Source organism: Amblyomma mixtum, chromosome 7 (assembly GCF_055824585.1).
Source record: "Amblyomma mixtum isolate Tamu chromosome 7, ASM5582458v1, whole genome shotgun sequence".
Classification (NCBI taxonomy): Eukaryota; Metazoa; Arthropoda; class Arachnida; order Ixodida; family Ixodidae; genus Amblyomma; species Amblyomma mixtum.
In genome coordinates, this window is record NC_143018.1 from 47,982,423 (window position 1) to 48,052,930 (window position 70,508).

The 70,508-nt window shown below is 50.5% G+C and overlaps 4 protein-coding genes and 2 pseudogenes across 5 annotated transcripts; 2 read left to right on the plus strand and 4 right to left on the minus strand.

Annotated features, from left to right (window-relative positions):
* Window positions 1-745: 745 nt before the first annotated feature.
* Window positions 746-3,453, minus strand: LOC149335968 (uncharacterized; annotated as a pseudogene).
* Window positions 3,454-4,403: 950 nt separating this feature from the next.
* LOC149335969 (uncharacterized) lies at window positions 4,404-6,922 on the plus strand. Of its 2 annotated transcripts, none has more exons than XM_089554612.1 (2): window positions 4,404-4,706; window positions 5,674-6,922. In XM_089554612.1, exons 1-2 carry the CDS (start codon window positions 4,404-4,406, stop codon window positions 6,568-6,570), a joined length of 1,200 nt encoding a protein of 399 aa, XP_089410738.1. In that variant the 3' UTR covers window positions 6,571-6,922. The 2 variants fall into 2 exon arrangements, with proteins under 2 accessions (XP_089410738.1, XP_089410737.1); XM_089554611.1 differs by having other exon boundaries at window positions 4,404-4,692; window positions 5,660-6,922.
* Window positions 6,923-25,686: 18,764 nt separating this feature from the next.
* Window positions 25,687-27,149, minus strand: LOC149335970 (uncharacterized). The gene has a single exon (XM_089554613.1). The coding sequence runs from the start codon at window positions 26,985-26,987 to the stop codon at window positions 25,905-25,907; it is 1,083 nt and encodes a 360-aa protein (XP_089410739.1). The 5' UTR covers window positions 26,988-27,149; the 3' UTR covers window positions 25,687-25,904.
* Window positions 27,150-36,312: 9,163 nt separating this feature from the next.
* LOC149335971 (uncharacterized) lies at window positions 36,313-37,931 on the plus strand. The gene has a single exon (XM_089554050.1). The coding sequence runs from the start codon at window positions 36,352-36,354 to the stop codon at window positions 37,504-37,506; it is 1,155 nt and encodes a 384-aa protein (XP_089410176.1). The 5' UTR covers window positions 36,313-36,351; the 3' UTR covers window positions 37,507-37,931.
* Window positions 37,932-38,499: 568 nt separating this feature from the next.
* On the minus strand, window positions 38,500-50,081 carry LOC149335972 (uncharacterized). The gene is made up of 6 exons (XM_089554051.1): window positions 50,074-50,081; window positions 48,422-48,656; window positions 41,086-41,169; window positions 40,425-40,463; window positions 39,438-39,488; window positions 38,500-38,652 (listed from the first exon to the last, which is right to left on the minus strand). The coding sequence occupies exons 1-6, from the start codon at window positions 50,079-50,081 to the stop codon at window positions 38,614-38,616; spliced, it is 456 nt and encodes a 151-aa protein (XP_089410177.1). The 3' UTR covers window positions 38,500-38,613.
* A 9,953-nt stretch (window positions 50,082-60,034) lies between these two features.
* On the minus strand, window positions 60,035-64,067 carry LOC149335973 (uncharacterized; annotated as a pseudogene).
* Between the last annotated feature and the right edge of the window lie 6,441 nt (window positions 64,068-70,508).

A 70,508-nucleotide genomic window follows, 5' to 3' on the forward strand; every position in this document is an offset into this window, starting at 1 on the left:
CCCGCCAGAGACGGTTTGTTCCAACTGGAAGACTGAAGCTCTTCGCAACAGGGGTGCCCGTCAGAGACGGTCTTGTGTTCAGTTGAGACGCAGGGGTAAGGCGAACACTTCAAATTTTATGTACAGTATTTACAATAGATACAAGTTCAGGCACTCGAGACAAATTAAATGGCAAACGGACAAACAACAAAAAGGGTGGAACTGGCTAATACTAGGGGAGGCCCCTACTCGGCGTTGCCGAAGATGCGTTGCATCTCACCTTAGCACAGAACCCCGCTTCCAGCTCCGGGGCCCGGTTTTAAAGCCCTAAAGGCCCGGCCCACATTTCGTGGCTTCCAATCATGTTGTTCTGTTAACATCATTGGTTCTTCAAGGGCATGGCCAGCCCTCCGGCTTCAACAAGGTAAAGCACTCTCTCCACCACAAAATAAAAACAAACACAAATAGACATTCGTGCCAGCACGTGCGCGAATCGGTACCACGGGGCGGTTGGACACCCGTACTTCCTGGCGCGTTCGCGAGCGGCCGCGTTCCGAGAAGGGGACGCTTCGCTTTGAGCGCTCCCAGCCGCGTTCCTATGACCCCCGCGAACGCTACCGATACCTTACAGTCGTATTTTAAAGGAGTGTAATGGCGTCAGAAGTTTGACTGTCCTTGCACAACATGGCAGTAAGCGTACAAACAAGCAGCAGGATGAAAACAATGTGAAGGAATAAAATGGCGACGAAAGCGCCTTAGGTGTACATTATTCGACCGCAACGGTCACGTAGAACGCTTTCTTTGAAATGAACCGAAGCAGTGTGATATTATTAAGCCTGATTTCCGCCAGTGAGCTGCCCAGGTTATCAGGTCCAGGTACTGGCTTCTTCACCGCCTCGAGTACTTGTATTTTCACCGGCAGCGTCATGTGCTTCTGTGCACAAATGGGGTTGGTCAATATCAGCGTGACCTTCTTAGAGAACAGCTATTCTACGCACAAATCGCAAACGCCTTCGCAAATCCTGACAGAAAGGTATGCACCAAAACGGTTACCGTTGTAGAACTCACACTCCAGCCTGAAAGTGTACCCAGTGACTGCGCAGATCTCACTTGATAGCTTCCATATTTTCCTGCCAGCGGTCCGTTTCCGACGTATACATCGGAAAACACGCAGGTCGCAATGAAGTCGCCATGTTTGGAAACTGGGCGGTAGGGACCCGGTGTGAATGCGGCTTTCTTCATAGCTGAAAACAGCGAGCCGCACTGGTCCCCTCTAGCCTCTGTCTGTATGGTCGCAAACTGACCCTCAAGACTTGCCACACGCTTCATTAGAGAGTGTACACCGTCCACCACAGTATCTTTTTCTACAGTCTCGCTCGAGGCACCCTCCAGCATGCCTTCCAAATCCTTCTTCATGTCGCCAAGCTTCTCGACGGTACTTGCGATCGCCGTGAGGCTCTTTCGCGGAGGAGTCTCGGCGGGGCACTCTCCGTAGTGCGGGCAAGAAGCGAGCACTCAACGCCGCTTCTAATACATGAAGCGCAACAAATGCACCACACAGAAGAAGGAACCACGGAACATGGGCTTTTTAATGTTCAGTTTGATGCTATACGTACTTTTTCGTTATACCCGTGCGTTTCTTGTTTTGGGCCATATTGTTCTAAACATTCTATACTGAGTTCCCCTTTTTGTGAGCTGTTTTTATAGAGCGTTAAATATCTGTATTTTCATATTGTGTGGATGCTTGTCTCTTGTTTCTTTTAGGCACAATACTAAAGGTTCTCGGCACAAAACTTGCTTTTGGGAGCCTTTCTATTTTCACTCTGTCATTTGCTGTATGTCCATCATTAAACATAAAAAATTTAACAAATTAGTCACTTTACACAACCCAGTGAAATTGTCACAGGCGCCGGAAATTGACCTGTGTGAGTGCATGGTTGCGTGGTTTCGGCGAGCGATCACGGACGGCTGTGGCGTATCTATAAGAGGCTCCTTTTTCCAGCTCAGCCCGTTATTATACGCTTTCAACGAAAACCGAAGGAAATGCTAATGTGCGCCCAAAAACGCGCCTTTCAAGCTTTCGTCATCCACTGCGGTCACCAACTTCTTTTTTTGCGTAAGTGAAATCAATCATGAAAGTGTTTATTAGTTCTACGTTGCTGTTTACTACTTCGGCAGTATGATTATACTGTCTAGAGAGGCATGTTTTGATTCAAACCGAAAATAAAACGCCATTTTGTAGTCAAGAATCAGTTTCGATCACTGTTTTGATATTCATAGCTTTAATTGACAAGCACCAATATTGTAGCGGCCGTGGGTGTAGAAATCGACGAGAACGAAGTGCTGTGCGAGGACTAAGAAGACGAAGTGCGTGTTCTGGCAGGCATCGCATGCGCCTTCTTCTTCTCTTCTTCGCTAGGCATTTTCGCATCGCAAAAGAGTCCATGACGCTTTTGCGATGCCGAATCCCCCACCTCAACTTGTACTTATGCAGATACGGGTTCGCTACGACAAACATTTGTAACACGTGCAGAGAAGTTGAAACAATTGACCATTATCTCCTCTCTTGCCAGTGGTTTGCATTTCAGAGAAAACAGTATTTGGAAGTCCCTCTTTCGAGGTTAGGACTCTCTCTGTCTGTATCCGTTCTGCTCTCGTTTGGTGCGAGCGCCACGGGATTCTCGTTAAGCACTATTTGTGGCTACCTTCATGATTACATCATTGCAACTGGTCGCTTATCCTGTTAAATCCATATAAAATTCCACCGAATGTCCAATTCCTGAAATATCTGATTTGTTTTTTTATTAAAGATTTTGAACAATTCATACATACTTTCTAATTTCAAACATTCTGCTATTTTGCTTAGTTTATTTTTTCCGCTTTTTTTTGCTTGGCATTCACCACCGTACCTTGGCCAATGCCCCCGCGTGGGTATGTGCCATTTTCATATGGTGGAGAAGAAGAAGAAGAAGAAGGCGCTAGGCCGCTTGTTCCTTTGTTGTTCGGGTCTATCTCTTCCTGTACATACCTTTACTGTCGTTTTGTAATTACATTTCCCTTTTATATTATTGGTGGAAGTGCTGTGTACCGCAACAACAAAGTTAGAACTGCGCCGCGGACTGCTTCTGCGAAGTTAACCACGACGCGGGAAAGGGATGCTGCACCTGCCGCATCGAGGGTAATTAATGCGCAGCCACGCGACCTCGTGACCTTCTGCGGAACAGGCAGTGTGGATATGGAGCACTGGCTAGCACTGTTTCTCCCCTCCGTAGAGCCCGCCTGCACATGAACTCGTCCAACTACTATTTCGAGTTCCGCCGACTCACCATTCTCGTACATCTGGTGGACGCTTCTGGTGTCCGCCCTGACCATGCCACAGTCCAAGCCGTCAAGCACTTGCCCATTGCCTAATCGGCGCAGCTTTGTCGGCCTGTGCTTGTATTTCCGCCGTTTCAGCAAAAATTTCGCCGGCATCCCTCGTGTTCTTACCGACCTCCTTAAAAAAGACGCCCCTTTTACCTAGGGCCACACATGCATGTTCAGTGAGCAGTGCGCACCAAAGCGCACTGCTCAAGGAACAAGGTTTAGACGACCGCAGCAGTTTGGCATGGCGGTCCATCAAACCTCTCCTCTAGACACTCTGCAAGCACTGGTACTGAGACTTAGTCGGCGCCGTACCGACTAGCTGTGCGTCTCGGGCTGCGGAATTCACACCGTGGTCGCCTGAACAGAGCGCCGTTGTTTCACTTTATATATTTATTCATTTATTCGAATGCCGTAGCAATCATCTTTACAGATATGTGAAGAACATTGCGTTATCCGCGAAACCCTACAATAAAAGCAGCCAGCTCATGCGCACGCGAAACGTGCACTGCCTTCGATGTCGCCGAGTAACTGTGACCGCGCACCACAACGCCCAAGCCGCGGGTGTTGCCATCGGCGTGCTTATCGTCACCACCTGTCGGTCGCCGCTGCTTCCTTTGCTCCCGCACTGGCCATCTTGGAGCGACATACAAGTGTACTGTATCGGTTGTAGTCAAGCGTATAATGGAATCTCCACTTATACCACCAATGCGCGTGCGCGTGATGCTCTGCCTGCTCTGGCGGGCGCCGCCGAGCTGCGTCACCTTCAAATAACCGATAGCACAGTGGCGACCACGGCTCACCCTTTCTTCATAAATGCCCACTCTCTCCCTCTGTCCCTAGACTACCTCGACGCTTTGCCGTTCCTCGCATTCGCAGTTGCTGCAGTTGTCGCTCACGGCTGAGTTGGTGATCTTCGCAATCGACGCCTTTTCGTTCTGCACGCTCCGTGAAAGTATAGAGTTACTGGTTGCCGCTTTTCGGACTTGGCGGCTGCAACTACGGTTGTCGCTCCACACTCTGCAGCATTGTGGGCGTTCGCGAACGACAAGGACATCGCGATGGCTGGCACGGAATATACTCTAACTGGATTCGACGGCTACCCGGAACGCCAACGTGTCGTCTTCGTCCAGCCGCTACCCCGCACCCGAGTTTGCGGCGTCTGCGGTGTGGTGCCCAGCAGCTCCCTGTTGCTGCCCTGCGGTCACGTTTTGTGCCGGGTGTGCAAGGATCAGATTCCGAAGGAAGGCGGGAAGTGCGCCTTGGACGGCATAGAGTTCGCAGAGGCCGACATTGTGCCTGTAATCTTCAAGCAGTCTTACTTGGAGAAGCACCGCGTCTTCTGTGTCGCCGGTGTTGTAACCGTACTTCGGACCACGTGGGCCCGATCAAGCCGCTACCGTGAACATTCATCGAGGCCTGCTGTTGTAACCGTAATTCGGACCACGTGGGCCCGATCAAGCCGCTATCGTGAACATTCATCGAGGCCTGCTGTTGTAGCCGTACTTCGGACCACGTGGCCCGATCAAACAGCTACCGTGAACAATCACCAAGGTCGACAACCCCGCGACGACCATGGGAAGTGGGATGTTTGGAATGCCCCTCCGAGCCTCAGCGGATTAGTGTAGCAAGAATGTCGAGGGCCATTGTCAGCAGAAACCCCAGCGACCACAGCGGAGATGACCACTATAGCGGCGACGAAGGCAGGCGAGGCCCAGGAGCTTCTGTCCGAGCAACCACCGTGAATGCGGAGGCGACTTGGCGGCGCCGGTCACGCTGGCGGATAATTGAAGAATTCTGTGTCCCCGACTCGCGTTCTGGGAAATCGGCGGGGAGGCAAGTTCATTCCCCTGCTGGAAGACTTCGGGAGGTTCCTTTCCCGCTGGGCTGGTTGAGTCAGCATTCTCCCCCTCTCATCGACCCAGCTGCGTTAGAGTGGAAAAACCCGCACCTGCCCAGCCGTGGGTGGTGACAAGAACGTCCCCTTCGGTCCATCGGATTGGACAGTGCTCGTCGACCATTATTCCCCAGCCAGGGATCTGGGGAAACCGAACGATATTTAACTCGGCCGGGAGTGTGGCCGAGGAGAAGCCTGCTAGCTCCAGTCGACTACGGTTGACGAAGACGTTGCCCTTCCACTGAGAGCCATTCTCAGTCCCGCTCTATGTAAATAATGTAAATATGTGAATACAGTTTTTTCCTTCACTTCCCCTATTCCCCGTCTCCGGCCCACGTTTCCTTCCTCCTTCGGCACTGCGGCGGTACTCCTGGACCCGATGCCTGGTGGGACACGCTTCTAGCATCGACAAATATATCACCGGTGGTGAGCAGTGCAGCTTCGCCGGTCGGTTATGCGACCTGAAGGACCACCTGATTAACTGTGGCAGCGACAAGGTGAGATGTGCCGTGTGCCAACAATCAGTTGATCGCAACTTTGCGGTTGAACACTACAGGCAGTGCTCTGCTGAGACTCCTCCGCGAAAGAATGTGAGCCGCAAGGCGATCTCCAGTGCCGTCGAGAAGCTTGGCGACTTGAAGAAGGATTTGGGAGGCATTCTGGAGGGTGCCTCGAGCGAGACTTTAGAAATGGATGCTTTTGTGAATGGTGTAAACTCTTTAATAGAGAGCGTTGCCAGTCTTGAGAGTCAGTTTGCGACCATACAGACTGAGGTTAGCGGTGACCAGTGCGGCTCGCTGCTTTCAGCTATGAAGAAAGCCGCATTCACACCGGGTCCCTACCGCCCAGTTTCCGAACGTGGCAACTTCATTGCGACCTGCGTCTTTTCCGATGTATACGGCGGAAACGATCCACTTGCAAGAAAAAATGTAAGCACTCACGAACTATCAAGCGAGATCTGTACAGTCGCTGGCTACACTTTCAAACTGAGGTGCCAGTTCTCTTACAGTATCAGTTACGGTCTGAGTGTAAGTCTCTCTGTCCGCATTTGTGAAGGCGCTTGGGATTTGTTCGTAGAATGGCCGTTCTCTAAGAAGATCACGCTGATATTGACTCATCCCGTGGATATGCACAAGGACAAGAGGCTTCCGGTGAAGATGTGCCCACATGAGCGTCCAATGTGTCCAAGCATATGCATACCTGTGCTTAAGAAACCAGAATCTGGATGTAAGAATTGCTACACTTCACCGACACCAATCAAGTGGTGGGATATCGAACAGCAAGGGTTTATCGCCAACAAAGCGCTCTACGTGAACGTCGAGTTTCAATAACTAGCACCGTGCGTACCTTCCCCGAAATTTCATTCCTTGATTTTGTGTTGCGTTTACAGCACTGGTTTCCCCGTCGAAAACCATGTCGGGCCAGTGGTGTGAAACTTCTTAACGTCCTCAGTTCCCACGTAGTTTCCTCAAGAACTCAGGGAACCAGCATGCCCTATAAATGTAATCCCTGCTAATACGAAATAACTGTTATCATTTTGTTGTCAAGTGTGCACTACTGCTGTGCCGAGTATTTTTTTTCCTCGCTTGTCACGCGAAAAACAGTTACCTCTGTGGTTTTGTTCGAACAAAATAAACACCTATCTTCGTGCTCATTCACCGGCCTTTGTATTGCTTGTGTCAACGTCCGAAGGAGCAGATTTCCCGCAGATGTGCCTCGAAGATTAAATTGCTCCCAGTGGCCACATCACAACTGTCAGACCTTTTCATTTCCACTCGTTTGCGTCGACCGCCTCATGCGCTGCCCATTCTGTGGTCTTTGAACGGCCTTTGAGCGAAATGCTGCTGGCTTTGCACAGCACGCCTTCCTCACCTTCAGGCGAGGTGTGTGCATGGCAACGCCATTATTAACGGGAAAGTGTGATATGGCTTATCGGACACGAAATGCAGCGTCGGCGTTTTCTAGCCGCAGTGGTCCCAGAAATCGCAGAGACGCCCCTGTGGTATCAAAGAAAGAGCAAATTTCTTCCGCAGCAGCAAGGAATCGAACCCTGGACCTACAGGAGGCGAGCACGCAACCTATTGGCTACACTAACAGCGTCGCTTCTTGGCGAACAAAGGTCAATCAAGTATATCCATTGCCTTACGACCGTGTGTCATTAGAAAAGAGAAATAAAAGAAATGTAAACGAGAAAATCAATGCTTTCTCCTTTATAGCACATTATGCACTCCGTAATTTGCCAGTACCGTGTGTACCCGACTGTTATTAAACGTTATTGAAAGGTGACCTCCAATTCGCGTGCGCGTTACTATGAGAACCGAAATCTAGTGTGGGGCCTGAGCAGCCAAGTGCGTATATAGGGTGAAAGGCTCAGGATAAGCCGCGTACAACGGCTCACGCCGTAAAATAATGATGTGATGTTTCGTTTCCAGTCATCGCGGCATTTTTTACACTTGCGGCTAACTTTCTCGACGTTACCCGCATATACCCGTGGACGAGCGAGCCAACTGAGACATTACTTTGCTGTAACCCTATTTTGTTACATTTGCAGGAGGAAAAAAATCTCTGCCTCTCCTGTAACCGATAGTAGAGTAAGCATGAAATGTTTACGGGCATAACACGAAGCGTACGCGGACACGACGAGACGCAGGCCTGACAAGAATGTATATGCAGCGCGTTCGAAACTGTGTAAAGTGCGTAGAGGCGAACGCGCTTTCCGCACCACTTTACCTATGTGACACTGGTGACGTCATCGCTAGATTACGTCACACATAATTGATAACGATGTAATGAGAAATTAATAATTAGTGACTAATTACTGATTAATGACTAAATACTTATTAACCGCTGATTAATGACGCTTAAGTTTCGCATTTAGGAGCGCTGCCAGGCAGTGCACGGAACGCCACCGCCCGTTCGGCGCGATGCCTTGCCCTTGGAACGCAACGCTTTTTGAGAAAAGGAAATGGCGCAGTAATTCTCGGCCGTCTCGGTGGGCACCCGAACTATACCCGAACCGCACCTTAAAGGAAGGGAGGAATGCCACCACCCGTTCCGCGCGTAGCTACCGGCGCTTGTATGCCGGTCCTAGGAGGGCTTAGAGAGTCTCGTTATATCTCGTACGGTGCCCGGATGCTCTCGTTTCAGTGCCCGAATGAGTGGAAATCAGTGCCCGGATGTTGGCTCTCGGTCTCGGCGTGACGTCACCACACTGCCGACAACGGGAGCTAAAAGCAATTCATGCTTAAAAAAAGCATACACGATGGTTACCACTGTTTACGGCGGTATTCGGCGATACCTGCTATGGTATATTTCGCGATATATTGCGGTAAATAATTCGAGAGCAACATGCATATACACACCCAACAATACTTGAGAAAAGATTTTTACAGTGGGAAACCGTTGACGAACGAAATTTTTTCATATAATGTAAGAATTCAGTATAGCAGTCAGTATATACGCAGATCACCCGACGGCAGTCTTGAACTTTTTTCTGTTAACGTTTTCACTATCTACAAAAGCGTTCCCAATTGGTTTTCTATCGCAGTCTTCACTACTCGATGCGATCGATGGAAGCACTTTAAAAGAAAGATTTTGCTACATATGAGAATAATAGACCATTACCTTCAATGTTTTCATAAGAGTACCTTACAATTTTTAAATTTTCTTCGTTTTTGTCCGAGAGTGTTGGACATGGTAAAGTTATAGAGCTTTCCGTTAGTTTCGCAAGGCTGTGGCGGGTAATGCAACACCGGTGTGTACTAAGTTGCGTACAAATGGTTCTCGCCTGCGACGCTTCGAATTCTGTAGGTCTGCGACTGGGGAGGGCCGTCGGTCTTGCCGCAGACGGCCTGCGGCCAAGTTTCGTCCGGTTGGAATTCAGTCGCAGCAGCGTCGGTGTGTTCGCTCTGCGACTGACCATTGGGCAGCGCCGAGACGGCGCGTGACGTCACGTCACGCGTCGACTCAGCGTGGGGTCACGTGGGAGCTGTTCCCGCAGCGTAAGCAAAACTGTTTATTCCAATCAAAACATACGAAATGTTGCCTTGCAGCTAAAACACGCTGGTCATAACATCACCAACGCATTCCCTGCAGCGTTTCTGTCGCGTTTAATCGTGGGTTGCCTATGCGAACATCGAGCAACGTTGCTTGTCCCTCCGACCGAATTCGCTGGGTACGCGTTGCATGTGAAAGCACTGCTCGAAAATCGCACTGCGGCGTCGCCGACTAGGGCGACCATTGTCGTTCTAGTCGCAGCATGTGAAACGGCCCTAACGGCCGTTGTACGATCGCTTTCGGGCAGATCCGCCAGGTAGGCGGACTGGCGGACCGCCCGACGAGACAATAGGCATCCGCGCCGTCCGGCGGGCGGGTGGACTGTTGGTCAACTTTAACTTTCGGGCGGATGAGCGGATCCGCCTGGCGACCGGATTGCAGCGATTGGCTGCTTTTTACGTGACGTCTGCCTCCGCTTCTGCCGGGGCAAGATGGCCGTCCGTCGACTGAGCTGGGGATCGAGGCATAGGTCGTGGCTGTAGTGGTGGCAGCTATGCCGCGAAGCATATTAAATGGGCCACATGTTGATATTACGAGTGTTCAGAGCGACTGCGAACTTCTCCGCGTGCAGCAGCGGCGAGCGGCAGTTTCCCCGAGTTGAATTCTGTAATCATCGACGCTGATGGAGTTGACGGAGCGCCTCTTCAAACCGACGCAGGACCTACGCGTTGGCGGTGTCACGAAGTGTTTATATGGAGCTGTTTGCGGTGGTTGCAAGCGTTCCTAATTCCTGCAAGGATCATCACGCACAGCGGCGAGTAACAGCTGCTCACGGTGAACTTCTGTGCGTGCATGAGCTGCCTAGCACAGTGACCAGTGACCGCGCAGTAAAAGTGATAGCGATCGGAGCGGGTGGTTTTTCGTCAAGGCTGTGAAATATGCACCTGCGAGAGCTCACTACGCACGCCGTGCTTTCCGAATGCTGAAATGAACGTGGCGTTGTGCAGCTAGTCGCATTCGTTGCGATGGTTGCAGTGATCGCGACGGAAGCGTGCACATGACGTTGTTTTTGCTACGCATTCATTACCATTTTGATCGAGATTCGTGTTTGCACTGTGCTTGAGAATTGCCGTGTGTGCGACGTAACGCGAGCTTGGCTGCACGGCCGTCGGACTGTTTTCTGCGGCGACAACACCGATGTCGCCATCCTTCTGCGCCTTGGTGCTCGATTCAATAAATTTTGTGATGATGGGTGCTCGGGTTAGGACTCGCCGGAGGAACTGTGTAACCTGTGTGAAAACATTGGTGCAGTGCAAATGTATCTTCGGGAGCGTCATTTCTTTTTATTTCCTGCCAGCTGAGCGCACATTTGCCTGCAATAAATATATCGGCGTGATGAATGGGTGACTGAACACTTCCTGTAGCCATTTCGGTTCAGGTTGTAACAAGATGGTATTACGCGATTACAAACAAGAATCACTGCTGCTTTTAAATCATGGATGGTTGACGGTGTACAAATCTCCAATATGTGCGAACTCATTAGTCTGTTTATCAGGTGCATTTCAACTGATGTAGCGCAGAAAAAAAAAGTATTATGCAATCAAAACTGTCCACAGAGCAAGTTGGGCATAACGAGTCTTGATGAAAAACAAGAAAAAAAAAATATTGAGAAAACATTTGTCATTGCTTTTTTTTGTTTTTGCTTAGCAGTGTTAAGTCAATATTGACAAATGCTTGGCAGTATTCAGTTTAAGTGGGATTTTGGTTTCCACTGCAATCAGAAAAATGCAGTGGTCTTGAAGCACCTCTTGGGCAACGACAGTGTTTGTTGTTGATTTTGCTGACGGTCGTTTTCGATCTGGAGATCAGTGGTACGAAACTGGATGTGTTCGCAATGCTATTGTTGTTAAGCTGCTCGCGAAATCGGCTTTATTGGTGTAAGTGGTTATTCAGCAGGCCTTTCCTGGGTCAGCCGCAGCAGTTTGTTTAAAAAGACATTCTCGAAGCTTTGGGAAGATCTCGTCGATGCACTTGCATATGTCTATCTGCTACCTTCATTTGTTTGCCGCCGCGGTGGCTCAGTGGCTATGGTGCTCGGCTGCTGGCCCAAAAGACGCGGGTTCGATCCCGGCCGCGGCGGCTAGAATTTCTTTGGAGGAGAAATTCTAGAGGCCCGTGTACTGTGCGATGTCAGTGCACGTTAAAGAACCCCAGGTGGTCGAAATTTCCGGAGCCCTTCACTACGGCGTCTCTCATAGCCTTAGTCGCTTTGGGACGTTAAACCCCAGAAAACCAAACCAAACCAACCTTCATTTGTTTGTGACTGCTTGCTACAGACATGATTACTTGCAGACTGCAAAATGAGCCCTGTGGAGCTGGTAAAGCTACGCTACGAAGAAAGATAATGGGGACGATACACAGGGTAGCAATTCTTGCTCTGTCGTCGTCCCTTAGCACAGTTTCGACATGCCAACTTGCCACCGGTTCACCCCACAGTACGCTATGATTAAGTTCTGTGAAATTTACATTAAGCAACTATGTGAGAGGAATCAGGTTGTGTATGCATATTCAGTGCGTGCTGTGCAGATAGCTTCCTGCCTCATCATAGCCTGGCCCCTCTTGTGTTTCTTAGCCTTCATCACCCAGCACCTATGGCACATTTTTGTGGCATTGGCATGTGCTGCAAATCACGAAACACATTTCATACTATTGCCCCTGCTTGATTGTTTTGGCCGATTAAGTTTTTTCATACAAATCGGCAAGCTTTTAGAAAACATTTCTGCAATATATAGTCAAGCCAAAAAGGGATGATCCCCTCGCTGGCGTTGCTCTGTCCCATGGTGGGATAAAGACATGAATGGGTGGCTCCGTTTCCCCCGACGAGGTTGCTGGCCACCACATCCACGGGTGAACGGCAGCGCTGTCGCCGTGGTCGCCGCATCGGCGGCATGGCAAGCAAACAGTGCGGGTGCGGCAGGAACACGATACGTCGACAATCACTACAAAATGTGCACGTATACACCTTTGCAATAAGGGCTCCCTGGGCGCTGCCATATTGTTCACTGGACTGTCGTGAGCACCCCTCGCTAGCACGGTGGAAGCGGCGGCGGAACCGGTTTCCGACAGTCCAGAGAGGAGGCTTCTCGACAACTCTCTCGCCCGATGCAAAGGACTATAACTACCAACGTCTAGGACGTGGAATTGCGTGAGATAAGACAACCACTAACAGGGTGAACGTACAAAGCAGGGGACTACTTGACGCATCGAAGACGAAAAAGTGTTCCAGTTATACGTCAAAATTTACGTCTCGCCCTATGAAAGCCCCAAAACAGACGTTCGGGAAAATGTGCAAAGGCTTTTTTCTGGGGTGGGGGGCTCCGTTCCCCTTTTAGAACCGACACTGGTTGACTGACAATAATTGTCGTCCGCGACGACAGGACTGGTCAGCCGCGTGTCGGTGCTGAGGCTCCGAAGGGACTCAGGAGAGGGTCGTGCTGGTGGTTAGGTGTCCGCTGTTTCCTGAGCACGATGGCAGAGGCCGAGTTTGAAAAACTGGTCGAGCAGGGAAGAAGCTTCGGCTTCGAAGGTAAAGAACTGTTCCCGTGGTTTGAACAGGAGCGGGCTAGGCGCCGAAGAGAGAGAAATGCAGAACGCACTTGGGGCAAGGAAGAAGGCGAACGCGAAGATCGTATCAGAGATGAGGAGTTGAAGAGGCGGGGCAAAGAGAAAAATCCAAAATAAGAATGGCTTTGCTTGAAAAGGAAAAGGAGGCGTAGTTGTTGAGGCGGGAACCCGCAAGTGCCTCTGAAACGGACTCCGGGTTCCGGTCGGAAGAGAGGGGGGCGGTGCAAGGAAACAAAGTGAACCCGCACAAAGTTATGCCTGTTTTCAATGAACAGCGCGATGACCTCGATGCCTATTTCAGGCGTTTTGAGCGCGTGACAGAGAGCTAAGCTTGGCCACGGGACCAATGGTCCACTTATCTGAGCCTGTGTTTCAGCGGCGAAGCTCTGAGCGTTTTATGCGAAGTATACTACTTTAGCTACCACTTCAGCCCTTCACCGTGGTTATGCGCCTCCAAATCACGTGACACGATGATGCCACACCACGTGACACGATGACGTCACGGCAGTGGAGAAACGGGGGCCCACCTGGCGCCGTCGCTGTGGTTGTGCGCCTCCAAATCACGTGATACATGACGTCACACCACGTGACATGATGACGTCACGAAAGTGGAGAAACGGGGGCCCACCTCGCGCCGTCGTTGTGGTTGTGCGCCTCCAAATCACGTGATACATGACGTCACACCACGTGACACGATGACGTCACGACAGTGGAGAAACGGGGCCCACCTCGCGCCGTCGCTGTGGTTGTGCGCCTCCAAATTATGCGACAGGATGATGCTTCGCATTCTCCAGGCTTAACCAAGTTAAGCCTCAGCCATTTTTTTAGTCGAATGTCCGCGCCTGATTGTACGATCTACGACAAGTTAAATCTCCGAAGATGCGATTTGGATTGGCAGAGGAAGGATTCAAAGAGAAGTTTAAGGGGGCATCGCCCATGAATGGAGAAACTTACTCCCAGTTTGTGACTCGACTCAGGAATTTCCTCGAGCGGTGGGTAGAGCTTTCCAGCACGGCTTTGCTTGAGCTGACGGTTAAGCACCAGTTCCTTTCAAGCTGCGTGGCACCGCTGGAAATATTTCTTAAAGAGAAAATGGACCCTACCCTTGAAGAAATGGTAGAAGGAGCGGAGCAGTACGTGGACGCTCAGGCATGGGCGAATTTTACAAAACGGCCAGCGCCAAAGAGGGAGCCGTCAGTTAGAGCCAGCTCTGAACAAATGGTAGAAATGAAAGACGGGAGCAAGTCGGCTGTGAAGCCGAACGATCAGGAAATGCAGAAATGTTTCATTTGCTGACGCCTCAACCACCGACCCGAAAGCTGCGGCGTTGGCAGAATGGAGTGCAATAGACGACCTCCGAAAAGTTTTAAGTGCAGGCGAACAATTCATACTAGCTGCAAGTGTTGGCAGAGAGGTACGACGAAGCGAAAATACGCCGCTGAATAATTAGCAACAGTATGTATCCAGGATGGATACATTGAATTAAAAAAAATTGGGCTAAGGTTTCCGTTGTTTCCGCCGGTCTGACTGATAAGGCTGTAACTATAAGTGAGATGCTTCCTGTGGTCCCCCGTGCGATCGGTAACCAAAGGGTTCGAGTACTTAGAGACATCGGGTGCAACATAGTGATAGTGAGGAGGAGCCTGGTCGAAGATGGCGATCTCACGAGATTCAATTCTCCCGTTTAACTCATCGATCGGTCGGTTCGCATGCTTCCAAAGGAGAGAAGGCAGTAGTGCACTATGTAGCGGTGTTGTACGCTTAAGTCACATAAGGAAGGACGAGATCCCAATTCTAGTGGTTAGATGTGACTGAGGGCGGCGCGGGAGTCACGCAGCACAGCACACTTGGGCGGCGGAGGGACGATGGTGAGCAGCAGGTCCAGACCAAGCTGGATCCCCATCAGCTACGCCGTGGTGGAAGAGCCTACTTAGCGACCGAGGCCGCGCTTTTTGTCCGATTTTGTCTCAGCCAGGGCAACATAATTCATTACTACCTCCGCCTAAGTTCCGCACAGCAACGGCCTCGCCAAGCGATTTAAGCGCGCTCAAGTCTGAGGCGGGTAATGCAAGACCGGTGTGTTCCGGGTGGCGTACAATTGGTGGTGGTAAGTTGGCTTCGCCCACCTAACGCGAATTCTGACTAGTGCGAGCTGAGACCGTACCATAACAGCCATAACCAGCTAGAGTTCACCGCGCGCCCGGACTTTCGATCCGAAGGAAGGAAAGCGCAGATTATTGACAGCACAAGTGTTTATTACGCAGTAAGCTTTATTGCAAAACACTGCACTAACGCTCAGACATCAGCACGGTCCATACCCCTGAGGGAGTACATATAGTGCGCGGCCCGCTGCTAGACCGAACAAGTTCCGCGCTCCATTTTGCGCGCGAACTCTGTTCCGAGCGCGGGTCTTCTCTCCAACGTCCCTGCGGGCGCGGTTGAATCGCTTGGCGAGGCCGTTGCTGTGCGGAACTTAGGCGGAGGTAGTAATTCGATTAATTATGTTGCCCTGGCTGAGACAAAATCGGACAAAAAGCGCGGCCTCGGTCGCTAAGTAGGCTCTTCCACCACGGCGTAGCTGATGGGGATCCAGCTTGGTCTGGACCTGCTGCTCACCATCGTCCCTCCGCCGCCCTCAGCCGGCTGCCGACCAACGGCCGTGGCACCCCACCAGTGCGCGAATTCCGATCGGGCATCGCGCAGCTTGCGCAGCTCGGATGCGCCGTGCGCGCGCAGTGGGTGCCCGGTCACTGCGGCATCGCCGCAACGAGGAAGCTGACGAACTCGCGACCACCGCAAATCAGCTGCCTCCCAGCAACCTTCCTCTTGCGCTGGAGGACGTGCGTGCGGTCATCCAGGATCATCTCCGTCGGCAGCACCCCGATCCCCGCATCGCAGGAGGTGAGCGCATTTTTCACATCACCGGCTGTCGCCCACTCACGCGGGTGCAGCGCGCAATGATCCTTAGCTATCGTATTGGATGCGTGTGGCCCGGGGAACGACGCGTGCGTCAGGGGTTCGCGACGAGTGCTGTGTGTTTTGGATGCGGTGCGGCAGAAACTCTAGAGCACTTCCTCCTTCGCTGCACCGTGTTCGCTGATGCCCGTCGCGACATGCTTGCGGCTTACAGGGCGCGGGGCATTCATTCTTCCAGATGCTCATACTACGCTATTGTGGCCGCAGGGCCGCGCGCACCCGTGAGCGAACAGTGGTGAGCCTCTGTGCATTCCTCGAACAGACGGGCTTGACTTGCCGCCTGTTCTCCGCCAGGTAGTTACTTTCAATGACCGAACGCTCTGCGTGTGCTACCTTGGACGATGAACAGCCGGACGCCTCCACTCCAGCTGTTTTGTGCTTTGTGTCGTGCGCGTGTGTTTGTACAGTGGCGATCAATATGAAGGTTATGGCTCCAGCGGCGACCGAGACAAGGAGCAGCGCCACGTTACGTCATCACCTTCCGTGGCGAGGGGAACATAAGAGTAGCTTCCCTCTCTCTTTTCGCTGTTCCTTGAGCTGCTGTTACTCCCATCTAGCAAGTCGCAAATTTCGTTTTTTTTTTTTACGCGTTAGCAGAGAGATACGCATGTGTCGCAATCTTGTTTATACCGTTAGACCAGACGGTGTGTTAAAAATGTGCCACGCGAAGATCCGTCTTAAAGATTCGCCACCCTTCGTGAGATAACCTTCAAACTCATTCATTATCGGCCACGATATGAGGAAACCACGCGGACACATGATTGTAATGAAAGAAAACAAACACAGAAAAAAGGTGGCGAGGTAATCATAGGGGTGACGGTTGTATCTCGAAAGGGCCTGCAAGGGAAAGAAGGCAACGCCATCTTTATCGTCGCAGCTCTGATATCGGCCGCTATGCAGATTGAAAGGCCCGCCGGTCGATGCTCGCGCGATCACCTTCAAATTGATCGCGACTGTACTGTGTTCTGCACCCTTGGTGAGGTCCGGCTGAACGCAGCGGTTAGAAGCGGCATCCTAGCTCCGGCGCACGGCACGGAGCGCCGTTATGTGAGCGGTTGCGAACGGAGAGAGACGCTTGCCGCCCGACAAGCAGCCTACGAAGCCAGAAGTGCCTTTTGTATACGATCCCTCCTTCAATCGGCGCTGTTCTCTTCCGCTCCGCGCAGTGAAAACGAGGGCGACAAGGTCAAGACTGCATGCTGCACACGCGGTGCTCTGGTGAAGCAGGGGGTCGGGGAGGGGGACTGGCGCCTCAGCGGCGGCGCTGGCTTCCTGCAGCCGGGCCCGGCCAACACTCTTTCCACCTTCAGTTTTCACTCAACTCAAACACTCGCAGAGTCCGAACACCTGGGGCGTCCTGGCCGAGACACTTGCTATCTCTCTATGGAGAGAAGGTCTCTGCAGACCCGCGCTCGGAACAGAGTTCGTGCGCAAAATGGAGCGCGGAACTTGTTCGGTCTAGCAGCGGGCCGCGCACTATATGTACTCCCTCACGGGTATGAACCGTGCTGATGTCTGAGCGTTAGTGCAGTGTTTTGCAATAAAGCTTACTGCGTAATAAACACTTGTGCTCTCAATAAACTGCGCTTTCACTCCTACGGAGAGAAAGTCGGGGCGTGCGGTGAACTCTAGCTGGCTATGGCTGTTATGGTACGGCCTCAGCTTGCACTAGTCAGAATTCGCGTTAGGTGGGCGAAGCCAACTTACCACCACCTATTGTACGCCACCCGGAACACACCGGTCTTGCATTACCCGCCTCAGACTTGTGCGAAACGAAACGGAGAGCTCTATAATTTTGCCATGTCCAACTCTCTCGGACAAAAATTTAGAAAACTGAGAAATTGCAAGGTACTTCACGGAAACATTGAAGGTAATGAATGGTCCATACTTGTGATGTGTAGCAAAATCATTCTTTTAAAGTGCTTCCATCGATCGCATCGAGAAGTGAAGACTGCCATAGAAAACCAATTGGGAACGCTTTTGTAGGTAGTGAAAACGCTAATAGAAAAAATTTCAAGACTGCCGTCGGGTGATCTGCGGATGTACTGACTGCTATAGTGAATTCTTACATTATATGAAAAAATTTCGTTCATCAACGCTTTCTACTCTAAAATGCTTTTCTCAAGAATTGTTGGGTATGTATATGCATATCGCTCTCAAATTATTTCCCGCAATATAGCGCCAAATGAATATGCCTCAGCAGCTATCACCGAGTATTGCGGTAAACAGTGGCAACCGTCGTGTAAGCTTGTTTTTTTCTTTCTGTAAAACTGTTGTGTCCCCTTATTGCTTTTGTGTGTGTGCGCCCCTCGCATCCTCCTCCTAACGACCACTCGCATCCTCCTCCTAACGACCACTCGCATCCTCCTCCTAACGACCACTTGCCCCTCGTCGCACGCTGTCGCCAGATGCCCCCCCATGGTGCGCCCCCGCATCCTCCTCCTGTTTTGGGAAGCCACTCCCTCCCGTGGACGCTTCTCCGCTCCCTCCTTTCTTCGGGCGGCCAGTTCGGCTCCTGCCTCGGTCGACGCTGGTCGCACCCTCATCGGCTTTAAATAAACGAAGTCTTAAAGTACCGTGTGCGTCTTTCGCTGCATTCAACACAGAGACCGGACACGACAGTGGCGACGAGAAAGTGGATTCGACCCGCGCTACGCAACGCTATTGACAAGCCATGGCTACGCGAGGGTTTCCCAATCAGATACCAGAGTTCAACGGCTCATCGTGGTCATCGTGGGTTGGACGCCTTCAGTTCTACTTTGAAGCTAACAACATCACAGACCCAGCCTTGAAGAGGGCCAACCTGCTGACGCTGTGCGGGGAGCAGACCTACGATACTGTCTACGCCCTTATTCAGCCAAGCACACCAGCGGCAGTGTCTTACGACGACATCGTAAAAGCGCTGCAAAAGCACTACGACCCAAGGCCATCCGAGGTCTACAGCCGGGCTCGCTTCCAACGACGAGATCAACTGGGAGGAGAAACTGTGAGCGCCTACGTAGCCGCGCTCAAGAAGCTCGCTGCCGACTGCAATTTTGGAACGCTGTCGACAACAGCTACCGGGCAGGAGGGAGACGCAGCTTCTTCTGCTAACACCACCATGCTTCCCTTGGACGTGATGTTACGCGACAGATTTGTGTGCGGACTGAGTGACGAGTCACTGCAGCAGCGCCTGTTCGCTGAGAAGGACCTCACATTCAGCAAAGCTTACGACATCGCCGTTCGAGCGGAGAGCGCCGGTCACCAGCAGAGAGGGATTCGCCGGAACACCGAGCCGGTACACCAGACAAGCAACCAGGTGCGCAAGCCTTCTGTTGTTGTAAAATCGGTCAAAAAGGCACAACGCTGCTGGCGGTGTGACGACCAACACAACCCCCAGGGATGTCGATTCCAGTCAGCCACGTGTAATTTTTGCCACAAGCGAGGGCATATCGAAAGAGCATGCATTACGAAACGGAGACTTGCCAAGATAAAGTCACCTTCCCAGCCTAATCACAGCGTCAACGCCTCAGAGAATACGCCGCTATCTGATCTCCATGGAACAACATCAGCAACACCATCTGTGTTGTACGACCTGAACACCATGAATCTCGGCACGCGACCGAAGATTTTTGCAGAAGTAAGCGTACATCACCAGCTGATTAAGTTCGAGGTGGACTCCGGCGCAGCCTGTACTCTGATCAGTGAGGACACGTTCCGAACTTCATGGCCATCTGACGCACCCGCCCTGCAACAAGACGACACGCACCTGCGAACGTGGTCAGGACAGAATCTGCCACTATTGGGCTCTGCCAACGTGCAGGTTAACTACAACGGCCAGACCCATACGCTACCTCTGCTTGTTGTGAAGGGCACAGGATCAAGCCTTCTAGGGAGAAACTGGTTTTCTCCACTAGGCGTGATGATATGCGGCATACACCAGACGCCGAGCCAGAACATGGTTGAGCAACTGCAAGAGAAATACGAAAGAGTATTCTCGGAAGAGATTCCAGGAAACGAAGGGACCCCGGTCACACTGGAGTTGTTGGACAACGCGCAACCCAAATTTCTGAAGGCCAGGCCGGTGCCGTTTGCTCTCCGAGATTCAGTTGAAAAAGAGTTGGACAAACTGGAGCAGCAAGGTGTCATCGAGCCGACGCAGCATTCAGAATGGGCCACACCACTTGTCGTAGTTCGCAAGAAGAACGGAACCATACGCCTCTGCGGAGACTACCGGAGCACCGTCAATCTTGCGACTAAAGCGTCCTCTTACCCGCTACCGACACCTGAAGAAGTATTCAGTGTACTACGTGGCGCAAGAGTCTTCAGCACATTGGACCTCACCCAGGCGTATCAGCAGCTGAAGGTGAGCGAGTCAACTGCTGAATTATTGGCAATTAACACACTGAAAGGCTTGTACAAAGTCAAGCGACTGCCTTTTGGCGTAGCTGCAGCCCCGGCCATATTTCAAAAATTCATGGAGACAGTGCTTCAGGGCATCCCAGGAGTTTGTGTCTACCTTGACGATGTCATCATCAGTGGCACTTCCACTGAAGAGCATGCAGTGCGCCTAGAGCTCGTTCTCGAAAGGCTAGCAAACGCTAATTTGTGCATAAGCAAATCGAAGTGCTGTTTTGCGGTGCCAGAGGTGCAATTTCTGGGACACCGAATTGATGCGGAAGGCATTCACCCTACCGAGGACAAAGTGCGAGCGATCACAGAAGCACGAGCTCCAACAAACAAGCAGGAGCTACAGGCTTTTCTCGGACTCTTGACGTTCTACGACCGGTTCTTGGAACAAAGAGCTACCGTGGCCAACGACTTATACCAACTCCTTCGGAAAGATGTGACATGGACATGGTCGCCACGCCATCAGCAGTCATTCGATGCCCTGAAAGACCTGATTCGAAGATGTACAGTCCTCCGCCACTACGACGAAAGGAAGCCTCTGCTTTTGGCTTGCGACGCATCACCGTACGGAGTCGGCGCGGTTCTATCGCAAACTGACGAGCAAGGAAGGGAAGCTCCCATCGCCTTCGCCTCACGTACGTTGTCGCAAGCAGAACGCAACTACGCGCAACTTGACAAAGAAGGGCTAGCCATCGTCTACGCGGCGACACATTTTCACCAGTACATTGCCGGCCGGAAGGTGGCCTTTATAACCGATCACCGACCGCTATTGGGCATTCTGGGACCACAAAGGCCTATGCCACCAACTTTGTCTCCGCGAATGACACGTTGGTGCATCAAACTCTCAGCGTACGACTACGCTCTGGTCTACCGCAATGGGAGTAAACATCAAAACGCCGATGCGCTAAGCCGTCTGCCACTAGACGCAACTGTTGACGAACCATTTCCACCAGGAGACGTTCTGATGTTCGAAGCACTGCCAGAACCTCCGCTTACAGCAGGCACAGTTGCAGCATCTACGCAGAAGTGCGCAGCTCTCCGGCTAGTTTACACAGCTGTTCAACAAGGCAACGTGCACAAACTCAAAGGGGACAACTTCGACGCTTACCGCAGGCGAGCTACAGAGTTGAGCACCCATCGCGGCTGCATCATATTTGGGTCCCGAGTTGTGATGCCGAGAGAACTACGCGCACAAGCTATGTCTCTCATCCACGCCGGACATCGGGGCATCGTTGCAATGAAAAAGTGTGCCAGAAGCTACATGTGGTGGCCTGGCATTGACAACGACATCGAAACAGTGGTGCGAGAATGCAAGCCTTGCCAGAGCAGCCGGAGCGCCCCGCCGAAAGCTCCTGTCCCGGAATGGGAAAAGCCAGACACACCATGGCACACACTGCACATTGATTTTGCAGGACCAATTGAGGGCTGCACTTTCCTTGTGGTCGTAGATGCCTACACAAAGTGGCTTGAGATAAGGCAAATGGGACAGACGACTTCGGCAGCAGTCATTGACAACCTCCGATCACTATTTGCAACGTTCGGCCTGCCGCGCAAGGTAGTGTCGGACAACGGAACACCGTTTGTGTCTGCGGAGATCCTCAAGTTTTATCGCGACAACGGGATCTCATCAGTTACATCGGCCCCCTACCACCCAGCGACAAACGGACAAGCCGAGCGCTACGTAGCCGAGCTAAAACGCGCCCTTGAAAGAGATCAGACAGGCTCGCTGCAGCGCCGCCTTGCGCGCTTTCTCTTCAAGCAGCACACGACGGTTCAGAGCACAACAGGCGAGACCCCCTCGAAAATGATGTTCGAGCGTGAAATGCGAACCCAGCTCACAGCCATCCTCCCCGAGCCAAAGGCAGAGACGTTCCGGGAAGAAAAAGCAATTCCGCGCTGCGGCACGCTTAATGAGGGGCAGCGCGTCCTCGCCCGACAGTTTCTGAAAAAGCCACGCTGGGAGGAAGCTACAATTGTCAGACGCATAGGCCTGCGCTCTTGGCTCGTCAACATACATGGCACAGTAGCACGCCGACATCTCAACCAGCTGCGTAGATTTACGACGCCGTCTGAGAGCTGTCCGCCAGCGGAGAGAACACGTGCACCATCTTCCCACATAGCCTGGCACCTCTTCCCGGAAGAAGAGACTTCGCCCAGGACAGACCTAGGAGACACAGCGAACAACAGCCAGCCTACAAGTGTTTCTCCCCCGAGCGCACAAAGCCAGCGCGCCTCCACGCGTGAGCGCCGACCCCCTGCACGATACCAGGCAACTTTCTAAGGGGGAAGGAAGTGTTGTGTCCCCTTATTGCTTTTGTGTGTGTGCGCCCCTCGCATCCTCCTCCTAACGACCACTCGCATCCTCCTCCTAACGACCACTCGCATCCTCCTCCTAACGACCACTTGCCCCTCGTCGCACGCTGTCGCCAGATGCCCCCCCATGGTGCGCCCCCGCATCCTCCTCCTGTTTTGGGAAGCCACTCCCTCCCGTGGACGCTTCTCCGCTCCCTCCTTTCTTCGGGCGGCCAGTTCGGCTCCTGCCTCGGTCGACGCTGGTCGCACCCTCATCGGCTTTAAATAAACGAAGTCTTAAAGTACCGTGTGCGTCTTTCGCTGCATTCAACACAGCGACCGGACACGACAAAAACTAACAAAATTGGCTTACGGCAAAGTTATGCCGGAGTTGGCTCACTCGTCCACAGGTATAGGCACCCTGCACCTGCCAGGCACCGCCACCGTCGAGGCTGCGTTCAGCTCCCCCGCGCGGCCAGTTCCTCGTCTCTCTCAGGAAGGCTCGCCCCGCGACTTCGAAGGGATGGCGTCTGCTAGTGGCTGCTGCTTTTCGTAGAGGCAGGATTTCCGTCTATTCATTCATGAGGCTGAAAAATTCTTTCGAGGAGCGAACGTCAGGAATGGAACGATGCTTTTTGAAGCAGGCCATGTACACAATGTGAAAGAGGCGGTGTCGTGCGACGGGAGCGAAGTAGCAACCCGGTGCATTGCGCAGACAAGCATCACTGCGCCGCCGAAAACGATCAAATTGACGCTAAGAAATATTTCTATCTAATTCCTGTCAGCGCTGCACTCGCACTCATTTTTTTTAATGTAGCTATCTTCCAGTAGACAGCTTGTAGCCGCGAGCTGCAGTTGCAAGGCAGGCAAATGTAAACACGCTGCTGCCGTTACCGTGTTTTTTTTTGGAACGGTGTGAAACGCTCTCCAAAACGAGCCACCCGCAATCCTGGGGTGTTCCTGCATTTACAAAGGCTTACCCTGAACCTTTAAAGACGGCCAGTTGGCATAACATTCAAGGTAATTAGAAAACTCCAGTTTCCGAGCGAACGGCGCAAACCTGACTTCGTAACATTCTCGTTTGCCGCACCTTCGGTGTTTGATGTGGAATACCCTGTCCAAACTACGCCTTGAAATGATGTGCCCATTGCGTAATGTGCCGCTCATATTTTCTCTTTTTTCAGCAACTGCCAGGATATTATCGCTACAACACGTGCGTCAGTATTTTGGTGATATGAGATACCCAATGAACGAGCTTTTGCAAGCAGAAGAGAACGCAAGCTGCGGCGAAGCGCCTGTGCGCACTGGAACTTCTGCGCAAAACAAAACTTTTTGACTGGAATTCCTCAAAAAAGGAGTATTCCGGCTATTTCATGCAGAATGCTTGCAGAAAGCTTGTGCTAAAAAAAAAAAAGGAATTTCATTGCAAGGTTTGTTTAATTTCTACGCATTTAAGTGCCCTGACTCTTCGACATTAGGATGTATGATTATTGTACTAAATTATCACCCAGTCGTTCAGACGTGGAGGCAAAGATTTATCAGAAGCATGTTGCCGTTGCCCCTGGAAACGGTCCTTTACTGTCGAAAAATACGCTGGACGACAAGGCGCAGTGGAAGTCAGAAAGAATTCTGCGCAAACCTGGAACTAAGGTAAACGATTCTTTGCAGCGTAGAATTTGGGCTCCTTCCTAAGGTGCGACTGCGGGCGAGTTTTTAAGCCAACATATTGTTGACAGCCAAGTCAATGACCGGAAATCGTGGGTGCGAGAAGAGGGAAGGGTTCCCAGAGAGCCATTAGCATTCCTCTGAGTCTGATGAATTTGCCACGAATCAAAAACCTGTATAGGAGGTAATGCATGAGTCAAGTAAGCGTCTTCCGCACGGGTTTGACCATTTTTTGACCAGCAACCGCGCGCGCGTGTTGCCCGTGGCGAAGGGTGGGCCGTCTCCCAATGTCGCGTCAGAAATTTATAAAACCTTGTCCGAGGCGAATTTATATAAGTATTAATGCATCCTACAACACTGCAATGTGTCCTGCTGTTGTTATGAGCCTTTGTGCTCGGAAAGGAGGCGCACAACTGCTTCGCGACAGCGCGCGCAACGCAGCGGGAGCTGTCGGACTGCCCCCGTCTTCCTGACAGGGACGCCCGCGCCGCCGCCAGTGGCGCGCGCGTCGCGCTGGAGTTTGATGCGCAGGGGGCCTATATGCTTGAAGTTCAGAATGGCGCAAAAGACACACACACAGGAAAAAAAGGGGATGACAGAAAGAGCGCCATTAGCGGCCTATATGCGGGTAACGTCAAGAAATTTAGCCACAAGTGTAAAAAATACCACAGTAGTCTGAAACAAAACTCATCATTTTACAGCTGGGGCCGTTATACGCATTTTATGCTGGCCTTTTGACCCTATATATGCATTGGCTGCGCAGAACGAACACTAGGTGTCCGCTCTCGGAGTACCGTGCATGCGAATTCAAGGCCAAATTGAAAATAAAAACTGGAATTGCAGTGGAGTAAACACCGTACTGACAAATTACAGCGGGCACTAAGTGCCTTAAAGGAAAAAGCATTGTTTTTGAAATCTATATTTTTTATTTGCTTCTCCTTTCTACTAACACGCCCACTCATTAGCATGCGGTCGTAAGGCGACGAATATACTTGTTCGCCGACACGCAACGCTGTTCTGTAACCTATAGGTTGCCTGTTCGCCTCGTGATCTGGGAGTCCTGGGTTCGATTTCCCGCACCTTCGGAAGAATATTTGGGACCACTACTGCTCATAAAGACAGATACCGGTCCCCGCGTCCGACGAGCCATATAACCCTTTCGGGTTAATAATGACGTTGCCTTTTACTCACCTTGCATCAAGTCGAGAATGGCGTGCTGTGCAAATGTGAATGACGTGTGCATTTTGCTCAGAGGCCGTTCAAAGACCACAGAGTGGGCAGCGCATGACCTGAAAAGGTTTAAAAGGTGTGATGTGGCCACTCGGACCTATTTAATCTTCGAGTCACATTAGCGGAAACCTGCCGCGTCGAACGTTGATGCCGATACGAATGATAATCCAAGCAACAGAAAGGCCGGTGAGAGTGAAAAGGAACAAATATAGGTGTTTATTTTGTTTCAACACAACCACAGAAGCAAATTTTGTCGCGTGACAAGTAAGAAAAAAAAAATGGTCATCGGAGCAGTAGTGCACACTTGAGAATTAAATGATAACAGCGAGTTATTTCGTATTAGAGAGGACGACTTTTACGGGGCATGTTCGTTTCCCGAATTCGTTAGGAAACTGCCTGGGAACTGAGGGTGTTTCGAAGTTTCACACCTCTGGCACAACACGGTTCTCGAAGGAGAAACCAGTAAAATAAAAACAAAGTCAAGGAATGTGCGTTATTCAAACTCGACGTTCACGTAGATCCCTTCGTTGGCGATAAACTTTTGCCGCTCGACATCCCTCCACAAGAATTTCTTCGCATCACCGGATTTATTCGGAGATCCAGGTACTGGTTTCATAGTGGCCGAGGAGTCGCTCATGACCACCGGCAGCCTCTTGTCCTTGTCCATATCCACGGGATGAGTCAATATCAGCGTCACCTTCTTAGAGAACGGCCATTCCACGAACAAATCCCAAGCGCCTTCACAAATCCTGATAGAGAGGGTTACATAACAATCGTCATCGTAATGGAACCGGCACCCCAGCTTGAATGTGTAGCCAGCGACTGTACAGATCTCACTATATAGCTCGTGAGTGCTTCCATTTTTTCCTGCCAGCGCTTCGTTTCCGCCGTATACATCGGAAAAGACGCAGGCCGCAATGAAGTTGCCATGTTTGGAAACTGGGCGGCAGGGACCGGGTGTGAATGCAAACTGATTCCGAAGGCTGGCAACACGCTTCATTAAAGAGCTTACATCATTCACCACAGCATCCTTGACTAAAGTCTCGCTCGAGGCACGCTCCAGAATGCCTTCCAAATCCTTCTTCAAGTCGCCAAGCTCTTCGACGGCACTGGAGATTGCCGTGGGGCTCACAGTCTCAGCAGAGCACTGCCTGTAGTGTTCAACCGCAACGTTGCGAACAACTGATTGTTGGCATACGGCACATCTCACCTTGTCGCTGTCACAGTCAATCAGGAGGTCCTTCAGGTCGCATAACCGAGCGGCGAAGCTGCACTGCTCTCCACCGGCGACACAGAAGACGCGGTGCTGCTCCAAGTAAGACTTATTGAAGGTTAGAGTTTCAACGTCGGCCTCTGCGAACTCCATGCGGTCCAAGGGGCACGTCCCGCCATCCTCCGGAATCAGATCCTTGCACACCTGGCACAAAACGTGACCGCAGGGCATCAACAGGATGCAGCTGGGCACCACACCGCAGACGCCGCAGACTCGGGTGCTGGGTAGCGGCTGGACGAAAACGACGCGTGGGTGCTCGGGGTAGCCGTCGAATCCAGTTAGAATATATTTTGTGCGAGCCATCGCGATGTCCTTGTCGTTCGCGAACGACCACAATGCTGCAGAGTGTGGAGCGACAACCGTAGATGCAGCCGCCAAGTCCGAAAAGCGGCAACCAGTAACTCTGTACTCTCACGGAGCGTGCAGAACGAGAAGGCGTCGAATGCGAAGTTCACCAACTCAGCCGTGAGCGACAACTGCAGCAACTGCGAATGCGAGGAACGGCAAAGCGTCGAGGTAGTCGAGGGACAGAGGGAGAGAGCGTGCATTTATAAAGAAAGGGTGAATCGTGGTCGCCACGGTGCTACCGGTTTCTTGACGGTGACGCAGCTCAGCGGCGCCCGTCAGAGCAGGCAGAGCGTCATGCGCACGCGCAGTGGGGGTTTGAAAGGAGATTGCATCATAAGCTTGACTACAGCCGATACAGTGCAGTTGTCTGTCGCCTCAAGATGGCCAGTGCGGGAGCAAAGGCAGCAGCGGCGACCCGGAGCTGGTGACGACGAGCAAGCCGGTGACGAATCCCGCGGCATGGACGTTATGGTGCGTGCTCACATTTACTCGGTGACATCGAAGGCAGAGCACGTTTCACGTGCGCATGAGCTGGCTGCTTTTATTGTAGAGTTTGGTGGGTAACGAAATGTTTTGCAAATATCTGAAAAGATGTTTTAAAGGGTATTTAATAAATGTATAAATAATTTAAGTGAAGCGCCACCTTTGTGTTCAGGTGACAGCGGTGTGTTTCAGCAGGCCGAGACAGCGCAGCAAGTCGGGACGGCGCATACTAAATCTGAGTCCCAGTACTTGTACAGTCGTCAGTGCGTCTGTACAGAGCTCTCGAAGGGCCACAGGCGGCCTAACCAAGGTCAACTGAAATAGGTCGCGAAGCCGGAGCTTGAATGCGGCCCAGAACCAAGTGCTAGCGACATCAAATTAGTGGTGGAACTAAAGCGCCAAAATGAAACGAGTGGACAAACACGACTAGAAGAGGAAAATAATTAGGACATATTTTGTGTTTCAAAAGCATTCAAAAACAATTGCAGTGATTCCTTTTTAAATGTTTTAGTTGTGTGCATTTTGTTAGAAAGTATAGTGCTTGCTTTGTAAAAATTTTATGACAGCGTTCGCTCAGAACAGCGGCAATGGCAGCGGGGCGATGCAAAGGTTGACTGTGCTCTGATGTCATGCCCTTGTCATATCTTTTGACCATTCTGCTTGCTTTTGCTTGAAACTCGATTCTGCTAGCCCTACTTCTTCCTCTTTGCTTGTTGCTCGAGTTCTTGGTGTGCATCGTTCGTGTACAGTTTCCGCTTTTCCCTTTTGCCAGCGCTTCTGTGTAGTTTCGTTCGGTTGGGTGCGGTTCTGTCGCTTTTGCCCCAAAAGGGAATCGTCTGTGGCCATGGGGCCCCCGTACGCAAAAAAGAGGTGTGCGGTTGCACGATGTGCGAGCGATAACCTGTCTGGTGGCGTCACATTTCATCGCTTTCCTGACATTCAGCGTGACACCTGAGGCGAGGACGAAGGAAAACGGCACAACGATAACTGACTACCTAAAGATAGCGTTGGTGGTCGGCACTCGTCGTGTCTTCTTTCTTCGTTCTCGTGTAGGGTGTCGCGCTGAAGCGTCGCGGCGTTCAGCAGTTTATTTTCCCCGCCATGCAGCACGTGACGCTGACGTCACAAATATGACGTCACTAAAACACATGACTTTAACGTCGCGTTTTTGTTTTAATTATGACGTCACTTTTTAGTTGTCTACGCATTTCGAAGACGGCGCTGGCTGCGCTCCATGAGCCGCCATGTTTTGAACGTATGGGCTTCTATGCAGCCTACGCTACCATAGTACATCTACCTTGGCCTAACGCTAACGCCTGGTTTGAGATAGCCTGCTTTAGAGCATGCGGCGCCACACACTGATGACACTGCCTTCCGCTTTATCGCCGCGCTGGCCCGCTGCCGCCGCGATCGCGAACAATCACCGATGAAGGCACTGCAAGCCACTGCAACCAAACTGACATAACACATCTCGGGAAATTTTTTTATGGAGCGCGTGTTTTCTCAGCTTTGGTTCCGCGGCCTGCCGCCCCTTCACCAGTGATCGTTTCCGATCGCGACTGCGGTCCAGCGTGGATCGGGCATTGGCGATCGGAACGTGGCGACACGGTGTCTGGCGATGACAAGAAAGCTGTTGACGTGACCTTCGCATTGCCACGATGGCGTGTTAACATAGCTCGACAGCGCGCACGAATCCAGGCCACCATGTGTGCACGCTCGCATGTAGTGGTACGTATGGCTCGAAGAGCGCAGTTCACAGCAACACTCGGCTCCGCACGAACCACAACTGAAAATTTTTGCTTTGGAACAGCTTGATCAGGATAGGTCGCAGTCCATCTGATTATCCCTCGCAATGGTGCGCGTAGGAACAAACGCAGCTGTCGCTGATCATGGCTGCAGGGACCGGGCACCGACGAGGAAGACGATGACGTCACCCTCGCGTCGCCATGATGTCGCAAGCTTACTTCATGAGGTCGCAATAGATACTTAAATATCGGCTAAACCCGCCAACGAACGCGAACCCAAAATCATTGCTGCCATCGAGGAAGGGTAACATCACCGGCTTCATCGTCATTTTCAGCCAGCAGCTCCTTTCTTTGGTACTGCGCGCGCAGTTTTGGGAGAAATAAGAGTGGACCGTCACCGCGCCGGCTAAGTGCGCACTGCTGTTTGAAGCAGCAGGTGCCTGCTTACACAAATCCTGGCCTGTTTCCGAACGTGCCGCTGAGGTGCGCACACTAGCGTTAACACGCGCCGTAATGGCGGTGCGAAGCTGACGCCACTGGCTTAGCCGTACCGGATGCACATTCTCGCGCTGCTTTTGCATACGCAGTTGTAGCACTACGAGAAACTACACTGTGAAGTCGAGAGTTGGACAAAACGACACTGCTGCGGGCCCTGCGTAGCATTACATTCCACTTACATTCTGTTTCCAAGCCGCATATCTTACCCGGCTAGCTAGCAGTCACGGTTATCACGGCGTAATATCACGGCTTCATCTTCGTCATGCCCTCCCCCCTGCGGCTGCTCTCGCCAGTCGCTTTGCAGACGCTCTCTCCTGCCCCTTGTCAAAGCGGCGCGGGACTGGCGCTGCGAAGCGCACATGATATAGCACGCAGGTTCGTGGCGTATGTTGTCGGCGCTCTGCGGCGCGCTGTTGCTTCACTCTGGCCCGTCATCCGACGATCAACGAACGTCACATTTCTAGCTTACTCTCTGCTTCCATGTTTGTGCAGTGCTCTCTGCAATCTTCTGATCAATCGCAGCCTTTAAGAGCTCCACAATGGCTGGCAAGGAATACACTCTAACTGGATTCGAGGGCTACCCCGAGCGCCAACGCGTCGTCTTCGTCGAGCCGCTGCCGAGCATTCGAGTCTGCGGCGTCTGCGGTGTGGTGCCCGACCGTTCCCTGTTGCTGCCCTGCAGTCACGTTTTGTGCCGGGTGTGCAAGGATCAAATCCCGATGGAAGGCGTGAAGTGTCCGTTGGACGACAGGGAATTCGCAGATGCCGACGTTGTCCACATAACCTTCAAGCAGTCCCAGTTGGAGCAGCACCGCGTCTTCTGTGTCGCCGGTGGTGGGGAATGCAGCTTCGCCGGTAGGCTATGTGACCTGAACGAAAACCTGACTGGATGCGGCAGCGACATAGTGAGGTGTGGCAAATGTCTACAGTCAGTTGTTCGCTCGGTTGCCGTTGAACACTACCGGCAGTGCTCTGCCGAGACTCCTCTACAGCACTGCGTGAGCGTCAAGAGGATCTCGAGTGCTGTTGTAACGCTCCGCGACATGAAGAAAGATTTGGAGAGTATACGGGTGCGGGCCTCAAGCGAGAAGGTTGACAAGGATGGTGTCGTGAACGGCGTAAACTCGTTGATGGAGCGTGTGGTTAGTCTTGAGCGTGACTTGACCCGTGCAGGAAAAGAGGCCTGCGGAGAAAAATGCGTCTCATCGCAGCCTGGTGTGAACAAAGTTGCAGGTCTTACGGGACCTTGCCGCCCTGCTTCTAAGCTTGGCGCCTTCATCACCTTGTGCGAGTTCACCGGCGTGTATGACGGGTACAGCGCACTAACCGGCATCAAGAAAGAGCACAGGCTGAGGACAAAGAAATACACATTAGCTGGCTACACTTTCGCTCTCCAGTGCAAGTTGCAGAAGAAGGATGCTCGTGGAAGGCGCCTTCAACGTGAACGGCACTTCCGTCCCAGTAGCCTGCGTGGGTCCTGCCGTGGTCCACGTGACGGCTTTTCGTGTGCCGCGGTTCGTGGGAGACGCGGCGATGGCAGCGGCACTGAGCTCCTACGGCAAGGTGCTTGACATCACCCATCCCGTCCTCAAGGGCCGTCGTCACGTCGGCAACGGGACGCGCGTGGTCCGGATCGAGATGAAGCAGGCGGTGCCGAACTTCTTGACCGTCCAGGGCCACCGCGTCATGTTTGACTACCGAGGCGTCCGGAAGGTGTGTTCCCGCTGCGGGCAGGACGGCCACATCGGCGCGGCGTGTCGAACGCCGCGGTGCGCTCGCTGCGAGGTGTTCGGCCACGACACGGCCGGATGCGGAGCGGCTTGCAGGCGCTGCGGCGGAAGCCACGCCACAGCAGACTGCCTGCGACCACGGTCCTATGCGGCGGCCGCCGCCTCGAGGAAAGAACCGGGCAAGGACAACGTGGTCACAGAAACGCGGAGCACACCCACCTTCCGGACGTCGGTTGCCGACGAGCACCCAACGACCAGCCGCCCGAGGAAGCCCGAATCCGGCCCCGCGACGGAGGTTCCCGGGAAGGAGCAGCACCACGAGGGGTCACCTTCAAACGAAGTGGAGCCGTTCGCTGCAGTTTTCGCCAAGCCCTTGGCGCCGCTTCCCAGCACAGACAACTACGACACCGCGAGCAGCAGCGATGAGTCACGGCGTAATAATATATAATAGTCACGCCCCTTCGCCTGACAGGCGACTTGACGTGCGGCCAGGTGTCAGGACCGACGACTCCTCGAGGTGCGGACGACGCGCGCTTCCCGTCACCAGCGAGCCACACCCTCCCATCGGCGACCCTGGCGTCGGCATCGGCTTCAGCTGCGAGCGTCGCCAAGACCACGCAGCAACCGGTGAGCGAGGCCACAAGCGCCGACGACCCCGAAAATATGGACTTTTCCCGCCCAGACTTCAAACGTGCCCACCCCCAATCATCGGAATCTGAAGGGACAGTTAACGAACGTTGTAGTAAAAAAGTGCTGCGCGCGTCAAGCGCCGCCCATGGCAGCGCTCTTTAGGTTGTATGTTATGCCGTCGGTGCTCTTGGCAGTCATGGCGGTTGTGCATCTCCTCTCCCTGAATGTTCGGGGATTTCAATCCGTAGACAGACAGAGAGAGGTGATGCACTTTGCCAGGGCTAGGGGCGTCGACATCCTGTTTTTACAGGAATGCAACTTCCGTACTTCACTTGATGTGCTGAATTTCACCACCCGGTTTTCTGTTTTTGCTTATTTTTCGTTCACTGATTTTCATATGTGCGGTGTTGGTGTCGCTTTTGTAAACCCCTGCCTGCGCGCGGGTGCTCATTGCACTTTCGGGCTGGACGGCCGCACTCTTGCCGTCGACTTCACACTAAACCAGCGGCGGGTACGTGCGTTGGTTGTATATGCACCAGCACGGCAGACTAGTTCTGATTTTTTTGAGCGCCTCGACTCATTCCTCCTTGATCCCTACCACACTTTCATCGTCGGTGACTTCAATTGTGTACTTAACATCGACCGTGACGTCCGCGGACAGGGTCACGGTCGCCGTTATTGCGGTGCCCCCGCGCTCCGCGATCTCGTGACTCAGTTCCGCTTGTCTGACGCGTGGGTGCAGCTTCACGGGGATGCCTTTGGAGCGACGTTTGAGAAAGCACAGTCAGCGAGTCGGATAGACAAATTCTATTTTCCACCAGAGCTCGCTTCTTTTGTCGTTAGCTGCGAAGTTCTCGCGTTCCCTGCAGGCACGCCGGTGATTTCCGATCACCACCCCTTGTCAGTCAGGCTCGACTTTGGTGAGGACACCCCACGTACTGTGACGTGGCGCATGGACACGAGCCTACTGGCGGACCCGGAAAGCGTGGCGTCGCTGCGTACGGCGTTGGCCGCATCGTGCAAGAGCTTCGTTGCGACTGATTCATGGGACACACTCAAGGCTCGTTGGCAGGCAACTCTGGTGGCAGCCGGTCAAGACCGCAGACGCCGGGTAACTCATGCACTGAATGACACCCTCAAGCGCATCCGTATAGTGCAAAGGGGAGCACCCTTAACCTTTGCCATGAGCGATTACCTGAGCCTACTCAAAGCACGTTACCACGTGTTGCTCTGCCAGTCATCACGGGCAGCTAGTCGCGCACACCAGCTCGGGCGGCCTATATCAGACCCGGCTGTGCTACGACACGTACGCGCAGGCACTGCAGAGGAATTCGCTCCCGCTACTGTGCCTTTCGTGACACTCCCAGACGGCACCCAAAGCAAAACCGCGTCCGATATCTGCACGATCTTTGCAAGTCACTTCTCGAACCTGTTCTCTACGGACAGTTGGCTAAATCTTCAAGATGGTTATGACAGGCTTCTACAAAGCTTTTTTGGAAACTTGCCACGAGTAGCTGAAGAACTGCATGAAAACCTTTGCGCACCAGCCACAAGCCAAGAGCTACACGCCATCCTGCAGAGTATGAATGCAGCCTCTGCCCCCGGTCCAGACGACATTCCAACAAGTTTTTATTCAACGTTTTTTTACCAGATCCAAGGAGCACTGCTGAAAATGGTCAACGGCTTTCTCGCGGATGGGTTACGTCCGAACTCTTTCCGCGAATGTCGCATCATACTCATTCCGAAAGCGGGCGGTGACCCCTCCGACCCGCAAGCATGGCGGCCTATAAGCCTCTTAAACACAGACTACAAAATAGTCGCATCTTTACTAAACAGAAGAATGCGGACGATCCTGCCTCACCTAATCCACCGTGCTCAAACCAGCAGCGTGCCTGACCGCTCTGTGTTTTCTGCATTGACACTCACAAGAGACCTGTTCACATTTGCCAGCAGGACGGGCTTCACCGGGTGTTTTGTTTCACTCGATCAGGCGAAAGCATTCGATCGGGTGGAACACTCGTATTTGTTCGGAGTCCTCGAAGCCTTCGGATTCCCGCCGCAAATTGTCAGCAGACTGCGCCTACTTTACGCAGACCTGAACGCTCATCTCTCCGTAAACGGCCACCAGAGCGCTCCCTTCTCAGTCACCCGGGGCATAAGGCAAGGATTCCCTCTCTCCCCAACATTCTTCGTGTTATGCCTGGATCCACTCATCCGGCGCATTAACGACAGTCCATCCATACGCGGCTTCCCTCTGCCTGGCCAGGGCCAAATCAAAGTTTCGGCCTACGCCGACGACGTGTCGCTTTTCCTCAAGGACGAGGATAGCTACGCCGCTTTTTCGCGGCTGTTTCTCGAGTACAGCGAGATATCAGGGGCCCTATTGAACAGGGGATAAAGCAAGGCGCTATGGTTTGGCACCTTCACACGGAACCTTGCGGGCGAGGTGGAGTGGGTGCAGGGAGTGAAAGTCCTGGGAGTAGTATTCCTCGCCAGCGGAGAAGTAGCCCGCGAAACCTGGACTAACCTCCGCACGAACGCTGAGAAACGCCTCTCGGTGGCGTCAACGTTCCGCCTTTCAATGGCAGAGCGCTGCTATTTAGTTAAGTCCACAATCCTAGCCGCATGTTTTTTTGTCGCCCGCGTCGCAAACCCACCGCGCACGTTTGCTCGCAGGCTAACCTCGACCTGTGGCTCTTTCGTTTGGGCGGGCAAAACCGAACTTGTGTCACGAATGTTCATGCGCCTTCCATCGTACATGGGTGGGTTTGGTATACCTTGTATCCGCACCATGTGCAATGTGCTCGCCTTGCGAGGAGTACGAGATCTTGTACACAACCCAGACTATCCCGGGAGAACACTCCTCACATACTTTCTGGGTACAGCGCGTAACGTGTTTTTTACACAACGCGTGGTTGGCCCTACAGCCGAGCGGCCGCCGGCATTTTTCGTTAACGTGCGTCGCACACTGGCGTCGTTGTCTGCCAGCGTGCCCGATCTGGATGTTGATGAAACCCCGCCCTCCAGGATGTGTGAAGCACTAACGGTAGCTGAGCTGACACGCGAACAACTCCAGAAAACGAGACGGGCACGCTGGCGCCAACTGACCTCAGCTGCGCTTCCTGCAGATGTCAGGGACTTCGGCTGGCTGCGAGGCTGGCGGGTACTGCCCACAAGAGACCGCCTTGCGGCGTGGGGCGTGGCGCCCTCCGCCCGATGCCCGCAGTGCGGTCTCTTAGAAACACTGCGGCACGCAATGTTCGACTGTGTAGTGGCACGCACCTTTTGGGTACTAGTGTCACGAATGTTCGTAACCCGCCTCGAAGCGCGCACTAGTTCACGCGAACTGTTTACAAATATGCTCTTGTGTGTCGGCATGTTCGTTTTGTGGCGGCAGCGTGGAGCGGCTTCCTTAAATGGGCGTCCGCAAAGAGCAATGTTTGCAATGTTGCAGCGCCTCCGCACGCGCCTCTTTCAGCAAGCATGCGTGGACGCACTGACAATGAGCGAGGCTGAGTTCTTGCGCAAATGGCCGACATACTTTATCGTCCTGCGCGGCGGTCGAGTGTCGGCTTTCATACTGCCATACTGACGTGCTCAGAGCTGCGTCACTGCGCATGTGCTTGAAAGATCAGACTTCAGTTCAACTGTTTTGTTTCGTATTTTTGTTCCTTTCGAAAAAAATAAACTTCTCTTTCTACGCACCATAATGGCGGTGCGAAGCTGACGCCACTGGCTTAGCCGTACCGGATGCACATTCTCGCGCTGCTTTTGCATACGCAGTTGTAGCACTACGAGAAACTACAATGTGAAGTCGAGAGTTGGACAAAACGACACTGCTGCAGGGCCTGCGTAGCATTACATTCCGCCTACATTCTGTTTCCAAGCCGCATATCTAACCCGGCTAGCTAGCAGTCACGGTTATCACAGCGTAATGTCACGGCTTCATCTTCGTCGTCCCCTCCCCCCTGCGGCTGCTCTCGCCAGTCGCTTTGCAGACGCTCTCTCCTGCCCCTTGTCAAAGCGGCGCGGGACTGGCGCTGCGAAGCGCACATGATATAGCACGCAAGTTCGTGGCGTATGTTGTCGGCGCTCTGCGGCGCGCTGTTGCTTCACTCTGGCCCCTCATCCGACGATCAACGAACGTCACATTTCTAGCTTACTCTCTGCTTCCATGTTTGTGCAGTACTCTCTGCAATCTTCTGATCAATCGCCACCTTTAAGAGCTCCACAATGGCTGGCAAGGTATACACTGTAACTGGATTCGAGGGCTACCCCGAGCGCCAACGCGTCGTCTTCGTCGAGCCGCTGCCGAGCATTCGAGTCTGCGGCGTGGTGCCCAACCGTTCCCTGTTGCTGCCCTGCAGTCACGTTTTGTGCCGGGTGTGCAAGGATCAAATCCCGATGGAAGGCGGGAAGTGTCCGTTGGACGACAGGGAATTCGCAGATGCCGACGTTGTCCACATAACCTTCAAGCAGTCCCAGTTGGAGCAGCACCGCGTCTTCTGTGTCGCCGGTGGTGGGGAATGCAGCTTCGCCGGTAGGCTATGCGACCTGAACGACCACCTGACTGGATGCGGCAGCGACATAGTGAGGTGTGGCAAATGTCTACAGTCAGTTGTTCGCTCCGTTGCCGTTGAACACTACCGGCAGTGCTCTGCCGAGACTCCTCTACAGCACTGCGTGAGCGTCAAGAGGATCTCGAGTGCTGTTGTAACGCTCCGCGACATGAAGAAAGATTTGGAGAGCATACGGGTGCGGGCCTCAAGCGAGAAGGTTGACAAGGATGGTGTCGTGAACGGCGTGAACTCGTTGATGGAGCGTGTGGTTAGTCTTGAGCGTGACTTGACCCGTGCAGGAAAAGAGGCCTGCGGAGAAAAATGCGTCTCATCGCAGCCTGGTGTGAACAAAGTTGCAGGTCTTACGGGACCTTGCCGCCCTGCTTCTAAGCTTGGCGCCTTCATCACCTTGTGCGAGTTCACCAGCGTGTATGACGGGTATAGCGCACTAACCGGCATCAAGAAAGAGTACAGGCTGAGGACAAAGAAATACACATTAGCTGGCTACACTTTCGCTCTCCAGTGCAAGTTGCAGAAGAAGGATGACGGACATGTGACCGTAAGCTTCTTCCTGTTTCTTAAGCAGGGTATCTGGGATTGTATGGTAGAGTGGCCTTTCGCAAAAAAGGTCACGATAATACTTACGCACCCCAGGGATGAGGCGAAAGACGTCAGGCTGCCGGTAGTTATGGAAGATCCCGAGTATGAGAAGAAACCAGGTGGATCTGGGAACTTTGGTGCGCCTACTAAGGCAGAGGACTGGACGGACCTCGAAGTGCAAGGTTTTTTTAATGAGAATACTCTGTATGTCAACGTCGAGTTCGAGTAACGAACACAGCACTCTACGTGTTAGGCTGCCCATTCGCAGTGAACATCCCAGATGGTTGAAAACAAGTCCCGGGTTCATCGAACTTGTTTGGTTCCTTGGTGTGAAGAAATTGGAAGGATACTGCATACATGAGGAGTGATCGTGCACTAGACCTGTAAGTTCGATTCATGTGGCACGCCATTTCTTTGTTGTCAACTGCATTCCTCCAGTTAGGCGTTTTCGCTTCATGTTTGCCATGTGTCATATTGTGGCACAACAGCGAAGCTTATTGCAATGGTTAGTCCCTAAGCAGTCGGAGTCCCGCTGCAACTTGAGCAATATTACTAAATTTCGCCCTATTTGCGGGTTATTGTCATGTTGGCATTACTCTTTTGATCAAAGGTTATGATTGTTTTTGCTTGGTTTTAACAGGACAAAAGTGTCTTGTCTCTATTCAAGTGAAATAAAGGTTATGGTCTGCATTTATGGTGACGTGGTCTCCATTCACAGAAGTATGTTTTAACATGCTTCCGTGTTTCCGCTTCGTAGTTTCCGCTTTATTGCCAGAAAAAGTTGTCGCGTACTATAGATCCAGCGTACCCAATTTTTACTACGGTGTCAATTGGAGTACAATGCCTGCGTTTATTAAATCATTACGATGATATCATTTGCTCACACAGGAAGTACGACACATTTCCTCGAAACATGATTCGAACGCAGAAATCAGCGCCAAACTTATCTTTATGCTCATGCACATTTGCTATAATTGTTGAACAATCTATTGTATTTAATGATACATTGTGGTTGTATATCTTGTGATTCTTATGCTATTTATACATATGTTTTCTACAGCTCTAATTTCTTCAATGCCAACACTGTGAGCACAATTAACATGAAGTCTCCCAGACAGTTAAATTTGAGGCGTTCTTCTGTACTACCATTGTCCTCAATATCTTTGAATAAAATAGCTTTGAGATAAGCGAAACTGAAACTGGAATAGGAAATGAAACCAGGTAGCATCGAATAAATTGTTTATTGCATGCCCACCAAACCAAAACGTCTGATGGTCACTACGTGGCCGAAGACGAGACGGCGTAGTCGACGTCCTGCACGCGTTTTTCCTCTGGCTCAAAACTTTACTTCATGCAGATTGGTCAGAATGCAGGTCTGGAAAGAGGTAAAACAAGACAGGCAGGAGAAGTTAGACTATGCTATGCACTTAACAGCACTCGAGAAATGTAGGGACTGTTAGTCAATTAATTTTTGCTTAATTATTCCTAGCAAGCGAACTGATGAGCCGTCGTCATGAACACGGCTTAGAAGCCGCACGGCGGAGACATTCTTTGCCGCCGCTTTGGCTCAATGGTTTCGGTGCTCAGCTGCTGACTCGAAAGACGCGGGTTCGATTCCAGCCGCGGCGGCGGTACAATTTCGATGGAGCCGAAATTTTAGAGGGCCGTGTACTGTGCGATGTAAGTGCACGTTAAAGAACCCCAGGTGGTTTAAATATCCGGAGCCCTTCACTACGGAGACCCTCATAGTCTGAGTCGCTTCGGGACGTTAAACCACCACAAACCTAAAACAAACCTTTGCAAAAAGAATCAGATTTTTAATGTCACTGCATGAGATTTGCCGTTTTAACTGCGTTTACCGTGTTAACCTCGGCTTCGAAATAACACGGGGATAATTAAAAAAAAAAAAATTTTTTTAAATAAGGCCCCTCCGGGGGTTGCCGAAAAGATGAGACGCGTCCATTGACTCAACAATGAGAGGAGCAGTCACTTTGAGTGATCGTTTGATTACGTCGTTACAAATAGGGCGACTTAGTTTGGCATATATGCTTTGGTGTATACGCTTTGGATATACTGCCAAGTACTGCGGTAAAAAGCGCTGCCGTCTGTGACCTAAGAGACCCACGTGACCTGGCGCTTTGGTTGAATCGGCACACTTACCTTGACTTCGTCGTAGGCAACATTTTCCTTCTCTGTGAGTGCTGCCGCTTCCTAAAATGATAACATAAAAGAAAGATATAATGCTTTGCAATGAACTGAGTGGATGAACACAAATTTATTAAGGAAGACATTACCTTTGGGCACAACAACATTGAAAGAATACGGGGTCCTAAACCCCCACCAGGGCGCGAGCGCTGGCTTGGAAGCTAGTGAGAAAGCTACATTGTCGTCTGCCATTGCCCCAGTGCAAGTCCCCCGTGTGTGCTGGACTGTAAAAATATTTCTTTTAACTTCATTTTTTTTTCTCTTTTTATTAGATCCCTGTCCTGCACAAAGTTCCTGCTCCCGAGAGTTTCTTGGCGTCGGATTCTAGGCACAGCTACAGGACTTGGTCACGTACTTAGGCAAAAGTGCCAGTTAAAAACGGCGTTAATTGGATACTTCGTTATGAACATCGTCTATCGTGATGTTTAGCGTCTGTGCTTATGTATGTGGTTCGTCCGTTTCTATTTGCGCAGTTTTACTCGTTCGCTAAGGGTTCGCTCAGCTCGGTTTCTGTCATGCTTGGAAAATATATATGTGCGTTGTTTTCAAGAAGTGGTTCTGACAGATACAGGTACCTCCGATATGAAAGAGAACAGTCAGTTTGTGCAAGACAATGAGTTGTGTTCTACATTCTGCACTGGGGTTCAATAAAATCTGAAACAGCTGCTGTTCGTCAAAAGGTAAACTATTTAGAACAGAGGAAAATGTTCCCTTCTCGCTCATTTTTTGAGTAATCATTAGTTGAATGCTCGAAGTTTGTTCTCGTTAATTTCGAACGTACCCGTATCAGTTAAATCACTCGGATTGCTCGGTTTGGTGGTGGGCGCCATTTGTAACCCATTGCTTTGTAAAGTTAACTAAAACACGAGAAGAATCCGCAAAAAAGGCCGCCGATAGTAGGACTACATAAAGGAAGGATGTCCACTGGTACTGCGGTCATACCTTCGCGCGTCTCGATGCATCTCTGAAGCATAGTTTTCCCTGAAAAAGAAGAAAGAAAGCAATATCCTTATCCACACAAGAATATGGATTTTAGCCTAGGCTAGTCCGTTCATTGTTGTCACGATTAATTCAGCTCGAAAGAACGAGGGCACGTAAGGGAACACACATCACAGGAGGGGCGTTGGTTCTGCGTTATGTTTTCTCTTTTGTGTTCTAGTTTCTTCGCGCTGGATTCATCTTTTGACACACAGAAATAGCGATTAATGTTTGTTGAATAACCCGAGAAGAGCTTCCACTCAGATCACGTATATATCTAACCGGTAAAAGGTATTGGTAGAGGGAAGGCGGGCTGTCGGTTACTGAAAATCACAGACTAAACATGGGAGTGGAAAGCCTCAGAGTGGTTGCCTGAGCACTATGAGGTTGTTCCCTCCCTTGTTTATTTCGTGATTATCCACAAAGTTTTTTTTTGTTTGATGGGCCAATATGGGGTTTCTTGTCAACTACTCAAGTAACCATCCACCGCATGGGCCACAGATGTGTCGTCATCGTCAAACAGTGTTAAATGAAAAGAAAAATGAAGGTAGATAAGGGCAAAAACAACTTACTGAAGGTGTATATTATTGACAAATAAATAACCATGCTAACGGCTACAACTTACAGCGAGTTCCCTTTCAGCGGGGTTTGAAATGTCAGACTTCGTAGCTGCGCACTTCGTTCCTTCGCTTGCAACCGGAAGTGTGATCTGAAACAGGAATTATTGAATGTATCCACAAATGCATGCGGAGCGAACCGCTTCATCTTTATTACTTTCGTACTTACAAAATTTCGTTTAAAACGTATTTAAAGCATTGGCGACGTGTAAACATTTCAGAGTAAACCTACAGATGCTAAAGGCTCATGGAGACGGGCGTCGTGGTAAGTTTCCACATACACATGAAATTTAGTTGCTTTGGACCCGATAAAGACGAAACAGATAAAAAACCAGAAACCTAGGCAGAAACCGTTCTCAAGCTCTGGGGTAGCGGCTGAGTACCTGGCGGTGTTGTGCTAGCTTGCCCAATTTGTCCTTCTTGTTTTCTGTAACTGCTCCTGTTATAGGGTGATAGGGCGCGGGACGACGGCTTAATGTCTACCTCTTCTCCCGGCCAAGGGTTTTTCCCTTGGTCGGCCTCTCTTCCACAGGACCAGCTCCCAATCGATGTCTTTTTTCGCAGTGGAGTCACCAGCATTCCTGTGGCTTTAGTTCCAGCTGATGGCGGCGCCATTCGTTTGAACAACCCGGAAGCGGTGCAGGTGGCCCTTCAGACTACATCGCCTCATTTCATGCGAATCACAGATGTGCGGCAGTTCGGCAAGGGTGGGATATTGTGCAGGTCACCGGACAAGGATTGTGTCGCCGACCTTTTGAGGTGTACCTCCTTCGCTAACCACCCGGTGAGCGCATTTATTCCGCCTCATCTAGCATGTTCCAAGGGCTTAGTCCGAGGTGTTGACTCTCGATTGAGCCCTTCAGAAACGCTGGAGAACCTCTCGTCTGCGGGCGTCATTGCGGTCCATCGTTGCAGCAGAATGGTAGAGGGGGTGAAAATACCTACAGAGTCCGTCATAGCCACATTCGCAGGTGTAGTGTGCCCTTCAGAGATCAAAGTATGGCCACTAGTGTTTCGAGTTGACGCATTTAACTCTCGTCCCCTTCAGTGTCAGAACTGTTGGAGATTTGGCCACAGCGCCAAAGCGTGCAAATCGGGCTCACGGTGCTGTGCATGCGGCGAAAGCCATGCTAGAGAAGAATGCCCTGAACAGCAAGAAAAATGTTGCCTGTGTGGTGGTGCCCACTCTGCCAACTGTCCTGATTGTCCTGCACGAGCTCAAGAAGTGCAAGTTCTCGAGATAATAGATAAACGTCGATGCACGCGACGAGAGGCCTTTGCCGCAGTCAAAGAAAGAGCCTCATGTTGTTCTAGTGTGGCTGCCAAATGTCCACCTGCAATGGACGCCTCTTGGACACAAGCAATTACCGCTGCGGTTGAAAAAGCAGTGGCGAATGCAATGGAACGTATTATGGAAACGGTATCCATGTGCATCTCACAGGTAGTAGCTACCCAGATGACTAATCTGCTGCAAGCGCACGCCGCTCCGCTCTTGTCCTCTATGGTTTCGGCTGCTCCTCCACCATCTGTGGACATCAATAGCGCTCCACAGGGCCAAAGTCAGCATGAGCGACAAACGACTCCTGAAAAATCTCTCCCGAACAGCGTTAAGGACGCATCCTCTGATGAATGTGTTGAGATGGAATTCGATTCCCGCGCCCAAAAGCGAAGTGGGTCTCCTTTGATTATCCCGGATCCATCTTGTCACCAGTCCAAGTCCAAGAAAAGTCATGCAAATCAAAATCCTAAGACCAGGATTCTCGAAGCGGCAGTTGCCGCTGCAGCCCTCCCGCCAAGATAGGGTCGTTAAGTGTTCTCCAATGGAATTGCCGATCTATATCCTCAGCTTCAACAGATTTAATATGCCTATGTAATCAACTTCAACCGGATGTAATTGCGTTACAGGAAACATGGCTTACTTCAGATATTAATTATCATCTCAAACATTACCGTTCGTTCCGGCTAGACAGGTCTTCACGAGGGGGAGGGTTGTTGCTGCTGATTTCCTTAAAGTTTTGTCACAGGGCCTTCATTTCTTTTCAGTATGCGGACAGTCAGTGCGAAATACTTGCGGTTGATCTCAATATCCCAGGTCAACAGCCCTTTACTGTAGCTAACGCATATTTCCCTTCTGGTGTGCATGACACTCGGCCCCTTGACTCATTGATGTCTATCAGCAGATCTCAGGTTTTATTAGTTGGGGATTTTAATTCGCACCACGTGACGTGGGGGTTTAAAACAGATTGTTTCGGCTCTAGACTATTTGATTGGATTTGCGACAACAACATAGTCTGCAACAATTCAGGAATGCCTACATTTGTACGTGGTCTATGCCGCTCTGTTTTAGACTTAACTTTTACCTCCCCAGGAGTCTCCGTCTCGTCTTGGGCGCCTGTTGACTGCGCGACAAACAGTGATCATTTACCGATTAGTTTCAGGGTTGCGTGTAACTTAACTCTCCCCGAACGACAACAGCGCACCTTCATAAATTACGTTCGCTTTACAGACACTCTCAAATCAGCTCTCACAATCGATTCGGACCGAAACACCACTACGAGTTCCGAATGTAAAGCTACACATATATGCACAGTGTTGGAACGCGCAAGGCAAAAGTCTGAATTCATTGTCACAGGATCCAAGGCTGCAATCACCAATAATTGGTGGAATGCAGAGTGCACGCGTGCCTATAGACGGCGGAAAGCAGCCTGGAAGAAACTCCTCTTAAATCAATGCCCAAAAAATTGGTTGGATTATAAGTATGTCGCAGCAATATTTAAGCGCACTATCTCCCGCGCGAAGGAGGAGTATATTACAACTCATTATGATTTTCTTTCTCAGTCAGGAAACAAACGGGCCTTGTTTAATTTTATGAGGAGAAGGAAAGTGATTCCACCGGCTGTCAATATTGAATCCCTCGTTCAATCCCCTGCGGACATCGCTAAGGCCTTAGAGGGAATTGCGGGTGGCCTAGAACGTCGATTCACATCTGCACTTCATTATCCACCTACATTCTCATGCATCTCAAGTGATTTCATTGAGGTCACTATGCCTGAGCTTTCGCAAATTGTTTTGCGCCTATCTCCAGCGGCTCCTGGCCCCGATAAGGTCACTACATCTATGATTAAAATTTTGTTTACCGAATCTCCTGAAGATCTATTGGCTCTGGTTAACCATTCCCTTAAAGGTCCATGGATACCCCATGAGTGGCGTCTTGCGGAAATAGTTCCAATACTTAAAAAACAAGGGGAGGGTTTCACTTCTGACAACAAACGCCCGATTTCATTAACATCGAATTTAGTGAAATTGGTGGAACGGATCCTGCTTCGTCGTATCATGTATTTCATTTCTGCAAATGATATCTTGAATCCTTGTCAAATTGGTTTCAGGCCGGGCTGTTCGATTTGGTGTGCTCATACTGACCTTGAGAGCCGTATTAAATTAGCTCGCAGCACTAAACAGTTTGCCACGTTTGTCACTCTGGATATCAGTAAAGCCTACGACAGCGTCGAGTACTCGTTGCTGTTACACAGATTACAGACCCTTAATTTCCCAAACTATTTCGTAGCCTGGATCTTTGCTTTCCTGGAAAACAGAGAATTTTATTGCTGCCGAAATGGTGTTTCTTCAAAGAAATTTCGACAGACAAGAGGTGTTCCGCAAGGCTCAGTTCTTTCCCCTGTTCTTTTTAACATCTTTCTAAGCTCCATTCCATGCATCCATAATGTGTCCACTTACGTGTACGCTGACGACATCGCATTTTTTGCTTCTGCAAAAGATATTCACTCTCTGTATCAGATCTTGCAGGATTACCTCAATATTCTTGACAACTGGTTAGGAAGTATTCATCTGTCCCTCAATGTGAACAAATGCGCCTTGTTGGTCTTCCCGGTTTCTCATCCTGTACATATCTGCGTTTCTTATAGAAATCATATAATTCCTCAGGTTCAGACAGTGAAATATCTTGGTGTGATCTATGACTCTACTCTTTCCTGGCGGCCTCACATTGAGCAAGCTTCTGTAAAAGGAGTTCGGGCCATTGGCATCCTGCGTCGGCTTTGCAGCGCTAGGTCAGGGATGAGAAGGCACACACTTCTGCTGATCTATAAAATGTATGTCCGCCCAATTTTGGAGTTCGGATGTGTTTTATTCTCAGGAGCTCCTGCCTATAAACTTCGACCGCTTGTGCTCTTGGAGCGTGAGGCGTTGCGCCTCTGTTTGGGACTTCCAAAGTATGTAGCTAACGTTGTCCTGCACCTTGAAGCGCGAATTCCATCTTTATTAGCCAGATTTCGCCTTTTAACAGTCCAAACCTTTTTAAATTTGTGCGACTCTCCTCTCCACACATCCAATGTAATATTTCTTAGTCAGCCCGCAGTCTTTTTAAATGCCACCTGGTCTCGTCTGCATACTACGCAGATATGTTTCGTGCAGTCTCTCCTCGATCCCTTAAACATTAAGCTCACAGATATCCATCCACTGCATAACATCTCACCTTCAGTTGAGATTGCATTTGATAACATTTTCCCATCGAATGCCAAGCTCCAGCCCTTTCCTCTCCTTCTCGGTTTGTTACAGGACCACCTCAGATCCTTTCCTTTTCATATTCTCATTGCTACCGATGCCTCGCAGGATCGTGAAAAGGCAGGTGTGGGCATTTTTTCACCTGCATTGGGATGGTCCTTTTCTCTCCGTCTCCCTGACTTCACTCCAATTTATCTGGCCGAATTATTAGCTGTCATTCTAGCCTTACGTAAATTAGATCCTGCCGTTTCCAAAGTCATGGTTATGACGGACTCTCTATCTATTTGTTTTTCATTATCATCACCCTCTGAGTCTCGGGCATTACGCCTCTTTAAGCAGCTGATCCCGCTTCATCTAAATTCGGTGAGGTTGCTTTGGGTACCGGGTCACGTGGGCATTCAATTAAATGAGGTTGCTGATTCATTAGCAAGGGCCTCTCTCTGTGGCCCAATAATTGCTGTCCTGCCAACCTGCGCATATACAGCTGCGGTGAGGTTTCGCAGTTACACAATATTTCAGGAATTTTCAGCCTCGGCGCTTACTTCATCCCCCGAATACAAGCATCTTCTGCACCCTTGGAGCAGTAAAGACTGGAGTTCGCGCAGACTGGAGGTCTCTTTCACGCGTTTGCGATGCCGAGTTCCTCTGCTAAATTTCTACCTTCACAGATCTGGTCTGGCGGTTTCTCCACTGTGCCCATTTTGTGCCGAGCCTGAGACAGTGGATCACTTCCTGCTGTTCTGCCGCCGATTCTCTTCTTTGAGGAGGCGCCTATTAGAAATTCCGTTTCACCAGCTGGGTCTGCCTGTGTCCACTGAGGTTGTTCTTTCCTTTGGCGCTGCTTCGCTTGGACGAAGCAACAGGAGTGCGCGCTGTGCAGTTCAAAAATTTCTTCTCGAAACACAGCGACTCCCATGCTAATATTAATTTTATTTATTAATTTTCTTATTTGTTCTCATTTTTCTGATTATCAAACTTTTAATTTAATATTATTATTTTCTGTCTCCCTTTCAGTCAATTCTAAATTGAACCATTCCATATGTTGCATTCAAATTTGCACATAAAGCCGTCGTCCCATCTTCGATCTCCCTGCTAACAGGACCCCTTTCGTTGCGTCGTCCAATCTGTCAGCCTATACCCTATTAATACTCCTTTTCCTCTAAAACTCTTAATCATTACAACAGTTCACCGCCTGTGTCTTGGCCACTCCCCCGTAGTGGGTATGTGCCATTCCACTTGAGGCCAACCAACCAACCAACCACAGGGACACATATAAAAACTCACAGAGACACCTAATTACATTATTTGTTGGAAATGTGACAGCGTTAGAAGCTGTTCATGCCTTTACATCAATTTTTGTGCCGTTATTTCTTGGCTGTGTTTTGAGAGCCCTGCATGTCTGTCTGCACACAAGCAGGCATGAACCAGGACCAGAAACTTACAGTTGTCACTTCCGCTCTGATGACGTCATTTCCAGTGCTCGGAATTATGTGACCAATGAGACATATTTTACCCGATGGGGCTTCTAATGCTTTAGCATTCAAACGGACATGCAGTCAAACAGCCATAAACAGGGACAGACGGCCTCATAAGATGCAAAAATAAAAAACTTTTAAAACTGAGAAATCGGAAAGAATATATAAAAAAACATTCAAACAAACACAGGAAGAGACAAGGAGACACCTAGGAAACACATAAAACTGCGTACAGGAACTCCCTGTGATGACAAATGAGGTCGATGGTAGCTTCACCGCTTATCCCTACCACCTGAAGAGCCCACTTCTCTCCGTTCTGAGGCCCGCTTCAGTGCAGTGAACACGTAACCGCCACGATGCTCAGTGGTTAGAGTTACCGGCTGCTGAGGTCAAATACAGGGGTTCAACCCCGCCGCAGCGGCCGCAGTCCGATGAAGGCGAAACCGGACAGTCTTGTATTGCGTGATGGCACGAACTTGGCAGTGCAAGAACCACTCGTCACGACCACTTGGCAGTGCAAGAACCCCAAGTGGTCGAAAATTTACCTGAGCTCTCAAATCCCATCCTTGTTTCTCTCTCTTTTTCTTTCTTTCACTTCCTCCTTGCTGCCTTTCCTCATGGCGCGGTTAAGGTGTCCACTGCGAAGTTAGTTACTGCGCCATTTCCTTTGCTTCAGAAGCAATCTTCATTTTTTTTCTCATAAAAATCGACCTCGAGAATGCCCGCTCCTCTGGTCGCTTATTGTCTGTATTCATACATTCCGTGCATTTATGTTAGAAAAAAAAACAGTCGATTTGGGTAATTTGGCCATATGCGGATATGTGCGCTAGCATGACGTCAGTTGTCAATTGGAGCTACGACTTACTATGTGCGACCAGGCTACCACCTAATTACCACCCCAACCTCTTCTTCTGTTTATCTTCTGTGCAAGCACCATTGGAATCACGTTCTCCTCCTAACCGCTGCTGCTCATTCCGCTTAGCTAGGTGCGCTGAGAGGTGGTCCCTCCTAATTAGCGCCCCAGCTTATCGCCTGGTTACCACAGGCTACACCCTGGCAAGTAAGCCATCCGGTGGCAGGTGGCGCAGTGGCATAAGGCAGGTGCTGTGGCAGGTGTTGCCATCGGAGGGACTTGGGTGCATGGGTTGTGTTGCTACCCAGGTAGCTCTTCCCGAGCAGCCTCTCACGACTAAATCGGATGCCGCCTGACACGGTGGACTGGTGAGCAGCATGCCACAAAACCGGCTTCAGAGAAACAGACAGACAAACACGCAATGCCCTGGGAATGGCCGCTATAAGTGCTAGGGTACTAAAAGTATTCAGATAGATATATCAAGCCACAGATTACCTTCCTTAGCAGTGTTACTCCTTCCGGATTCTTGGCGGCGCAGTCTAGAAGGATCTTGCCCTTCGAGAGTATCTTCTCCGCCAGCTCATCGTTGCCGGCATTTTCGCGAACGGCTTTCTCGATGAGCGCCTTCACCTCCTCCACTGCGAAATGGGCGGGGTTAATGTTCTCCACTGTATAACCAGAATGTTGCAACTGTCGCAAGTAAGCAATGTTCGACAGAAAGAAAGTGTCACTGCAGTGTGTTCAACCAAGCTCATTCTTTGTCTCAGCTTCTTACAGCTCAGAGGGGAGCAAGAGACATTCTCCTGTACTGCCCCTTCCTTTCGAGACGCCGTGAGGGCGGTGGATCTACTGTGCCTCTCTTTCCTTCATCTAAAGGAACACCCGCTATAAGGCACACATGTGTGAGATCCACATTGAATATAGCTTGCTTGCCCATTCAATTTTTTTTTTTTCAGGAAGGTAATGATGCACTTAAAGCGGAGTGGTGAGGTGTGTGCTAGAACTGCTGTCTCCTCACGCCTGATTATTGTAGTTATTAACGGCGTATTCGAATGGACTGTTCAGAGCGTCGCCCAGAATGCGCGGGAGCACGATGTGCGGCAAGGTCCAACCTGAACTCAGGACCTGAATGCAAATCAAAATCACCCCCAGAAACCTGCTTTTGGCTTCGCGGAGCAATATAACTTTCCCCAGATGACCTATTGGAAAACGTCGTAAACAGTAAAGAGAGATTGAAGAGGAAGCTTAAAATTTATGGACAAAGCGTGCTCACACACTCGGTTACAGGAGCACTCGTTCTTCTTGCAGAACTAAACTACGACGTGCGCGGTGCTTCGTCGATAACACATCGTAGCAGCTGGCTTTTGAATTGTTTTTTTACAGAAGGGATGCGACAAAGATAATGTTTTGTCACTAGACGGGGTTGTGGCTGCATGCAGTTGAGAGAGCTCTGAGGGCTTCTAGTGAATTAAGATACCAGTTTTAGATCGTAAACGCGAATTTTCTGGGAAGCAACAAAAGCTCTGCGATTTCTTTTTCAAGTAATATTCCACTATATTTCGTTCCATGAATATGATTTTCTTTCCACGAACTTGTACGTGACAGACGACATTGAGTAACTTTTATTACTAGCCCGGCTCCAGCTCCAGTCACAGCGTGTTTTTTAAATCACTGTTAGAAACAGCCATCTGATAATTATTGAGGTGTATTGATAATTTATGCTACTGGCCATGTGGCACACATTTACGATGCAGATCTCTATTACCGTAGTGCGCAGTAAAACCATTTGTCACTAAACGAACAGCATTTCGTTCACAAGTCTTTATAAAGTGGTATTCATCCTGTGAACGCTGGATTGACGACGAGTTGTAACTAAAATTGAGAAACGCTGTATTTTGACTTCAGTTCTTATAAAGAAATACGGGTGCATAGACGGCATCCGCTGCGAAGCAAGAAAATAGAAGTTTTCTTTACTACCTCGCGAATAGGTTCTAATGTTCAGCTTTTGTGGGGAGCTGCACTCAAGAGGGAAACTCTTGGGAGACAAAATACAATTACGCCTGCTTCGTCTTGCCGCCGAATGCAAGCTGTGAAAGAGAACTTCGCCTGAAATGCCGAAGCAGTGAGCCAACGTCGTGTATGCGTACTTGCTCATCCTTTTGAAAAAGCAACCTTTCCATCTCCTGAACATAACTTCTGCAGTTCGCTTCTTCGCATGAACGAAATTCCTCTCTATTGAACGTCGATCAGTAAAGTTCTGTTGATTAGGCTGATAAGTGCTAAGAAAATAAAACCGACTTGCAAAACAAATCGGGTGCTGCTCTAACGACCTTCAGAAACACTGAAATTCTAGAATCAACCAATTAGCAGCGAGGTTGTGGTGTCTAATAGTAGGGTTCCACCCAGGAAGCATTTAGTTGCGCAATATGAGACCGTATGCTAAAGTTTTGCTGTAAACACGCCGTTAATAATTTGAAGAATGTTTTATTTCGCTAACAAATATGTTTCAAACTCAACGACATGAAGCAAAAGAAGAAGCGTCCTCAATTTTGCAACTAAGTTTGCTCTTCAGTCACTTTTGCTGCCGCGAGGGTGCGGTGACGCTGGAAAAGCGTCGGTAGCGTCGGCCAGGTGGCGTGAGCTGCTGCTTGATTCAAAGGATTCAGCCATGGATTCAGCCTTATCCCTCCACGCACATAGTCAGCCGTCGTAAACATGGCAGCCAGAAAAAAATCAGCTGATTGACGGCTGTCCCTTTTTTTTTTACACACCACATAGAATCAAGGTACTGTGCGGACGTCTTAAGTGCGCGGAAAAATCTATTTAAAGGCAGTGATTGCTACGGGTCTGCTGAGATCAATTTGCAAGGAGCTCTTGGCTCGCCAGCGCAGCAGACACTCTCTACCTCTCTTTGAACGAGCCTCCTCTCCTTCCATTCCCTCCTCGAAATTCTTCTCTCCCGCTCCTCGTCGAGTAGGCTCGGCAAGGCAAAATCACCCCTTCCTTCTCCGGTGTAAGCCGGAGGCGTGGTGTCTGTGGAGTGCGTCACAGGGCGACGTCATGGCCCCGCCTTCAATAGAATTCTTTTCTTGGTTTTTGCATTTTCTCCGCACACTGAACGATCGAGAGGCGCGATCGGCTCGACCACCTAGACTTGTTAGCGAGCGCATCCTTTCATACATCTGTTTGTCATTCCCAGTTAACGAGCCACCTTTTCATTTTCTTTTAGGCCTCCCCACCGTTTCACGAGCGGAGGGGCGGAAGTCGGTTGTGTTCGAAACACACGGCGAAGCGCGGACCCGGCAACCGCCCGTTTGCTTTTCTCCATGCGTGTTTGTGTTCTGTGTGTTTGTGTCTTTTCTCCGCTCCAAAGCATATGTCATTCATTGGAGTCAAGGCGTACGCAAGATGCACGAAAGATAAGCGGTGTGTGCGCGGAGCGGTCAAGTAGGCGAGCGAGGGAAAGGCTCTGCTGCACTACTAATTAAAACCTTGTTTTGGGGGGCTCGCATAGAAGAAAAGAAACTGAGAAGGGAGCGCGCACGCAGAGCGTCTCGTGACGTGATCACGGCGGGGGGAGGGGGGGGGGGCGAACCAACTCCCTCAGTTTTACTATTTTTTTACTTTTTATGGCTAGGGTTCCAGGCTGTCGCCGCACGCTCCCTCCGCAGTTTTTTTTTTGTTCCTTCGTGCGGGTTTGTAGGCATGAGCCAGAACAGAAGGCGCTGCGGAAAGCCTTGTGCAGACGACGCGACGACAAGGCTACGCACAACCTTCTCCCGTCAGTCAGAACGATGCACCAATGGAGTGCCTTTAGCGAAAGTAGCCCCCCTTGACGTCAGCGGGGTGCAGAGTAGTGGGCCGGGCCCGTTTTTGAAGGAAGGAAAGAACGAACGGGCTTTGATTTGAATTTTCGCAGCTTTTCGGGGCGCGCATGGCTCTAGTATTTTGCAGAGGTTATCTTCGATGCCTCATCTATGCAGTGGGCTTGTTTTTCAAAAATGTCCGGACCCTGGTCAGTGGCCCTTTAAGGCAAGTTCACACTGGAGAGTTGCAAACGTCGCGCTAGTATTCTAGGCGACCGATTGCGGTCAATTAGTTACGGTTTGCGAAGCGCATGTAAAACAGGGAGGGAGCGTAACAAATCGATTTAAGCCTGTCGCGCGACCTCCGCGACTCGCCATTGTGAACTCACCTAGCCTGCTATCGATGGCAAATGTGCTCCAAGGGCGATGCGTGATTCTATTTATTTTTGTTCTGAAAATACCCGGCGACCATGAATAATCACACTGCAGCAACTGCCGACAAACGGCAGCAGACCGGTGCAGCTGCTGGGAGCTTGCAATTTCACTGCGGGAATTAAGGGCCGGCACGCGCCCGGTCACTGCGCCAACAATCACTCACGACACCTCGTAACCAACTCATGCCGCCCGCTTCGGGTTAAGCACTTGACATTCGTGTTGGTGTTGTTATCGTTCCGTTCGGATGATGCTCGGATGACGCCGCCGGGTATACTGCGGTGGCGAAAGTTTATGCGAAGGAAGTCCTCCTTCGCCGCCGCCTTGTCTTGGGGGTCTCGCCGGAAAGCGCGCACCTTCTGCGACTGAACTTTCACAGTGGTCTCCGCAACTCACCGCAAACACTTGCTCACAGTCGGTTGGGCTACGCCGACGTTTACTTCTTTCCGACGGTGTCTTGAAACCCACCGGCGGCGAAGGCGCGCACAGCACTTGCCGCTCCACTGACCGCGCACTCACCCGCTCACCTCCAAGTTCAACGGCGAGTTCGTCGCACAGCCATTGTGCTCCTTCCTATGTCAAAACGTCGTAACAACTCGTCCGGCACGGTTTTTGGCTTGCTCCGTCGCCTCCGTCGCGCCGGCAGCCGACGGATCCGGATCGAGGGGGCTGGTTTTTTACCATTCCCCCCCTCCTCACCTCGGGCGGCCGGTGCCGCCGGGTCCTGCTCTACGTTTCCGTCGAGCAACGACGACGGAGCCCCGCCCCACGGAAAACGTACCAATCACAGCGCGAGCTCGCCCTACGTCACCCGGGGCTTGCTTGCTGCGACCAAGAGATTGCGCTGGCGAGCGTCGTCGGCGGCGGCGGCGATGCGCGGGTGCGCGGGCAGGGAGAAAAATTTCAGGCTTATCAAGGTTAAGCCCAGTGGATGCGAAGCGTGTCCTTAGCGTTTGGAGGCATCTTGACCGCATACACGCCCGGCGCAAAGACGCTGGCGCGGTTGCGGGCACAGAGACTGACGCGACGGCGGGCGCGCGCCGCCTCATCCCTGGCGTGACGTCACATATCACGTGATGCAGCGTGGAGCGGAAGCGTGGAGGCATGGAGGAAGGAAAAAGAGAGGAGAGGCCGTCACGTGACATTTTGTGAAGCCGGATACCAGCTCGGCGCCATCTTGTCCGGGCTGACGTCATCGCATAAGTCCCGCCCTCGACTACTGCGCGCGCGATTCAAAGCCAACGAAGGAGCGTGCTACCGCAGGGGCACAGATCCCCGCGCTGGTGGCGCTTGGCTGCTTACCGGCCGGTTTAGGGCGCCCTATGCCGGTGTTCGTCAGCGGAAAACTTAATAAAGCGGAAATACCCGTGTGAGACAGGCGGCTACTTTCAGTTACTGCTTCGTACTGCGTCGTCTCCGCGCCGTCTCCAACTGCTCGGCCCTGGTCACAATTAGTAGCAGCCGAGAAAAATACTTATCTCAGCTCTTGCAAGCGCGGGAAGTGACCTTCGCTTTCAATTACTGCGGTGGCCCATCTTGCGGTGGTTATCTGCGGTGGCCCCCCTTTGGCAACGCCCGTCCCTGGGACTCTGAAGTTGAAGGCTGCATTCGATGAAACTAGTATACTTGCTTGTTTAGCTCAGCGCTCGAAATTAGCCTTCACCGGGTGAGGTGAAGGACACGCGAGAAACGTGGGCCCCTCGTCGCGCGAAACCACACGACGGCCACCGATGCCCGGGAAGGGCATTCGTCCGGTATCGAAAATCTCCTCCCTGTTCCTCAACTCTTGTAAGCACGGGAAGTGACCGTCGCTTTGAATTACTGCGGTGGGCGAAGGACAACTAAGCACACGCGAGAAACGCGGGCCCCTAGCCGCGCGAATTCCACACGAGCAGTGGTGTAGCCAGAAATTTTGTTCGAGGGGGGCACATGTTTTATTTATTTATTGGAAACGAAAATAATGGAAACGAAAATAAATGTGGAAACGAAATGTGGAAACGAAAATAAGAGTGCCCATTTATTCTTCACCGTCGCACGGCGTATGGCACTCCTTTTAATTTTAGGCACAGTTCACCCCATTATTAACAGACCTTTTTACGTCAGTTTACTTTTTAATCCTTTGCATTCTCCTCAAATGAAGGTATCGCGAAAATAAAAAGTGCTTTTTTTTTTTTAAAGGACCTGCAGCCGAGCGCAGGTTTGCGTATGGGGTTGAAGTTTTGACAAATGTCATTTGTTTGCAGTTGATGACTTTGTTATAGAGCAGAAGCTTTTGTGTTGTTGTATATGATGTGAATATATTGTAAATAGCCACTTTTTTTTGTGCGAGTTGTTTTTTGTGAGAAAATAAATGTTTTTTACAAATGAAGTTCTCGGCATCCTGTGTGCATTCGTATCTTTATGTAGATATTGCAGTGAACAAAACTAACCCTTCGCCTTTATTAAAGAAAAAAAATCTCTAAGGTATTGTTTAAGCGCAGGGTCTCTTTCCTTTCATTTTTACCGGCGGCGTATAACAGGAGCGTGCAAGCATGCAAAGCGAGCGCAGCGGCTTCCTTTAAAATATCGCCCTCCACCGATGTCATGGCCCCCGCTGCTCACACAAGCGCAATCGCGAAAAACGAAAATAGTTACACTAACACTAGTGACAATCACTAGAGCGTTGCAAGAGCACGCCTAATAGCAACGAGGTTTCACTGCCGATGGAAACGGGAGCGCGAATGGCACACGCACACTGCACGCACAGGACGCGAAACGTCCGCGCAATACGCCGACGACCTCTCTAGCGCACGGCGTATTGAATCACTGGTAAACGAACAGCGCGAGTGCTCCTCAGTAAGCAGCGGCGGTCTCCCGACGGCTCCGAGCAGTGACGAAGTTGACGAAATGCCCATGCGATCGTGGTCGAGCACGTTGAAATCAATGCACGCAACAACGAGAGTTTTGCAGCGAATTCCGCCTGAGATATGAGTGAACGGCGCCAACGTAAGCTTGTGAGCACGATCAAAAACAAACTCGAGCAGTTGAGAAAAGTACGCCGCACCGCAACTGCTACGCCGCGGTCGTCTGCTACCGCCCGGCTTGCAAGCAGCAACTACGACGCCGTTGCTAAGCTGCCCGGACTAGGTGGCCTCCCGATCGCGAAAAAAACCACGTGATTTCCTCCACATTTTTCTCCCATGGTGTTGTGTGGAAAGGGCCTCTCCTCTTTTTTTCCTTCCTCCATGCGTGGAGGCCTCCGCCGGGCGACGTCCGACGGCGCGATATGAGGCCCCATCTGCAGTCGGTGTGACATCATCTGCAGCCGGTGTGACGTCATCACGTGACGTCACATCATGTGATCTCACTTCAAGGTCAATGGTGGGCACCGCCGGGAGGCGACCGACGGCGCGATATGAGGCCCCATCTGCAGCCGGTATGACGTCATCACATGACGTCATGTCACGTGACCTACTTGAAGGTCACTTGAAGGTCAATGGTGGCCACCGCCGGGCGTCGCGCGAAGGCCCGAAACCTACGTTAATATGCTTGGCATATATGCTTCGCATAAAAAACAAAAAGCCTGCTCTTTTTTGTACTCTCCGTCGGGAGATGCACGCGTCTTGCGCCCCTGAAAGCGCCCGCTGTCGAGGAACGGAGAGCGGATGACAGTTTTATTTCACATGGCAATATACGAGGTGTTCGAGCCAAAACAGGTCTCCGAATGAGCATTGCGTTTGCACTAGGCGTGAGATATACGATAAATGATTTTTTTTTCGGGAGGGTAACGAAGTGGGGGACGAAAATACTGTTGCCAGGTTTAAAGCGAAGTGAAGGGGATGGCTGATGCAAAGGGGAACCATCCAGGTAAAGAAAGGAGAAAGGGGCGAGAGAGGTAACTGCGGAGATAACGAAAAGAGCAGAAAAACAAAATTCCGTTCACCCGTTGCTAGCTCTTCAGGCCTCATTGTGTTTATTTGCCGTTTAAATTATTTTGCTAGCTTAATTCTTGAATGGCTGTATAAAGACCAATCTCTCAAGCCATTGATAACAGAGTTCATTACCACCCTACATATGTTCAGTTTCGTGCATATTGACCTGAATACTGTGACTGCAGCACTCATTTCTGCAGCGGCGTTAAAAGTAGCTTGCTATACTCATATATATTTGTTTTGGTGCTGTATGCGTGGTGTTTCGCTGCAAAAAGAGGAGAGTTGCGTAGAGTTAATAAACTAACTTCAAACTTTTTCCACCGCTCGCGAGATCGCATCGTTTTTTTCTCCGATAAGAGCCAAGCGAACCAAAGCGCAAGCAGACGACTTTGACCGCTACATCGGCATGTCCCTCGGACACCACCGAGCAGCGTTTTTTTTTTCGCGCGGAAGAAAAAAAAACGCACTGACGCAGAGTTACGTGGGAGCAGCGAGCGCCCGCCCAAACTGGTTTGCCGGTGTCCGGCGCCTCTTTCGATTAGAACACAAATCCGTTCCGTTGCGGCCGCGGTTCCCGGCTCCGTCGCCGCCGCGCCGGAGAGGAGACCGGCTGTGAGAATCAGGCCTTACATCGTTGCTCGCGCGGCCACCGGCCATGTAAACGACCGCCATTTTCTGTCTCAAGCGGTTTGAGACCACTCGTTCCAATCCCGAAAAATCGTCTCAATCGGCTCGCATAATTAGGTAAGCAACGTCAACACTTCTGCCCGTTTTATGACGTCGGCCGGTGAAGCAAAAAAAAAAAACAATATGGCCGCTGGTCTCGACCGACCAATAGGAACGGGGCAAATGAGACACTTTCCGATTGAGACGATTTTGAGCGACTCGTAATCGCGCCCCTGGATGTCAACGACGAGCCGCGCGCGGCAAACGCAATTACGGGAAGCGGGAGCCGATGCGAGCACGGAGAGCGGCAGCGTCATGATGGCGTACAGCGCGCTCCTCAGGGCGCTCGGGGCGACCGCGCCGGGCCTGTCTGCCAGCCTTGATGCCGGCCGCCGGCGACTGAAAAACGTGCTAGTATTGTTTGTTCTCGTTCATGCAAGCCCTGGGATAGATGCATGTCAAAAATGCATCATCATTTCTGACGGTCGTTGGCCAATACCGAGTTGCTGGTAAAAGTGGTGACTGCGGTACAAGCAAACTACATCCCACAGCCGCTTTGGTGCTGCTGCTACTTGGTGCGGTTCGCCTGCCGTCTGCCAGCTCCGTTGCTGAAGGCGTCGTGGAAATCAAACATATCTTTTATTATGGGACGAGTTCGCAGTAAAGTGATGTGAATAATAGGCCTTTTGCTATAGACCAGAATCCAGAGCCGCTCCTGGGCGCGGCCATTTTCCGCCGACTGGTGCGCCGCGGTGCGGGCGTTTCTTTGGGGACTACGGGGCTGCGGCAGCTCCGCGGCCACGCCTACTTCCGCAGCGTGGCTGTGTTGCAGGAAGTATTCACGTTATCAAAGGGAGCACATTGATGCGTTTTAATGACATTTAGTTTGACATTCACGTGAATTGTGCCGACGCTTAGAACGCGCTCGTGCTTATATCGCTACCGTCTTGGTACTCCACTGCAAAAAAAAAAAAAACTTTTTGTTCAATATCAAGTATTAGGTGTGCGGCTAGCATGCAGTTCCAATTCCCATGAACTCTTAATCCTTCGGCCATAAAGTACTACCCACAAACAGGGGTTTCTTGTCGCATGCGTGGTGCGCCAGTTTATCAACAAATTATCGCTGTGAGCTTAACTCAGTCGCCGCGGCAACAACAAAAAAAATTGTCATGGTTTATGCAACCTGGTGCATAAAAACGTACTTTTGCTCAAATTATCAGAGCCTGAATAGATATATTAGCAGCGAATCCAGCTTTCACGAATTCTGAGGTCCGAAGTCGCGTTCATTTTATTCGGTAGCTCTCGCCGCGTGTGACAGCGTTGCGTAGGCGTTTGGCTAAGTGTGAATGAATGTATTAAAATCGCACATATTTTCCTATGATTAAGGTAAAGACACTACGGTAAACCCTTTACACACCCCCCCCCCCCCCTTGACCTCTATGACATACGTGCGGAAAGAGCAACTGAAATCGGTAGCGGTCGTGCTTACAATCCTGTGCATGAAATGTGTTTAATGGGAACTAGAGCAAGCTCAGCGCAAGGAGGTAATCGAAAACGCGCGCTTCGTCGGGACAACCTTCAGTCTGCAGCTCACCTATCCAGTTACTACACCACTGAATGAAATCAATAAATCCACTTTCCTGTGCCTAAAATTGTCATAGATGATAGCGCACGTAAAAGACGGCAGCAAACGACACGCCAGTCAGAAATCTACTTAGAAGTGCCGGTTTCCAGTCCGTACGCTACCTGGCCGACTACTCCGCGAGAAAAATCCTTGCTGTTTGCAATACTATTCCAGAATTTCCCTGAGCAGCGCCGCCGCACCAGCGGCTCGGTGGAGCAGCGTCGCCGCTGCGGTGCCAGCGTTTAGAATCCTGAGCCAGCAGAATATCATCATTAAAAAACGTAGCTCGAAAAACGAGACACAGAGAAGGTGAAGACAGGACACGAGCGCTAATCATCAATATCAATACATAATGGTGGGCACAAACGACGAGACAGACGCGCACTGCCTCGCCGCACTTACATCCAAATGAACGGAAAAAAACTCGGAGATGTCACGCTAACGACTAACTACGCGCAAGATAACCGCAGTAGTGTCTGGTAGAGGGAAAATGTGAGTAGTGACGCACAGCACACACCCTCATACGTTATTATGAAGCACTACAACGACAGAACCCAACACGTAAACATGCATTCTACGCGCGGCGCCGGCGCGACCCGCAGTCCATCGGGCCGCGCGCGCCGATATATGGTGACTGGTGTGGAGAGTAGGGGCGCGCCAGCAGCCTGCGTGCGAGGGTAAAAGAATCTGAGAAAAAGTGAACCCGTTCCCCTAACGCTAAGCGCATGCGGATAGGGTCACCCTATGCGCCGCGATGCTATTCTAAAACTCTCTAATGTCAGGATGTCAGTGCAATGACATATGATCCGCACGGCCTGGCACAGTGTAGTTTTGTCCAACACTCGAATTTACAGTGTAGTTTCTTGTATTACTACAGTTGCGCATGCAAAAGCAGCGCGAGATGAAGCGTCCGGGACGGCCAAGCCAGCGGCGGCAGCTTCGCACCGTCATTTATGGCGCGTGTTAACGCTAGCGTGGGCACCTCAGCGGCACGTTAGGAAGCAGGCCAGGATTTGTGTAAGCGGGCACGTACGGCTTCAAACGGCAGTGCTGTATGCGTACTTAGCCGGCGCGGTCACAGTCCACTCATCTTTCGCCCAAAACTGCGCGCGAAGTGCCGAAGAGATGGAGCTGCTGCCTCAAGATGACGAGGTGGTCGATGATGGTTCCCTGTTTGATGGTAGCAATGATTTTGGGTTCGCATTTGCTGGCGGAATTAGCCTATATCTTTAAGTATCTGTTGCAACCTGCGAAGTAAGAGCGTCGCTGGTATGCGAGCGGGAAGGATGGCCTGAGCAGGTCTCGTAAGTCCGATTCTTTAAGAAGTGAAAGCGCTGCACACTAATTTGCACCCATATCTGCGCAAGACATCTGAGCGCATTATTGGCTTTTGTGATAGCTACTACGTATAACACCGCTACGAGCCAATGACTGCGAAGGCTTTGTTGAGGTCTCTTTCTTTAAGGATGATGTGCCTGGTCAGGCGCGTTTGTTTTCGAGCTGGTTTTTGCTGCTGTTTAAGCAGCGATAATTTATAACATAAAACACAGTTTGAGTAATCCAAGAACGAAATTTTATTTTTGATTACGGGGCCCGCCCACCTACTTGCTACTTAGTGTTTTCAGTTTTCTCTCCTTAGATTTGGTGCTGCCATCAGCAATCCTGTCATTCAACATGCAGCAAAAACTTTTAGCAGGATATTGGTGCTGCATCATAGCACGTGCTTCAGTACCAGTTCACTAGTGTGTCCGTTGTCACAGGTGTCGAACTCATGGCTGTCTTCGCTCGTGAGGAGCTCCACCGTCAGGTCTGTGACAACTTTGCGCTGGCATCGCATACTGAGGAAGTCGCTGTTCTTTGATAGCTGCTCAACTACTGCGTAGTTGTGGGCAACCGCATTAGCCACACACATCGCTGGATGTACCAGACCGTCTCGATCCATCTCTCTAATAAGTTCATAGTGCTTTTCCTCCACGCCGACTGTTAATTCCTTGTTCACAGTCAAGTTTTCCCGACAACTCTCACACTCTAGCTTTTTTAGCGTGGCGTAAACAGCATATCCTGCGACGCACACCAATACGGGAATGAGTTCTTTGATTTTGGTGAGTGTCTGTTCAGAGACTACCACATTGCAGTTAGGCCGCGATCTTTCATTTTCTTTATGAAGTCCATCCCACTGCCGGTCCTCGTCGCTGCAGTCTCTTGATGTTGCGGCCACCAGAGGCAAAGTGTTCTGAAGGCGGAGCTTGTTTTCGTATTCGTACACTTGCCGAATGGACACATGATACTGAGCACCTGGAAGCTGCCTGTACTTCCCAAAGCGGTCCTCCAGGCCATCCGTCTGTATTTTCCCGAGCAGTACATAAGACAGTTTGAGCTCATCAAGGCAGTACCTGGAAAGCTCGATGAGGCCGTAGGTAGTCTGATGAAGGGCTCCGTGAGTTTCTTTGGTAAGCTTACGGGAGTTTTAATGTTTTGTGTTTTGTTTCCATTCGTCCAGCCAGTTGAGCAAGTTGGAGAGAAAAACTATCTTTGTATCGTCCATAGAAAACACTGGCCCTTGAAATGGATCCCTCAGTCTAGTGCCTTTGAACGGAGTTTTCACATTACTTCACAATGATTTCTATGAAACTGGCGGTCCCTGTAATGTGGTTCAAAGTATGTTTCTCTGAAATGACTCGGCTGGCTGGGGGCAGGGTGTCATTGAATACTTGCAAAGCAAGCTTCACATTTTGTTTCTCGGTTTCAGATGGAAAAAGTCCTTTTCTGGACAGTGTGTATACGCATGCCTAAGGAGCTGACCCAGCTCGATGCTGTAGACGTCCCTTAAAGTGTCGAAAGATGCAGAGAGCATGCGCCGTTCTTGCAGCATCCCTTCATCGAATTCCGGGAATGAGGAGCAGTGTTGGTCATTGCGTTGCCGAATCCAGTTGTTTGGGATGCATTTTGTAACAATAATGGTTGGTTGGTTGGTTTATGGGGTTTAACGTCCCAAAGCGACTAAGGCTATGAGAGACGCCGTAGTGGAGGGCTCCGGAAATTTCGACCACCTGGGGTTCTTTAACGTGCACTGACATCGCACAGTACACGTACCTCGAATTTCTCCTCCAAAGAAATTCAACCGCCGCGGCCGGGATCGAACCCGCGTCTTTCGGGCCAGCAGCCGAGCACCATAGCCACTGAGCCACCGCGGCGGCGATAACAATAATAATAAAATTATTTATTTGATAAAATTACATTGTACAAATACGAGCCTGCACAAGCCAACAATGATATTGTGGGGCAGTACTCGGCAGAATGGAGCAATCCAGAGAACGGCACAGTCAATCAGAATCAGAATCAGGATAAAACTCAGGAAAGGCAGTAAAAAAGGACGAGGAGAAAAAAAGGGGACAAAAAAAAACAAGAAACAAAATTACACATACAAATCAAAGATAGCAGATTTCACTTCTTTCCGAGTGCTGAAAGGTAAAACATTATCTGGCAGGTCGCTCAATACATCTGGTACATAAAAGGCACGGACAGGTTTACCATGTCTTGTCCGTACTCTGTCCAAGGTAAAGCGGTCGCGTGGACTTAATGCTCTGGCGGGGACATACGGGAGGCAGAACTCATTGTTCCATATATACATAAGGATTATAGTTTCCTTGAATAATAGCCTGAATGAAGGCATGTGCGAGCAAGAAAAGAGATTGGAATTATTAGTAATCTGCACACCATACATCACAGCCCGAATTATAGATTTTAGTAAGGAATTAACTTTGTTGCGCCAAAACACTGAATATAAATAAGAAGAACAGATTCCATATCGCAGCACACTGTACGCCAATGCATGTCCTATTGTTTTCCTTATGTAAATTGGGCATAGTGCTTTAATATAATATAGCAGGCAGGCTATATTGCGCAGCCTTTCATAAACGTTAGCCAGATGAGTGTTCCAGGACATGTTAGAATCGAAATGGACACCGAGATAATTGACACTTGAGAGCATGGAGGAAAAAAAACTGAGGAGGGAGCGGGCGACGACCACCTTGAAGCCTAGTCTTAACAAGTAAAGATATAGTGAAAAAAGAGACATCGTGGGAGGGAACAGCGCGAAACAAAACGACGGACAAAGTAAGAGGACACAAAGGCTTCTTTTCGGGATTCAGGGGTGCTTTTGTTCAGAGTTCACCACGTGGCATATTGTGCGTTTGATGGTCTTGATTCCACTAGACCAATGGTAGTTGCTCTGTTTGTTCACGTGAGTGTGATGTATATATGTTTTCGTTTTTCAATAAAAAATTCAGTTTCGAGTCAGCGCTCGTCTTTGTGTCCTCTTACTTTGTCCGTCGTTTTGTTTCGCGCTGTTCCCTCCCACGATGTATCAGTACAAACTCGCCCAGTTATCCATCCTTCTTGAAAAAAGAGAGTGTGTCCCCCCGTGATCACACCACGTGATAGCGTGAGGTAAAATCTAGCCCCGCTGCGCGCGCGCATGCGCAGATTAGCGCGGCAGGCTGACTGTAGATCTCAACCTCCTTGCTGTAGACGCCCGCGTCGCGGGTCGCGCATACGCGCGCACTAAAACATACCAGAATCAAAACATAAAGGACTGACTGGGAGAGCGAAAAACTGAGGGAGAATAAAACGGCTTCGTAAGCACTCGGCTTGCGAACGATGGTCGCGTGACGTCACGCTCCCTCATTTTTTTTTCCTCCATGCTTGAGAGGTATGGAATAGGAGAGCAAGAGCAATTGTTGCACAGAGGAGAATGAAGAAACACTGGAGTGATGACAGAAACAGATTTCAGCGGATCGTGAAAACAGACTAATTTAGTTTTATTTTGGTTAATAGCAATTAAGTTGTTACGGTACCGACCGATAACATTTACAGTGACAGTTTGTAATTCAGCCACGGCTTGATGGTAATTAGTATGACGAGATACTAAAAGCGTGTCATCTGCGTATTGAAACACCCGACAGTGAAAAATTGCTTGACTGAGATCATTAACCTACAAGTTGAATAAAACGGGAGCTAAAATCGACCCCTGGGGAACTCCAGCGGTCAACTGTCTAGGTTTGCTTTTAATATTTCCGAAAACTACTACTTGGATTCGACCGTGCAAATAATTCTCAAGGAAAGTTATGAAGGGCCCTCAGAAGCCATAGCTATGAAGTTTACGAAGTGATATTTCATGGTCCACGGAGTCAAAAAGCTTTTGATACATCAAGAAATAATGCACAAGAGAATTCACTACTTTCGAGAGTGCTATTAAGGAAATCGGTTAATTCATCTAATGCCAACCTAGTGCCACGCCCGCAAGTAAATCCGTATTGATTAGGCGACAGTATGTTGTGCGCATCAATGAAGCTTTGCATTACGTGAAAAATATGTTTTTCAAGTATGAGAGCAATGCACGAAAGTATCGAAATTAGTAAGTGAACAGTGTCGATAATGAAGAGCAGTGGCCTCTCGGCTGAGCATGGATGCGGGTAAAGAAAAGTGGGGTGATCGCTGCAAGGGGCAGAGTTCCTGAAATTTTCCATTGCCTCCCCGGTAACCTTGTTGTTGTCGGTTACGACACAGATTATTTTGTAACCGATCTTCTCAAGTCCACATATGATGCGCTTCAGTAATCTGTGCAAGAAGTCACCATCGGCACCACGTACGGGCACTACGTGGGCCACTTCTTTGAATTTGCATGTTAGGCTCTGCACCATAAAAACCAAGGCACTGTTCGCAGCTTCAGCCAAATTGTGGGCGACGCCAGTTATACCACCGCCTTTGTAATCAAAGAAAGGTTTAATATGAATTTCATCTACCATAAGGGTGACAGTGCGTTGGTAGTGATCCAGATCAGAAATCCGTGCGGCCATGTATTTCAGGAACGCAGAATCATCGTGTTCTAGCAGAGGGTTCATGCCATAGGATGAGCATATAAACCTAATTGTCATTGGGTGTGGAAAGATGACGTTCCCGTAGCTGCGCATGTATTTGTAGGCATGGGGCGAAATTGTGAATAAAAGGCAGCAGGACACCATAAATTCAGCTGAATAACGCCTCCGAATCTTGTTCACTAGGAGCAACTTCAACTGCTCGCGAATGAATCGGACGGCACGACCTCTGTCCTCTGTTTCTGTGTCGCACAGCTTATCGAGCAGGAAAAGGATGGCTGTAAAGGCTTCCTCTTCCGATCTCTCGGAGGCTGAGTCCAGTTTGCTGTCCCATGTTTGGGCGCTGTCGAGAGATCCTTCTAGCTCTCTCTTGCTCTTTGCGGTCGCTGGAACGACTAAGCAAGATCCAAGCTTTGTCGTCAAGCACTTCATGAAGTGGAACGTAACGGCCAAGTCCGCTTAGACGGTCACAGAATACTTAATCCATGGGGCCTCATCTTCAACGATGTGGAGGAGAATAATCCGCTCATTGCCCTCAATAGTGTGCCAGAATGAGGAGTTCTTTAGCCGTAAGTGATCAATTATGTCCTGAATTCGCGAAATTTTGTCTGCGTCTTCCTCTTCACGAAATGTCTCAACAGATTCCGCAAGAGCTTTCTGCATATCTGAAGCGTCTAATCGGACCCTCTTGGCCTCTCGGCTGTCCCTTGTTGCATTCTCAGTCAAGAGATACATCGGACAGGGAGGGAGTTTGGATGGCACTGCAGCTCGACGAAGGCGCTGATATGGCAGAGGAGCCGTGATTGTTCTCCCGGAGACATCATCGATGTATGAAGTTTCCTTCAGGACATCCTTTGAGCGGAAATGGGCCTCGCACACCTAAGAAAAATATTACCCGTTATGAGTAATTTTCCCTCTATACACCGTAAATGCAAATTAACCAAGCGGAGGTTCTCCCAAAACAGCACATTTCTTATCTATTTCCTTACCGCATGCAAAAGCTTGATTTGGTAGCAAATAAGGCAAATTATAGAGATAAGATTTACATGGTAACGGTAAGTGAATATAAAATTATTGTTTACTGAAGCATATCAAAATACACATCTTAATAGGTGTACAAGAAAAAGATACTAGGGCGTTACTTAATGAATTTAGTCGTCAGACCTATTACAGTCACTGTTACCACAGAATTTAGTTCTCGAAGAAACGGAATTACAAGTATAACCACCGTTTTTAAATTAAAGGGGTGGAGACACCAAATTTTGAAGCTATAAAAAGCCTGCTATGGGATTCCTATCTATGCAAGGGCACTCACAACCAGGTGTTGGACGCAACAAACGTTTAAAAAATATTTTAATTCGGTTCCAAAGTTTACCTAAATGCTCACTCTCACGATCTAGACCCATCGCTAGCGCCATCAACCATGACGTCACAAGGGGAGTAGAAAAATTAGTTTTAGTGACGTCATACCAAAATACAGTGACGTACGATGAGCGGAGCACAGCCGCGTGAGAGCAGTCGACGCACCAGCGAGCCGCGTTTGCTGCTAACCGCCACTCGCTCGGTTTGCGGCGCGCCGTTGCGAACTGGGGGTGGTATTCTCCCGGTGTCGCCTTTTGCGACATGTCGCATTCGCTCTTCGCTGATTGGCTCAAGCCGCGGTGACGGCGGCGTGACGACACGGACCCGCCTTCCTGCTACGTCATCGTGACGTCGCCCCAATTTACTACGCTTAGTCGAACAACGGAATGCGCTGAAGCGTTTCGCGCGGGCGACGGGCTACCGTTAGCGCACGAACGCAATCGGCAGTTGCGGCTTTTGCGCCCTTAGCGTGAAAACATGGCGACGTCCTTTCAAGCGAGAGCCGCCCGCTTCAGCCAATTCAGTAGTCCTTGCGATTCCGGTCGGCATGTTTACCGGCAACTACTGGTGTTGTTACTTTTCGCTATGACTTACCTTGCTTCGACGATAAAGTTTAAGCTGCAATTCAGCCTAGTTTTTTAGATACGCTCTCGATTCTGGAGCGCGCAAGCCTAATGGGACCTCCAGCTACACTGCTACCGTCTGCAACTGCCCGAAACGCAGCCGAAACCTAGCACAACCGTCCGGAACGAAAGAAAAATAGATTTGGAGCTTTTTCGCAGTGTTTTATAGACTTAAATGAAGTAAAGCGAGTTTATATTACATTTGCAAATGTTTTTTTGAACATTAGACGTCATGTGATGGCAAATATTCTTGCTATAAAATATACGAAACTACTGCTGCTAGTGAATCAGCAGTGGTAAATTGTCGCTTCTCGGAGTGAATGAACGCACCGCAGACGAAAGTGCCGGCGGCTTTTTCCGTTTCTTCGAGCATCTGTAAGCACTTTTTTAGGCCCCGCCCATATGCGACATGTCGCAAAAGGCGACACCGGCAGAATACCACCCTGGGTCGCAACGTCCGATTGCAGCTCGTTGCCTGCGTCCGGCCTGCTAGATGTCAACGGCGGGCCGCTCGCGGCAACAACAACATAGGGAAGCGGCAGCCAACGCGAGCGCGGAGAGCGGCAGCGTCATGATGACATAGGGCGCACTCCTTGGAGCCGGACGGCCTGCGCCAGTCTTCGTGCCGAACGCCGGCATCTCAAGAACGCGATAGTATTGTTTGTTCACGTTCATAGCAAAGCCTGGGATATATGAATATCAAAAATGCATCGTTTCTGACGATCGTTGGCAAATACCGAGTTCCTGGTAGAAGTGATGACTGCGATGCAAGCAAATTTCATACCATGGCCGGTTTTGTGCTGCTGCTACCTGGTGCGGTTCGCCTGCCGTCTGCTAGCTCTGTTGCTGAAGACGTCGTGGAAATCGAATATATCTTTTATTATAGGACTAGTTCACAGTAAAGGGGTGCCGAGCAGAGCACATTTCTGAGCGCTGGCCAGTCGCGAAGCGCCCTCAGCTGCGGAGTCGATGCGAAAGCAGCTAGGCCTAGCGACGACTAGGGCAGTCTGGGACCAGCGCGCAGGTCCTCGGCCGGCGTTGCGTTGCCGCAGGCAGTGCCGTTGCCGAAAGATCCACTTTTAGCACAGTCATGCTGTCGTATCTCGAATCTAGAAAGCATCCTTTCTGGTAGCATGGCTGTTTTGTATTTTCTTGTGCGGACGTAAGCCGAGTCTGCCGGCCGGTCGGTCAGTCTGGATACCGTCTGCCGACGTCATAAAAGCGAGCTAAAGAGTGTTCTTGACGTAAATAATAAACCATGGGTCAAGAAATGTGAAAAAGTGTCATTTTTGAGGATCGCTGACCAATACTGAGCTGCTGGTAGAGGTAACAACTGTGATGTGAGCAAATTTCTTGCCACAATAGCAGCTGCCGCTGGCGCGACGTTGGGGTCCGGCTCGCCTGACGCCCGCTAGCTCCGGTGCCGAAGGCGTCGAGAAGATTGACCATACTATTATTTTATTGTGAGATGATTCTGTTAACACTACAGCTATTTGTGAAAAGTAGGCCTTTTATTATAGTGCAGGCGACTTCCGAAGCGCCGGCCGCTTGCTAAACAGGCTATAGGCCTAGAGACGACCACGGCAGCCAGGCAGCAGCAGAGCTCGTCGCCCGGAGAGCCCACAAGCGGTGCCGTTGCCGAAAGCTCCCAACATAAGCAGACATGCTTTGTCGCTGCTCGAGTATAGCTGGCAGTTCTGATAACAAGGCGATCTTGTCTTTTCTTGTGATATTTGTACACCATCCCAAGCAGCGCTCAGGTACTGCTGCACGGCAGTGAAGTGTGACACCGGTTGTGGGCGCAGCTTGGGTAGAGCGGCGCAGCGATGCTTACTGGCATTTTACAAAGTGTTTCGCATCCTCACGCGAACCCGCGAAGGCGATATTAGCGTGCGAACAAAAAAAGTCGATGTCCTCGCTCATTGGAATCAGATCTGTCAGAATCCGAGCTGCTGGGACTAGACAGGCAGTTGTTTGTTTTCAGACGCTGGTCAGCACGTGTGTGAGAAAGCAGACGATGCAGCAGTAGGTGCGTCACAACTTTTGTGGGCCCACGTGACCAAGCGAAGCAGTTGATCTTCCCCCTCTGTGACGTCACTGTACAACTCTGCGTTCCGAAACCGAAAATTGTCCACCTAGAAATGCTATAATAAATTATTCACTGTGAATATATGAATCTTTGAGTGTGTATCATGCTTCCTGGAGCCATAAGAAACGTTTGAAACCAAGAAAGCGCGAACCACAAATTTGGTGTCTCCACCCCTTTAAGCAGGCGCGCAACGGAGACATAGAGAAAGATCGGAATGACATTAAAGAAAAAACGCCTGCTCCACAGGTCAAGAAATTAGTCGTTTATAATTAATCAAGAAACGGTGTTAACCAGTGCGTTGATTTCACGGAATAAAATATTAGTCAGGAATCTCCAGATTACTTACCCTGGAGTTCTGCGTACAGACGAAGTTCTGACGTGGTATTGCACGAATCCATTTCTTTCGCAGTTCATCATCTTGTGGGAACGTGAACACATGGGCTTTGCACTGTGCCGTGTAGTTTCCGCGGCAGCGCGGTACACAACACTTGTTCGGCATAGCGGCGTCACAGTCATTCCATCGCTGCGCGGACACCTCGTATATGGACTCGAAGTCACAGTAGGGACACAAAATCTCGCAACACCTGAAGCACAACACAGAAGCACTATAGACCTTTTTCAGGTGCGCGCGGCCATCTATCGACAGCAGCGCCGTCTTGCGTCTGGCCGATTTTTCCGCCATGTTGGCTTGGTTGGCTGCCGCTGCAACACAGGCAGGGAGAACTCGCCGCGCTGTTCAGCCTTATCCGAGTGTTGATTTTTGCATGTTTTTGACCTGCAAAGTGTTGCACTGTATGCACTGAGCAACTGTGAACAAAATGGCCCTTGCTTCGGCGAGCGGCGACGCGGATGTTTGCCTGCAAGTTGTGCCGAAAATCGACATTGGAGGTGCGCTTCTGGGCAATTGTGCACAATTCATTTAACGGCTTTTGGTATCTATAATGGAGACATTTATCAATGCGAACACGAAACGCTTCTATGTTGTAGTTATAATTATAAAAGAAAAACCGCTCCGTTCCGAGCTAACAGCAGTGTTGCTGTCAAGCGCCCAAGCGGTCTGCTCTGCGTTGCGCCGGTGACACGAACAGATTGAAACTGCGTTCGACCGCGTCTTTCACTATATTTTCCCTCTGCACTGTCCTAAAAAACGGTACTTTCTGTAGTGCTACACGGAGAAGGCATCACTGGAGCGCATAAGCGCACAGAATTCTGTTGCGGCTTTTGGTTTTGTATAAATTTCTTAATTACTTCGTACTAACGGTAAAATAACTGGTGAAGCGTGCAAATGTAGGGTAGTCCACTCTTAGCGTGAACATGCGATTGTGTGGCAGCGTTCTTCGGAGCGCCAGTGCATCCGTCGGCGCCGCGCGTCGAAGCAAAGTGTCGCACGAACAGAGGAAACTGGATGTGGAGCTTCGCGTAGTCTGAAATTTCGCTAAACTCGGAAAAAAAAAGTATTACCGACGATTACGTTACTTCCTAATGCGAAATTTGAGCGCAGCAAATAAGCTGTTTCACCTTTTCGATAGATTGAGGCAAAGAAATCGAGCAACACATGTATGCGCTATCACAGAATTTTTTTTTTATTTTTCACACGTATTCCTTTAACAAAGACTCCACTAACAGTTCTTGACAGTCATGAAGGAAGCTTTGTGGTAGGAGAAATAGACTGATATATGTTCGACTTGGTACACCAATGCTTGATTCTCAAAGACGAGATCTATACAAGTGCCTCGCGAGGTTGTCACAGCCGTGGGACGCGTTACGAGCGAGAGGAACGGGATGTTCTCCCGCATAAGTGTTAGGAAATTGATGTTTGTCTTTATGTCAACATTAAAGTCCCCCACTACTAACATCGGTGTGGATCGATGGACGGTTAATGCGAGTTGCAGGAAGTGCACGACGTCTTTCGTGAGTGCGGTAGGGGCGAAGTAGGCAGCTACTACCAGCAAGCCGTTGGGCAACTTTGCGGCGCACAGTTCGCCAACTTCATGTGACGTGCCAAACATTTCGACTGGTATTGCAGAGAGACCTGTGCGCAAGTAGATAGCGACTCCCGCCGCTCTGTTATGGTCTCTGCGAGCACCACAGCAGTATAGGAAATCTATGATTTCGAGAGGCTCTTCGGGATCCATCCAGGTTTCAGCAAAGCAAAGTACAGAGGAATGGCGCAGAATGTGATCGTGGTGTACG

What these genes read in the sequence shown, in the direction of transcription:
- LOC149335971 (XM_089554050.1), top strand. Translation starts at nt 36,352, where the DNA reads ATGGCTGGCAAGGTATACACTGTAACTGGATTCGAGGGCTACCCCGAG.
- LOC149335972 (XM_089554051.1), bottom strand. An exon ending in GAGTAACACTGCTAAGGAAG is followed by an intron (nt 41,170 to 48,421) that starts GTAATCTGTGGC and finishes TTCCTGTTTCAG; the next exon opens with ATCACACTTCCGGTTGCAAG. An exon ending in ATGCATCGAGACGCGCGAAG is followed by an intron (nt 39,489 to 40,424) that starts GTATGACCGCAG and finishes TTATCATTTTAG; the next exon opens with GAAGCGGCAGCACTCACAGA.
- LOC149335970 (XM_089554613.1), bottom strand. Translation starts at nt 26,987, where the DNA reads ATGGCTCGCACAAAATATATTCTAACTGGATTCGACGGCTACCCCGAG.
- LOC149335969 (XM_089554612.1), top strand. Translation starts at nt 4,404, where the DNA reads ATGGCTGGCACGGAATATACTCTAACTGGATTCGACGGCTACCCGGAA. An exon ending in GTGTCGCCGGTGTTGTAACC is followed by an intron (nt 4,707 to 5,673) that starts GTACTTCGGACC and finishes GGTGGTGAGCAG; the next exon opens with TGCAGCTTCGCCGGTCGGTT.